Below are 72089 nucleotides of genomic sequence, written 5' to 3' on the forward strand. Positions count from 1 at the left end.
GAAAGTAAGTTATGGTTTAGGGAAATGAGCTAGGAATTGGATTGGTTTATGAAATGTATTGGGAATGAATATGGATTTAAGCACTCCAATGGTTAAATACTCAACCCGATCAGTAATGGCGGTGAAAGGTTGTTCATCATCAGGTTTGGATTTTGGGAGACATTTTTAGGTGTATACACATACCGATCACACTTTTTGGTCATCTTGCTGAACAACTGATAAATGATGACGTTAATCATATGGCTACACTCACACTACAAGTATATATGTATCCTTTAACTTATTACTATTATCTAACAATTACAACTTATATTAAACTCAACACTACAAATTGTTTGCAGTAGTCATTACATGGTAAAACAAATTCATTTTATACACAATTGCAGGAACAAAGGTCTCTTGTAGAAAGTTGCATTGCAACTTTAACAGACAAAGAGTTGATCATAGAGATGACCATATACATATTGGGAGAAGAATTTCAACAGCTCCGCTGGAAAGCTAAACGCATTACTGGAGTTTAGATGTTTAATAATTTTCAGACATGTTTATGAACATATATATGTGTATAATTTCATGCTTTTATTACGAACTTTATTCCCTTAGACAGTTACAACTTTAACATGTATATTAAATAATGTTTGTTTGTATACATATGTACTTATACATGTAGATTTAAATAAAATAAACTTTTACTTTAAGTATTTATCATATTTTAATGCTTAATTCTATAGCATAGTAAATCCTATACAATTTATTGGGATACAAACTACATAGGATTAATATGATATGTTATAAGCACATAGGATTTAAATAATAAATTAAAAATGAATACATAAATACAACAAACACACACACACACGTGTAAATTGTACAATTATTGTACAATTTATAGTATAGTACACTTATACACTATACATAAAACATAATACATGTCTGACATGTGTATTATAAAACATTTTGGGTTTTAACACGCATATTTGAATACTCAATGCACAATACGTAATTAAAAAAAATCACTACAAGGCTTTTAAAGTACGCCTATAAATAGAAATAGAAACTGAGATTTTCTCTCAAAACATTAACTACTATAGACTAACTTCATACATAATAGGTTGTTTTCCTCACATTAAAATACTAAGTCCTAAGCCAGCATATTAATGGATGAACCACGGAAAGTTCCGGAAACAAATATCAAAATAATTTTACATGATATACTACTTCAGCTAGGATTACCTCAAGCAGAATTCGGTACATATGCTGTCACCGATGATGAAATAAAAGCTTTTATAGATATAAATGGTGTTCCTAATGTATGTATATATATATATATATATATATATATATATATATATATATATATATATATATATATATATATATATATATATATATCATCTCTAGAGTTTATTTTATGTATGGACTTTTATAGTATATATGTATTTAGTTTCATGTATGTATATATCTGTATATGAGTTTTACAACATTTAAATATTTGTACTGCAACAAGCTTTACTTATGTAATACAATAGTTGTATTGTAACAATCAAATAATATATTCAGTTTGTACATCTATACTATTTTTCTCCCAACTCTTCCATATTTCGTAAGTATTTGTATGATACTTAAAATTGTCAAACATCAGTTGACAAAAAAAACCTAATTAACTATAATTAAATATATACTAACCAAGTTGTTGCCCGTGTGCGTAGCACGCGACGCCACAACTAGTATTTTTCAAAAGAGAATTAAGGCTCATCAATTTCTCATATTTCGTAACCAACCATGAAGAGAATTTTTTTTTTTTTTTTTTTTTTTGGTTTGAGAAGACTCAGAAATATGGATCAAAACCCCTAAATTAAGGCGCATCAATTCTCATATTTCATCACCTAAAAAGATCTTGAATTTCAAAACCTTCCTATAATAGATCAAAAAGTGAAAATAAGTTGAATTTAAGTTTTATTGGAGACTTAATCAAAGAAACATGCTGGTGAGTAGACTCTTAATCGGGAAGTATGGCGATTCTCCGATCGAACGAGCAGTCAAGGAAAAACCACTCCGGAAGAGCACGTGGGCTTTTAGGGGAATGACCAAAGCAGCAGTCTAGATGAAAAGGGCCTTCTGGTTCAAGGTGGGGCATGGAAGAGATGTGTGTATTGAAGGGGATAGGTGGGCTACATCAGGTCTGATGAGTTTAATTGAGAGTAGGAACCAGTATGGAAGACAGGAGTAAATATAGGAGGGTGGCGGACTTAATGAATGAAAGAGGGGAGTGGAGAGTCAGAGATATCTGGAGATTATTTGATTTCGAGAACGCAAAAGGCATTCTTTCAGTTTACCCGAAGCATGAGATGAACGATGAGATCTTATGGGGGAGACATACAGTGGGGAATACACTGTCAAATCTGGCTACAAATGGCTTATGGGGCCCGCAGGGGATGTAAGTGAATCCCAATTTTGGAAAGAATATTGGAAACTGAATATCACTTCGACTTGGTTGTTGCTTGGTTGGAAGATAATGCAAAGCGCTTGGAGCTGCAAAGCAGGTCTAGTTAAGCGGGGTATCAACATTAATCCTTTGTGTGTCCTCTGCAATGAAGAGCGGGAAACCACAGCACACCTTTTCAGAGACTGTCAAGTGACCAGAAGAGTTTGACTGTGTGGGCATTTGGGGTACCTGTGGATGTGTGGCTGAAGAATAATATAAGATATGCTATGAAAGCGAAGGAGAATAATCCTACTTTCCCTGGTGCTATAATGGCCACCATATGGATCATATGGATTCATAGAAATGAGATCATCTTCAGGGGAGGGAATAGCTCGCTGGCTAGACTGATGGAATTTTATAGTGAGGCTTTTGCTAAAATTTGCAAAGTTCAGCAGAAAGAAAAGGGTGACAAACAAGGGCAGAGTTCTACTAGTCACGAAATAGAGAAGCTTAACTACTGGCAGAGAGGAACCCATGATTCGCAAATGGTAGCAATGGGTAACTGTGGATGGGGCGTGGAAAAAAGCGAAAGGGAAATTAGACACTACAACAATTGGATGGGTGATTGAGAAGGATAGAGTCATATGCAAGGAAGGGGGTAAGCGAGTCATAGGATCTTCAGCACTACAATGTAAGCTTCTGGCCATAAGGGAAGGGATCACTCAAGCACGCACAAGTTTTTCCCGGGTGGAGGTCAGGACGGATAGCAAGTTGGGAGTGAGCGCCATTAGAAGCCCACAACAAGCACCAAAGGACCTGAAAACCTGATCTTAAATATCCTTTCTTTGACTACTTCTATCTCTTATTTTTGTTGTTGTTATGTTCCTAGGAATGTCACCTCTAGGGCCCATGATATGGCGACGAAAGCCAGGAAAGGGGTGTAGAGGTCACTTCTGAAGTTTATTTTGTTTTCCAGCTGTAAAAAAAAAAAGTTTTATTGGAGGATAAAAACGGAGCCATTTAACTCATGATTCATGATATTATGATATTGCCCTTTTTTTTTCTCTCCATTTCTACAAGGTGTTCCAAACGGAGGGTTGAGAGAGATTTAGAAGTGTCTCGCAGGGGCAAGTTGGTCATTTCATGCGGGATTCAAAATTTTGCCATTGTAAATTCAATGGTACAAAATAAACTCTCAACGGTACAAGATATAATTTCAGTGGTATTTTAAAAAAGATTCAAATGTCACATTAGGCTGTCAAATAATACCATTAGAGCTCAGTGGTACAAAATACACTCCCAGTGGTACTCAATACAGTTTCAGTGGTACTTACAAAAATCTCCAGTGGTACAAAATATACTCTCAGTAGTTGTGGTCCCAATTCTTTTTGTCTTTTTTGCACGTGAAACCAATTCTGACGAAAAGGTAGGCCCCACCCCACCCTTTTTTCACTCTCTCTTCGTGGAAGTAGAAATGAAGTCTTGAGATGCATTAGCAAATGCATCTTCAACAGAACGTGGGTATGGGGAAAACGGAGTAGGACCCAATTGTCAGTGTAAAGTGATGTAGCCTTAAAAAAAAAGGAAAAGGTTGTATACGGGTATATGGTATAATACAACATTGTAATACTAAATTTCTTTTTACTTTTTGTTATTTTTGACCCTTGAATTAGTTGTTTGACTCCAATGTCTTCATTTTCTTTTTTACTTTTGACGGTCAACCCAATTTTCATGGTTTACCATTTTTACTCCATTTTTTGTTTCTTGAGGAGGTAAGTTCAGAGAGGGCGGGCAAGACTTCATGATTGAAAATGGCAAGGAAGATGCTGGTGATGGAGGATCCGATCTTAACAGACCGTACGGAGGACTGTGATGAGCTCTTCGGTGGTGGTAGCGGCTGCATTTTCGGTGACGATGTCGACAACAACGCTACCATTGAAGACCAAGTGGAGAACGATAGAGGCGAGGAAGATGAATTGGAGTTTGCTTTAGACGCATTGCTAAAGGAGGTAATTGTTAACACATTAATTCGTAGCTTAGCTTAGGGTTTACTGAAAATTTATGAAAACCTAAATTATAACAACATAATTAAAATAAGAGGAATAAATTAAGGGACTTTCTTTATAGGCTTTAATCAAAAAATAAGAGTAACAGGGGAGTGAGTGAGGAGCTATTTTGAACAGGGGAGTGAGTGAGGAGCTATTTTGAAGCACGAATAAATGACAATTGTGTATATATAGAATTAATTGTAGCTGAATTAATTGTAGCTTTCTCAACCCAACTAGGACATACGAGTGTTGTCAAGTGTTGGCAGATACTTATATTAGTAGAACAAACTCCATTCTCTAATTACCAAAAAGTTGGATCTTTAGGGGCTTTCTTCTGTTATTTAACATTCATGTTGAAAGGAAAGGCTTGCATTGAATACAAAACAATGACAGTAATATTTTAATATATTAACACAAGATAGAATTGAATTATTTATTACTCTGAAAAAAGAAATTAATAAGTAGAACCTGTAATTGTTCCATATATTTGATTTATACTGGATGCAATGCTTGTTTAAAGTGTGTTATTGTTTTAAGTATGTAGCATACCAATTTTTGCAGCAGGGATTATTTATTTATTGAACAGTTTTTCTGTTAAAAGTAGAATTATACTATACTTGGTGTTAATGTATAGATTATTGATTTGGTGGAATAGGTAAATGTTGGAGAAGAGTCCTACAAGACTCCTACGAAAGGGAAGAGTACGGTGGCTATTAGTTTTGAGATCGAGGAGTTTGCAAATGTAGAGGTTTCTCTCCCCCCTCCTAAAGTTGGAATGGTCTTTGATAGTTGGAAAAAAATAGATGAATACTTTCGGAATTACGGGAAGCAAGAAGGTTTTGGGGTTGTTCGATCTAGTGGAACCTTTGTAGGAAAAGGTGTTAATGCGAAGGAGAAGAAGAGTGTCACATGGACATGTGAGTTTTTTGGTATGCCCGGTAGGAAGAGCAAGAAAACCAGTCCCGCCTTTGTCTTGGATTCACAAATAGGTGAGGAACTTTGTGTAAAAAGGAAGAGTAAAAAAGTTCAATGCCCGGTGAAATTATATGCAAAGGTGAACGAGGGTGGTGATTGGTTAATTGATAAAGCCGAGCTAGAGCATAAAGGTCACGCACCTACACCGGGGAAGTCCAAGAACATCACCAAGTTTAGGAAGAAGTTCTTGACGGACAACCCACATATACTTCGACAAGTGTTTAATGATCGGAAGGCGGGTTGAGTCAAAGGTACTTTTTATATAACCAGTGGCTGTTGTACTTTACCAGTGGTTGTTATTGTAGTTCTAGTTGTACGTCAGTTGTGTGTACACCCCTTTTTTGTAAATAATTGATACGAATAAGTTGTTACTTTAATTTAAAGACCAAAGTTTATTTGATGGATAACATCTTTCAAACCTATATTTGCCCTAGAGTATCAAAGACTAATCCAAAATAAGTTAAACACACCGCTGATCCAGAATAAGATAAACACACCACGTACCCAAATGAAGATTAACAATACAAAGGGTTTTCGCTAATGATGTAATTGAACCCCAATCTAATCTGTACTTGTTTTTTGTCGTCAAATAATATTCGATATCGAAATACTTATTTGTAACATTGGTTTAAATAAAGATGTGATTAATATGAATTTTGGTTTAAACAAGTCGGTTTTGGCTTATTGGATTGAATTTTGGTTTTTGTGCCGGTACAAAATTTAATTTTGGATTGACTGTTGCATACAAAAAAGTTGCGTTAATTGCTATAACTAACAAAACATTATTATATTCGAATTAATACATTCCATGCTACAAACATGAATAATACAAAAAGGGTTTGGACTTTGGTAAAGGGCTTTAGTTAAATGCATAAATATATCTAGTGGTACCCTAGGGTATAAGAATGGTACCCTATGAAGGGATTGCCATACTGAAGTGGTACATTCCGTCTAATGTTATTTTACTCATTGTCCATGGTATCTTTCAACATGTCAGTCGAAGTAATCAATATATCAGTTATATGATAAAAAAAACTTATGTACAGTGGTACCCTAGTGTCGTTAGTGGTACCCTAGGATAGTTTAGTGGTATCCTTTTATAGGTTGGTGGAACAATCCACCCAGTATTTTACTTAGGACTGTTCTTACTGACAAAAAGTAAGATATCACTGCTGTTAGTTGACTGTAATTGTAAGCATTACATTGAGATTGTAAGCATGACATTGAGGTTATAATTAATTTCCTTCAACACAAAAATAAAATAATATACTAAAGAGGTTATATACCATGCTTAAGACCAATGAATATTTGACAATTACACATTTACATGTTTCAAAATATTTTCCTTGTCTTATCACAAGAAGAATAAACTCACTACTACTATTCCAATTGATATTAAATATACGTAGAGGTTCCATTCGGTTTTCGCTTGTGATCAAATATTTGAGCTCAAATTCAATACAATTTACCAATATGTTGTTATCTAAACCTATCAACTCCAAATTAAAATGGTTAAGTTCACAATCTTTACAAACTCAACATTGATTCTCAATTGACAAAAAACAACACATTATTGTATTTCAAAACATAGTTCTTTGCCACCATTGGAGATGGTATTGTAAATTGTTATTGCTATATTTTAACAATCATCAAAGCATTCTCACATTCCATGCTATATTCACGAGTAATGCAAAAAGCTTTCGTTCAATGGCTTTGGTTAAATGAATAGGTCTGGTGGTACCCTAGAGTATATGAATGGTACCCTGACTGAAGGGATTGCCATCTACTGTCTTCAGTAGTGGTACATTTCATGTAGTGATATCCTTGTCATTGTAATTGGTACATTGCAACACATCAGTAGAACTAAACTATGCTTGAATGGGAGTTGAACAAAACTTAATTAAAGTGGTACCCTACAATGTTTTAGTCGTACCCTATGATACTTTGGTGGATCCATCCGTTTCAATTCGTACAATTGTTAACTCTTAATGCGGTTGTATGCGGTTTATCTTCCATTTTGTCTTTTCATCTTACTCTCTTTTTATTTTTTATGTATTGTCCCATCGTAGTACTCCTATGTCAGTCATAGGTTTTCCTATCTCAGTAGGTTCTGCAGCTGAAGATTTGTAGTTGATTTGACATAGTGGGTTTATATTTAGTACTTTTGTTACTAAATTTTGTACCCTCGCCATATTTTTAATAGGTGTTATGTTTTGTTCAATCCCAGTCAAGTAATGTTTAAACTTTTATCTTGTTGCTTAAATGTCTCCCGATTTATATTTTGTTTGTTTAAATATATTGAAAAGGGTCGGATCAAATAGGCGTTAAATAGAAACATATTACCACACGGTTGGAAATTGTATTCCTTACCAACTACCATATAGCAACTAGCAAATGTATGAATAATAACAAGTTCAAAATTTTAAGGACCTGGCACAGAAATATGAACAGGTACCTCTACAATATAAAATGGTTCCATCTGAATTTGGAATAGTACAACTCATACAAAAAAAGGTCTTCGACTTAGATTTAAAATTAATCACAACTCCGTGGAAATGGATCATTTTCAGTTCTCAGTTGTGCGGATTTTGTATCCAGTGATTCTTTTTATAATTAATTTACATTTATCACAATCATCTAGCAATAATAAAAGGCATAACGCTCCCACTGAACATCAAAGAAGTCCAACTGTATGTACAAGTAGAACATGTTTCGTACTTATTTTGTTGTACTACCCAATTTGTTGTACTACATACAGTGTTTATATAGTAAAAGGCATTATGCTCCAATTGAACACCAAACTAGTCCAACTGGTATATTAAACCTTGTACAAGTAGAACATTTTTACTACTTAACTTGTTGAAACTATCTACAGTGGTTATATTTTTTGGCCTTCGGTTATTTCACCCTAGACACATACAAATCAAAAACCAATGTTATATCCAATTCTTAGAATATTAATTTGGTACAAATATCCTCTGTCTTGGTAATTACATATTCACTATACCTTTGCCCTTTTCCTCTTTGGACTACTCTTACTCTTCATGAACTGCATCATCATCTTCATGAACTCAGAGGGTGAGCAGGAGTCCTCTTCAATGTCTTCATCAGTCTGCTCATCAGACCCATTGTCTTCTTCAGTATCTTCAACAACAACATTTTTAGACTTCTTCGGTAGCTTTGCCCTCATGTGAGTTTTGTGCATCCCCTTCACTTCAGACCCACCTTTCACAAGGGCCTTACCAGGGGCCTTAGAAGTTGATGGATCTTAAATGCCAGAAATGACAGAGAAAATTTCAGTCTTTCACCAATCACATTCAACTAATATATTAATACATACATAGAACACTCACCATCACATGTTTCCAGTTCTTCGATCGCACAATTGTCTTCGATCTCATAATTTTTGTAGGGAATAATACAAACCTACTACTGCAAAAAAAATCACAACAGCTGCACTTAGCTTATACACAACAACTAATAGAGACATATCATGGATAAATGCTTCAACACACCCTAAATAATCAATACAAATCAGAAAATGCAGAAACAAACCTAAAAAAGGGCCTAGTAAAGGAATGTCATAATAATACCCAATTGGACTGTCATAATTATACAAAAGGCATCAACATTCTACAAGTACTATCACAGTTACAAAAAGGTATAACTAAGATGTAAAGTTTGTAATTCATTAAAGGTGTCAATAGTGATACCACTCATTTGATAAAAGTAGGTCATCAGAGACAGAACAAGTCTTTGGAGGGGTTCTAGTCCCAGCATATAGAACAGGGAAATAAATCATTTCACAGTGGCACTTAATTCACTCTCAAGAGTAATACAGGAAAAAGGTGTCATCTTCTATCAATAACACATATAGCTGCTTATCTACAGACTCACTCTCATCATTTGCCACAAAACATCTATTTGCACAAATTCATCAAAGGAATAACCAATAAAACGCAAAATTATAATTTGATTACGAACAAGGTAGCCCCTTGAATTCAGGTCACAAAAGCACCAATATACCACAATAGCAAATAAATAACTAATATCCAGCAGACCAAGAGGACAAGTACTTATAAACCACACAGGATACTAAACAACATGATGACACTGGCTGCAAAATCCCCCATCAAATACAAAGGCTAAAATGCCAAAACCTAATAACCACCATAGTAAGATGATTATGCACATCAGTATAAATCAAAAGAATCACCAGACTAGATAACCCACAAACTCCATGACATTAGCACCCAACTAGACAGCCCACAAGATATGTACAACAGTAATACTCCAATACTCCAGCTGACAGGCGACACAACAATCTCTGAACGCGAGCATGCACTTTATGTTCATAAATATTAATGGCTATGTGTACATGAATGGCTCCACACACAATGCTTGAGTAACGCAAGCATGCACTTTATGACACAGATAAATCTCACAGCAACATTGTTGAAGATCTCTAACATGTTGAGATTTAAGGTTACAATTTCGACATGAAACCAATCAAACTCACAACAACAGATTTATAGCATTATCCCACCCAACAACACACATGGCTGTCAATCAATTTTGTTTGTTTATTCACCTAATTACAACTAAAACATAATTACAGCATACTTTAATCTCAAAACATACAATCTAATCAAACATATACAACCAACACCATGAAACCAATTAAATAGCAAGAAATACCCATAAAAATAAATCACTCGCACAAGAAAATTACAAATTCGTGGAACAATTCATGCTGTGAATTGTAATTGGGATTTTATGTAATTCTTCAACCCTAAAAAAAACAAATTTTCGAGGACAATTGTAATTGGGATTTATGTAATTCTTCAACCCTGTGAATGATTTCAAATATGAACAACACCACATCCCCCTAAAACCCAGAAAATACCCATTTTAAAAACCCAATCTTTTAGGTTAAACGAATACAATGACATTAACTTAGACAAATTACTAAAATAAAAACAACAACCATTACAAATTTGGGAAAAACTAATGAATTTATAACTAAGTCGCTTACTTGGGTCAAATTGTTCCACGACTGATGCGTAAAACCCTTCAGTTCGCCCCGCAGCAATCCCGGAAAGAATTCTTCAACAAAACCCCAACGCAAATCACGAATGATGGAGATGGAGGGATAAGGAATACAGAGAAGAAGGGTTTGAAATTCAAATTCAAAATTGGTTAGGAGGAGAAAATAAGGGTCCGAATTTCAGCGGGGAGAGAGAGTGAGAAGACAGATCGAAGGAGGGGTAAATGGAAGAGAGAGAAAACATACCCTCAAGCAAATACAAAATAAGGAGTATTATACCAAATACATTTACAAAATAGGATATACTATAAAAACGGGCTGACAAAAAGCATAACGGAAGGTGATGTGGATTTCCACTCAATCATGAGAATTTACTAGCTTACCCCTGAAGATGCATTTGCTAATGCATCTCAACACTCCATTTAGACAAGCTCCTCTCTCTTCCTTTCTCCCTCTTCCTAGTTCATTTATTTTATTATTTTCTGTTGTGAGACATTTCTCCAAATATACTTCCTCCATTTCTACAATCTATTAAAAAGTGTTCCTAATCAAGGACACATGCCATGTGTCACATACAAGCCACGTGTCGCCACTTTCTTCCTTGGTTCTACCAAGAGAATGCCACATCACCCAGTTATAATATATGAACGGTACACGTCAATTAAAAATGTTTATATCAAGAATTGAACTTAGGTGTATAGGAAATCAATAAGAAGTCGTACCATCTTTGCTAACTAATAATTTTGTTCATTTATTTTTCTTTAATATAGTTAATGTAGACCATGAGAATGTTTTTCTTTTATACTTCTACATTTGCGATTTGTTAAGTAGTACTCTATGCTTAGATATTGACTAAAAGACAAATTATTTTCTTAGATTAAATCTAATAAAATAAAAGTATTTACGATTTAAACGTACATTAAAAAAAAAACAAACTAAGCGTCAAATCCATTTACATAAATAATACATGAAAACTATATACAATAATATTTAAAATGTTGAACCTAGGGAATCGTCTGGGCTAAACACTAGTTGATATTCTTTATAAAAGAGAATTATTTCTAAGGAAATGTTGCCCAGATTAATCCCAAATTTGCTCCATCTGCTGAAAATAATCCCAACTTTCGTTTAATTTTAAGGAAAAATTGCCCGGAATAATCCCACCTGTGGGGCGTCCGCTAAAAATAATCCCACCTTTGGGTTATTTTTTTAATAATCCCACCTTTAATGTCAATCTTCTTCAAATGGTCCCAACCAATTAGTTAACTTGCTATAGCAAGTTACTTGACACGTGTCGGCACTCGATTAGTCCAAATAATAAAATTAATTTTTTTTAAAAATAAGTTAAAAAAAATCAATTAATTAAGTTTAAAAACCACCCACCAACCAAACCACCTCCCCTGCCACCGACTCCGGCGCGCCGACCTCCCCTGCCACCGTTCCCTGTGCGTCGATCTGCCCTGCCACCGATCCCGACGCTTGTCAACCTCCCTTGTCCCAAGAATCCGGCTGTCCCACGAATTCGGCCACGCCGACCACCTTCATCCCCTGATTCTGAGCTTGCTGGCCTCCCCCATCCCCCAATTTCGGCTTCGCTGACCTCCCTCGTCCCCCTTCGGCTGCGTCGACCTCCTCCGTCCCCCTTCGGCGTGCGTCGACCTCCTAATTTCCAGCAGCTTTTGGTGGGTTTTCGAATGTTCTTTGGTTAATGGGTTAATGGGGTTGGGTTGGCAGGGGTGGGATTCCGTTCAGCGCTGTGGCGGTGGTTTCGGGTGAGATGGTGGTTCTAAGGTTTGGGTTTGGGTGGTGGTGGGGATGGTGGTGGCTGAATTGGTGTGGCTTAAGTGGTGGCGGTGGTGGTATTTTTTACTTTTTTTTTTTTATTATTTTTAACCAATCAAGTACCGACACGTGTTAATTACACTTAAATAAAAAAACCTACTCAACCGGTTCCAAGTAAAATGGGACAATTAAAAAAGATCGGGGGGTAAAAGTGGGATTATTTTTAGCGGACGCCCCAAGGGTGGGAATATTCTAGGCAATTTTTCCTCTTTTTTATTAATCCAAACTTTATACCACGCCCACCTAAAACACACCCATCCGGTTAACCAACCTGACATTACATGCAAGTTACCAGACATGTGACGGCTCATGATTTGTTAAAAAAATTTAAATATATATAAAAAAAACAAAGGCAGCCATGGCAGGCAACAACCCTACCACCCAGCCTTTCCTTCCCCTGATTCCGACCACCACATTCTTTCCCCTCCCTCGATTTCGGTACTCCCAAGCATCCCTTCCCTCGATTTTCGCAATCCTAAGGCTTCCTTACCCTTGATTCTAACACTCCTATTCTTACCCTCCCTCCCTTTCCTTCTCACATCCGGCCACTCCCTCCCTTCCCTTCCTCAATTCCGGCAACCCCCTTCATTCCCCTCCTTAAATTGGGCCACTCTCACACTTCCCCTCCTCGAATCTGGCCACCACTCTCTCCCCCTCCTCGATTCCGGCTACCCCTCCCATCCCCTCCTCGATTCCAACTGCCTTTTAGGGTGATTGCCATTTTTGTTTTTTTTAATTTGGTTATTTTTATTTTTAATATTTGACCAATCACGTGGTGACACGTGTGCAAAAAAACCAACTCACAAATGTTAACTTGCTTAGCCAGTTGCAAGTCACTTGGGAGTGTTTTGAGCGAACATGGTATAAAGTTGAGATTAATAAACGAAAGTTACGATTATTTTTAGTGAACAGAGCAAAGTTGGTATTAATCATAACAATTTTTCCTATTTCTGAAACCCCGTCAAGGACCCATAATTAAATGACAGATTGACAGTATTACGACCGCCCAATTCTTTTATTGGACGGATTTGACCCATTTTTAACAGGTGCGGGTCAAGGCTTTTTAATGGGGCTCCAACCCATTGAATTGCTCTAATTGTCAATAAGAAAAGAAAAAAAGAAAACGAACGTAGCCCTACCTTCTCCTTCTCTCTCTCTCAGTTCTCCATTGAAGCGTACTTCACGTTCTCCATTGAAGCGCACGTAACATCCTCCATTGACGCGCCTTCTAATACTTGTATCCCCCATTGAAGCAACTTCTGAGGTTAGTTCTTGTTTCTATTTGTAATCATCGTATCAATTTCACAATCTAGGGTTTATCTTTGATCTAATTTAATTTGATTTAATTGCCAGTGCAGTACGTTTAGGGTTCGAAAATCTCAACTGTTGGTTTTAATTACTAAGATTATGAGAGATTATAACCAGCGATTATGTTGCTAGAAAAGAAAATTACGAGCTTAATTTGATAGTTGAATCAGGTATCCCTAAAATTATGTGATTTTTCTAGATTTTTTTGATAATTGAATCAAATTTGGTTGCTAATGTATTGCAGAACCCTTTAATGTTAGGATTGAGCTATGAAATTAGACCTCTTCTCGGATGTTTAAATGCATGATTGCGAAGTATGAAGTTTGTTAAAAGAGTGTATGATTGTTATCGACTGCATGTGGTTAATGTTGCGGTTGATGATGTGTAATGCAGATATTAAGTTTTTCGGTTCATGCTCGGTCTTGATTGAGTAGTCTAATGGACTTGAATGTCTCACCTTCACCGGAAGAAGATGAAGGGTATTTTGAACACCAGTTTGAGGAAGATGTGGCGAGACATGATAACGTAGAGACATCTGTTCAAACTCTTCGCCGGGTATGCTAAACTCTGTACTTAATTGATTGAATTTTTCTTCGATGGTGTTTCATAATGAATTATTTGATGAGGAGAATAGACAGTTCTTGTATCTGCACCTACTAGTTTGCCCATGCTTTCAGTTTTTCTAAAGTAAAATAAACTATAATTTATTTATAAAATTAACATTTTTATTAATTCTATTACCCTATCTACAGCGTAATGACACTCCCACCTTCACTCTTCCCCATTCCCATTCTCTTCATCATATCAAGGCTTCAATTATTATATAAAAAAAAAATTATTTAATTTCCCTAGATGCAGTCTAATTGAAAAACAATGGAATATTTTATTCTATTTGATTATGGCTCTCAATGTTTCATTGTTTGCATCATTTTTTTAAAACTCTATTCGACATATTTTATCTTAGACTTTTTTAGTGCTATGTCAAACATTCGATTTATTGTGTCAGTAGATTTCCTTTTTCCTTTCCATCTGACTATATGCTTGTGTACTAAATTTTGTTGGCTATGTTACATTGACACGGGTACGGGTATCCGATATTGGTACGTATCCGAGTGTCGGATACGCCATTCTCAAAAATTTAGGACACGGGGACACCGTCTTAACATTGGACTCGGGTACGGATACGGCAATAATTTTTCTAAAGAAAAAAATAAATAGATAATTCGTGCAACAAATTTAAAAATTGATTACATAAACTGATAAACGCATAACAAAAGTTCTTCAACTGGATAAAACTGATTACATAACCTCATTAAAACTGATTAAAGCTAAATATCCCAAACAATGCCGACTAAGTAATAAAAGACCACAAGCAGAGTCATACAAAAACAATATAGATATCAAAAGATGTTCTTCAACTGTTCAACTAAATGTCTAAATCATTGGCAGCACTATGATAACTCTAAAAAACACTTCAATTCTTCTCAAATGTCATCAAATGCTATAGCTTCAAATTCTGGTTCATTGAGGGAAAGGTCAGCAACTTCTAACAAGCTATCTCCATCAATATTATCTCCCCCTATTAAAAATGAAAACAACAGAAGTTAAAATAGATAAAATGAGAAATTATTTACAACTTACATGTTTACTTGAAAACAACAAATAAGAATTATGAGCTACTTACCAATATCCCAATATTTAGTTGGTCCCTCTGTATAATCCTTTTGCTTTCTAGAGAGCAAGCGTAAGTTGATGTGAATATAGACAAGAAGTTCCAGTCGTTGAGTATTAAGCTTGTTTCTTTTAATAGTTTGGATGCCACCATATGTGCTCCAATTCCTCTCACAACAAGAAGAAGAAGCGGGTTGCGAGAGTAGCTTGAACGCAAGGCTTTGCAACATTGGAGCTCCCGAGCCATAGTTGGACCACCATGACATAGGATCTTCATATGCCATTGCTGCAATAACATGGGGCTCATTAAAGAACCCTAAACCCCCTGAGAAAGTTCCATATTCAAGAAATACTTTTCTAGCATCATCGGCATTTGGGAAAAGCCTTTGTAAACACTTGTTTCTATTTAATGAAACCTCTTCATCTTCATTAGGAGGTACTCTTGGAATGCTGCCATCTCCTCGTATCCATTCTTGAGTGTAGTATCTAGGAACTAAAGAATGTGCCAAGCAATGTAGAGGGGTATTGCTTTTGTTCCACCTACTCTCAATGACATTTTGAATAGCATCATAAAATGGAGACTGCCCTGTGAGAAAATCAGCACCTTCATGATTGAAAATAACTTTTTTCACTTGTTCGATCATCGTATCCCACATGTCATACACCAAGTGTAAGACACAAGAATCTGTATCAGCAGCCCTTAAGAAGTTCATCATGGGCAGTGTAAACTCAAGAAAATAGTCAAGTTTATCCCACCATCCATCACTCACCAACAGATCTTTAACCTCCCTCGCCTTAAGTTCAACAGGATTCCTCCCATTGACCTTGAATTTCTTCCAATCAGGATCCATTACAGTTTTTTCAAGAGCATCCTTTAGTAATCTTAACCTAGTTGCCATCACAATCTTAGACCCAAACCTAGTTTCAGCAACCTTTAAGAGTCTTAAATCAGAATAACGTTCAAAAATTGTTCTTGACAAACCATGATTCAGAACAAAATAATTAATTTCATCAACTTGCTTCACTAACTCTAAAATCCATTGACACTCTTTGTAATGGTCAGCTTTCTCACTAGGCTCACATATAGATCGCAAAACCAAATTTAAGCAATGAACAACACAGGGTGTCCAAAAAATTTGAGGATATTTTTGTTCAATCAAACCACCAGCAGCCTTATAATTAGCAGCATTATCAGTTACAATTTGAACAATATTAGATGAGCCTACATCTTCAATGATTTCAGAGAACAAACCTGCCAGATACTCAGCATCTTTTGTAAGGATTTCGCTTGCATCAAAAGCTTTCAGAAACATAGGGCCAGAAGCTGAGGCAGCCATTATGTTTATCAAAGGCTTCGATTGGAGATCTTGCCAACCATCTGAGCAAATTGAAGCTCCTTTCTTCACCCAACTGTCTCTAATAGGTTGGAGTAATTTCTCAACATGAGCTTTCAATTGAAGTAGCAACGTCGTTCGAAGTCTATCATAAGTAGGAGGAGTATACCCATACAAGCTTCCATTGGCTAGCCTTTGACAAAATTTTCTGAAGTAAGGATTTCTAGCAAAGTTGAAAGAGAGCATGCCTGCATAAAACATCATCGCACATTCTTTATCGGCTTCTTCCCTTTCTAACACATTGAAGGCTATCTCGATTTGACCTTTTCTTTTTTTTGTATGAGCTAAATCGGAACCTTCAGGGAGAGAGATGTAATCCTGCCTCTGTTTGACGCTTAAATTATGAGCCCTTTTCTTTTGTTCAGCTTCATCATTTTCCCTCTTAATCTCGCGATACACGTCGTCTGCTATTGTGCAAGGTGCAACACCTTGTTTGGCAAGTTTAAGCAAATGAGCTTTCACTTTAGAATAAGAACCACTGACTTCTTTGTTGCAATACTTGCATCTCCACGTCTTGTTACCACCTCCACCAGCAGATACACGCAAAACCTCGACATGAGTCCATAATGGTGTTTCATCAAACCCTACATTCTTGGTTGGCCGAGGCATGGATGCTGGATACAAATAACAGAGTATAAAACAGAGTATAAAATTAATATTGGATTATTCAAGTAAATAACAGAGTACAAAATTATAAGACAATAACAAATCAATTAAATTATTCAAGTAAATAACAGAGTATAAAAATTTGAAGATTATCATAATAACAAAGTATAAAAATTTGAAGATTATCATAAGAAAAAGATTATCATAAGAAAAAGATTATCATAGAAAATAATGCATGCGATATAATTGAAGATTATCATAAGAAAAAGAAAATAGTTTAGAGGGAATTTGATTTGATTTACTAACATACCTTGTGATATTTGGAGATCTGATAAATTTTCTTGTAAATACTAAATTTTGTGGAGTGTTTTACTAACATCCTCTTTTTATAGGGGTTTTTGAAAACCATTCTATATGGAGAAGCGGAAGAGTTTAATTTGAAGAGTGGTAGACAGTAGTTAATGAGGGAAGAGGAAGGGTCATGGAGAATAGCTAGAGTAGTCACGGAGGAACCGAGGAAGAAGGATTGGAAAGAATATTTTTATATTACTTTATATAATTATATCCATATCAATAGTAGTATCGATATAAGTAACACGGATACTTCATTGAGATAGCAAATAATCATACACTAATTCAATAATTTAGTTCGTTAAATTGATTCAATACATAATTATATATTGATCAATCGTTAATACATTGATTCAATAATCTCGTTCTTATATTACGTTAACCAATAGCATTCTAATGTTGTTTCAATACATAATTATTAGATATTGATCAATCGATAAATCGATAATACATTGATTCGATAATCTCGTTCTATTGGATTCTTATTATTAGGTTAACCAATAGCTTTCTAATGTTGTTTCAATACATAATAAGATATTGATCAATCGATAAATCGATAATACATTGATTCGGTAATCTGATTCTATTATTAGGTTAGCCAATAGCTTATTATAAACGATTCCTTTGTTGTTTATTGTTGTTCTTGTAATGTTGTATACATAATTAGATATTGATCAATTGATAATTTGATAATATATTAATTCGGTAATATCGTTCTATTGGATTCTTATTAGGTTAGCCAATAGCTTATTACTAATGTTGTTTCAATACATAATTAGATATTGATCAATCGGTAAATTGATAATACATTGATTCGATAATCTCGTTCTATTGGATTCTTATTATTAGGTTAACCAATAGCTTTCTAATGTTGTTTCAATACATAATTAGATATTGGTCAATCGATAAATTGATAATACATTGATTTGATAATCTCGTTCTATTGGATTCTTATTAGGTTAACCAATAGCTTTCTAATGTTGTTTCAATACATAATAAGATATTGATCAATCGATAAATCGATAATACATTGATTCGGTAATCTGATTCTATTATTAGGTTAGCCAATAGCTTATTATAAACGATTCCTTTCTTGTTTATTGTTGTTCTTGTAATGTTGTATACATAATTAGATATTGATCAATTGATAATTCGATAATATATTGATTCGGTAATATCATTCTATTGGATTCTTATTAGGTTAGCCAATAGCTTACTAATGTTGTTTCAATACATAATTAGATATTGATCAATCGGTAAATTAATAATACATTGATTCGGTAATCTCGTTCTATTGGATTCTTATTAGGTTAGCTAATAGCTTATTATAAACGATTCCTTTGTTGTTTAGTTTTATTTAAAACTACTACGTAAGTATAATGATGTTGATTCGATAAATTGATTCGATCATTGGTAAATATTATGATGTTGATACCGATTAGCTAGTTATAATTATTTTTATTTCACCAATTAATTATAATCTCATTTTCTAGTAAAAAATAAAAATTAGGATGTGCGTGATTTCCCAACCATTGAACTAATCAATCAAGCTTTTAAGCTTTTATATTAAAAATATATAAAAATTTTTGCGGCTACGCCGCAAATAAAAATTAATTTATTTCTTTATACACAATATTTCTTTTGAAAAATGTTTCTTTTTAAAAATGTAGCAAATATCATTTATTATAATTCATTTGTTTTTCAAATATAGACAAACTCCATCTAATTACTATTTCTAGTATCGGTTTTCTTCTTTGAAAAAATATTACAGAGTATTAGACTTCATTTGTGTAAAAATTAAATAAAAGTTATATATATACTCCATTTATTTAATAAAGTGTATCATATTATTTGTATTTAATATACTTCAGTAATTTAGTTGTAAGATTTTTCCAATACTTTTGTCCATAATATATCAAAAATAGTACTGTATATACAAACACTCAAAAGAAAAACACTCGAAACCTTGCTTGGGAAGCCAAAGTAGTGCCAACAAACTAGTAATAATCTAATACTAGTAATTTGTACCACTTTTCTTGGGAAGCAACAACTGCCCACAAATTAACAGCTGTAAAACAGTAAAAGTAAATATAATATAATCAGAATAGCAAAATTTTGCTTGAGAGTCAGTTCATCTTCTTCAACGGTTCATCTTCTTCAACTGTAAAAATTTTACAGTCACAAAACCTCCTTGAACATCACTTTCTTCCTATCCTCATCTAATTCTTCAAAGCTTCAAGTATTTCAATGGCCGTCGTAAACTTGTAACCGTGTTCATCTTCGAAATTGTTTGAGAACCGTCTTCATCTTCTTCAAAGCTTCAACTCCTTCAATGGCCGCCGTACCCGAGAGCAAAATGGAGTATCCGGAACGGATTTCATACCCGGATCGGTGTCGCGTCGTATCGACCCGGGTATGCCGGCCAAAATGCCGTGTCCAGGTAACATAGTTTGTTGGAGAGAAATGATGTGGCATTGAGGAAGATGATGTGAGTATAATTTAGATGTGGGGATTAGCCTAGAGGGAAAGTGATTAATAATTTAAACATGTATTAGTCTAGAGGGAAAGAGATTAATCTTGCATTTATGTAAGTAAGTGAGACTTAAGCACTTAAATATTCCTTAATTTGATTGGACGGTGATTGAAGATATAATTATCTTGGTTCCCTTTTTAGTGTGTATGTTGTGTCACTATGATTTATATAAATTATATTAGTAAATGAGACATAATCATCCCTTTTGTAGCTTGATTGGGTGGTGATTGAAAATGTAATTACCTTGGTTTCCTTTTTAGTGTGTATGACATGGCACTATGCGAGAAGAGTATTTAGCTTTTAGAGCCCTCACATTCATCCAGATTTACTTTAATAATTTATAGATTTGAAATGTTGAACCAAGCTCTGACACCCCACTTTATGCATCTATGCTATTGTTTATTTAACTGAAGTACTCTGATGAATATACGGACCTAGGTTACTTACAAGGTCTTCTACACATTAGTTGTAAGATCATCTTAAGGTAATGGGTTTGCCAAAGCATTTCCTGGATGATGATATTTTTGGTTTTATGACCCTCGATTTTCTTTTGTCCTTGACTGTTCATAGTACAAATGAGATTAAAAGTGCTCATTACGTATGATTGATGGTTGTATAATTTTGATTATTTGATCATTGAGACAGTGGAGCGTCTTTTATTCATACTTGCTAATATTATGGTTTTACATTACCGTATATGGTTGTTTGCTGAGGTTAGTCTTGTGTACTTACCACCAGGATTCCTTGTCTTTATTTTACCAATGCTATGGTTTTTTATTGGAATTGAAACTTCGATCTTCCAAAAAAATCGATTTAACCAGAGATACAGTTTGATGGTCAATATCCATTATACTTATGTTTTGATGTAGGTGTTGTTATTGGATAGTGTCAACCAATGGGTATAGGATTGGGGTCAATTTATAAAGTTTATTTTTGGAGAAGGCTCTTAATAGATAGGATCTTTATTGGACATGGTCAATAGAATATAGCTGGATAATTATATAGGAGAAAACAGATAAGGCTAAATAGAATTCATGTAGCAGATAAGGCTAAATAATTTTCATGTAGTGTTTACTATTCTCAAGTATGTACTTTTGTCTCCCTCTCTTTTTTCTCTTGCTAGTTTATCGGTTCACCCACTAAAGACCCACGACTTGCTTTTGGCCCTTTACAAGATGACCAGCTATTACCCGCCTCGACCGCCCAATAATGCAATGGCCTATAAATAGAATCAAGATAATATTCTTAGCCCAACCTATCAGTTGCTGTATGACTCCATCCTCTTTCCTAAGCTTTTGCTTTGATTCCTCTTTTCCTACTACGCTCCTTCCTCGCTTTCCATTGTGCGTGTGAGCTCAAATTAATAGGTTCACATGTTTGAGGAATCCTCATTATCGTCTCTCCTCCCTCTCATTTATCTCATTTGGTTATCTCTGCCATCTAATTATTTCTACTTTCCTGCAACCCTACATTCTGGAAAAGAAGTTTGAGTCCTATTGTTGCCTGTGCGATTGTGGTCAAAATATCCAGGTCTCAAAATTTTGGGAATTGAGAGGCAGTCACGAAAGACTCTTATAAGTGTTATTATGTGTGGCTACCAGCCTTTCTTCAGGCTGACAATTCAAAAGGTTGAAGTCAAAGGAATATAATCTAAATATCTAATAGCCCATTCCAAATTATTTTTTCTAAGAATTTGAACGAGAAATGTGCTCCAATGAACAATGACATATTTTTGTCGAGCCATTTGCTTATATAATATTACTTGAGAAGGATCTTTCTTTAAATTGTCATGGCTGTTTAAATCCAGCTTTCTCGTCATGGGCTCACTTCATGTAGCAGCCATATTTATTGAAAAAATACTGGCAGCCAAAGGGAAAATTTTAAAAATTTATATTATACAAAGTATAATTTAGTAGTTTGTCAAGGGACACTGAAGCATGGCAATGAAAATGGGCATTGAGGCTATTGCCATTTTCTTTATGTACAATATGTGGGTAGGCTATTTTTTTTTTGTTATTTTGTCATTGTTGCTGCTGTACCTCCCTTGAAATGCTTTCTTAAAGAATCATTTAGTAGACAAAGATTGTGTGCATCTTGTTCTCCTCACACCTGACATTGGTAGGATCTTCACTTGGTGGTGGTAGTATTATTATTCTGTCATTTTGGGCCTTTGGGGCCTTCTGTTGATATTATTCTCTTCCGTCCTTTTCCTTGTGACTGGAAAAAGGAAGAGAAGGTCTTAGCTAAACAAATTCGTTGACATCTTTTGATGATGTAACTACTCATAAATATTGAAACAGTGTTTTGATGAGATATTGTTATCTAATATCTTCGTCTAGAATGAGATTTCCATTTAAGAAGCGTTTTATAGCTGTCCAATACAAGCCTTGTTATTTTATATGTCTAGCACTCTTTCTTGATATTTGGTTGGTGATTCAGCCTTGTAATATTTTTGGCCTTGATAAACTCAGTTCAACTGTTATTGTTTAGGAGCGTGAAGAAAGACGGGAGCGAATAAGAAGAGATCCGATAGATGATAGACCAATGCGAGTAACCAGGCCCTTGGAGCGTGATGAAGGGCCTATTTTGAAGAAGTTGAAAACTGACAGAAACAGGCTACCCCCTGGTAAGCTTCTCCAAGCATATAGGTTATCAACCGTATCATGTTCAAACCTGGAATAAACTTGGAAAAATTTTCTTGGTTAAATTTTACTGTAGTCCATATACTTTTAAAGTCTTTATTAAAGGGCTACACTGTTACTCTTTGTATTTGTAGAATAAATAATTTAAATATATGATTGTGGAGGTGTCTGAGCAAGATAAATGTACCATTTAAAATTTATGGATGGCAATATGTTAATGGTTATTTTTTCTGCAATTCCTTCTTACCTAACCTTTGTTATCATGTATTCTCTCTATATGACACATTTCTGGAATACATTTTGTTGTGTATAAACAGGTTGGCTGGATTGTCCAAATTTTGGTCAGGAAGTTGGTTTTATTGTCCCATCTAAAGTTCCACTTGATGAAAGTTTTAATGATTGCATTGGTCCAGGCAAAAGATATGCTTTTCGTCAATTGTTTCATTTAACAAGAGTGAAGAATATCAAAGTAAGATATTCAAACTAACTTATATTATTTTTTTTACTTCTCCTATCTGACGATGATTTTAGAGTGCGTGATGAATTTCTTGTCTAGCATATGGACTATCTAAATTGGAAGCATGTATGTTAACTTGTTTTAAATTTGTCAAATTACATAAAGTTTGACTTATTGAGCATTGATTTGAAGCTTTTTGATAAGTTCTTACTAGGGTTATTGGGCAGAAATAAATTTGTTTTCTGTAGACTTAGGGTTTATTCTTGTAAAAATTATTCCTTTTCAAGTTCTTTAAAAAAAAAAAAAAAAATCTTCTTTTTCATAGTGAAGCCATTTAGTCTTTTAGTTTCACCCCCTTATCTTATTTCTTTTGTATTTTATAAGTATGGCATGTCCTTTGATAAAAAATTGAATGACATATACTTGTTTATGATTTGAAGAGTGAAGGAAGACATTTAATTGGGTACATTTCTATGGCAGTATTTTTAGTAGTGCCTAAGGCTTTCTTGAGGGCTCCAGCTGTGATCAAATTTTTTTGATGAAGATTGCTTTATAGCTCCAACTGTTTACCTAGGGTCTAATCGAATGATAGACAAATACAATTGATACTTTTTTTGTTGTCATATTTTTTGTTTTGATGATACTTAAATAGCTGTAGAGAATAGGGTGCTATGCCAGGTCCCAATTTATCGGTGGCCTGAGTTCTACAGGATTAGCTAGTGCTCCTGCACATTATCTGGTTGGATTAGCAGTGTCAAATCAAGAATAAGTCAAACTAATTTCGAAACAAGGTGTATTGGTCTGAATTCTTAAAATTTCAGTTTCATATTTTTAGGTCATTTCCTGATTTGAATCAGCATTGGCCGTATTTTGACACTAATTTCTGAGAAATATCAATTTTTTGTGTGGTCTTTCGACTCATCGTGTTTTTCCAAAATCCAAATATTTATAATTAAGGGTGTTAAGTAATAAGTAACTGGGAATGTTGTTACATCCCTTTGCCATTCACTGATTTCGTCATCCTCCTTGTAGAAAGTATCACAAGCTTTGGAATCTATTTGGAATTAAATTCTGTCTTAGCCTCTTAGGTAATTCAATGCTTTTGTGGGCATGGAGTTTTTTCCCTGTTCCACCTTATGGCATGTGGGAAACACCCACTTGGTTTTCTATTTCTAATATTGTCTATCAATTTTTGGAAAATGGGAGTAGCCTATCCTTGGAGAATTGGGGATGAAGGCCGAATCCATTAACCAGGCATCCACTAACACCTCCAGAGTCGAGAAAGATGATTTTGGTTGATAACTGAACAAGGTGTATATTACTATATTTTAGTTTTTGAACTTCAGGCAAAAGAAGTTGCACATTTAATATCTTGGCCTTTCTGGTTTTGTACTTGATAGTGGGCAGAAATTTGATTTCTTTTTAACATTTTTTTAGACTGAATGATATATTACTGATCAATTCTTCTAGAAAGTCACTCATTCTGATTGCAAGAGTCCTTTTGATGGCTCCTGATTCTCTTTTTCATAGGTCCTTGTTTTGGGATCTGATATGAATTAAATATTTGGGTGTACTTTACGTTTTATTTTATTAATTCACAGTCTTGCCTGTCCTTTAATGTATGATGTGATTGCTGTATTGGTGAAGTAAATGACTGATGTAGATGCTTTTTTTCAGCTTGGTATGATAGTTGATTTGACAAATACAGATCGATATTATTCACCGAGTGATTTTAAGAAGGAAGGTCTTAAATATCTAAAGGTACCTTTAAATTCTTAAAAGCCCCTCAATGAACTGATTTTCTTGGTTTTTATGTTTTATTAATTGACCTATACAATTTTTTTATAGATTCGATGCCAGGGTCGTGATTCTGTACCAGATAATGAGTCTGTAAACACCTTTGTCTTTGAGGTGAGTAGAATTTAGAATGTTTTATGTGTGTGCGTGCACATTTAGAGTAGCAAACATATTCTGACCAACTAATTCTGGGACCTATCTGGATAGTAAATGTTAATAATAAGGTTTTTTTTTAAAAACAATCATTTTAGCAATTACTCTACATTATTTTAAATGTGTTATTGTTTTAATTTTTTTCTTATACCAAATACTTTACATAAACAATTATTTCACCAGTAAAGTATTGATGATGAGGGGATGAATCAAGAATCAAGATTATCAATGATAATTATGTAGCATTGCATTTATGTAATTGGTAAATTATTCATCTATTCTCTTTTGATTGGTACGATTTGACTATTGCAATATTCATAAGCTAATTTTGACCATTATTTATTTATACATTCTGAACAAATATTATTATGCTAAAGGTTGTTTCATTAGAGTCTCAATGCATACTTTCAAAAGGTTAACTTTATAGAATTCTTCAACTGGATAATTAAATTATTTAGATATAATGGTCAAATTTGTGCGTTGCAAGTGTGATGGTCAAATTATTGCAGTTTAAAGAGGTTGGAGGAAATATTTAGTTTTCTAAACAATTTTTATCCGGCTCCCAACATTATGTCAGAGAGGGAGAGTGTATTTGGGTGTAGACACATTACCTCTTATCAATTTTTATTTGGTAAACATACATTGCCAAGTGTTGATCATTTATCTATATTTGTATTTTACAATCTTACATTCATTGAGGAATTTCAGGTTGCACAATTTATATTCAATCAGAATGAGAGACAGCCCAAGAAGTATGTATTAGTTCATTGCACTCATGGCCACAATCGAACTGGTTACATGATAGTTCATTATTTGATGCGTACACAGCAAGCTAGTTGTGTTGCTGAGGTCAGTTTTGTTTTTGTTCTTAGTTAGCGTGTGATTTTTTAATATCTGATGCTTAATATTTTAAGTACTTTATTTTCTTATGAGCAGGCGATACAAAGATTTGCAGCAGCTCGGCCTCCAGGGATATATAAACCAGACTACATTGATGCATTATTTGCTTTCTATCATGAAACTAGAAGTGACTTAGTTGTATGTCCCCATACCCCTGAGTGGAAGAGGTCCTCTGATTTTGATCTAAATGGCGAAGCTCTTCCAGAAGATGATGATGGGGTTCCATATGCTTCGACGAATGTATGTATTTTCTATGTTTGGGACATCATACTGCAATACACCATTATTAGTTAAGCCTTGACTTGCAACTCTATTAGATGTATGTGTGGCCAAAGTCCCAGCAACACTTAGATGCATTTATGTCCTTTCCTCAAGTTTGAAAGCCCAAGTTGTGGACCATACTTGCAAAATTATACTCAAGTGGGAAAACAGGATATTATGCTCCACTTGAAGTTTGAAAATGAATTTAAGGAAGAGTCTTAGGGCCTGTTCACATTTACTGAAGTGAGCTGATTGGAGCTGAACTGAACTGAATAGAGCTGAAATGAATATTTTATGAGAGAAGGAAATTAGGAGCTGAACTGAATTGAACTAATTGGTGCTGAATTGAATTGAAATTAAGCTGAAGTGAAAAGGCCCTTAGCTCTTGTACTGTAATGCAATGCACTTGTAACTAGTGATAAGACTTTTCAGAGCTCCTTGATAAATCATTCCATATCTTCTTCCAGGCTATGCCCTTTATTTGAATTTTCTTAATTTCTCTTATAAATTTGCTGGTTAAATGGTTTCTGCTGTCAACTAACTCCTACAATTGCTTTTGTAGTGTAGTAAACAAGACCATTAGTCAATAAATTAGACTGGCGTCTTTGCTGACATTGGTAACTTAGCTTTAATTTTTTGTATTATGCATTCTGATGTATAGTTTCCGTTTTCAGGAAAAACTGGAGAATGCTGTAGTATTGACCAATGATGATGTCTTAGGGGATAAAATACCTGATCAGCAAGAATTTCAATTGCAGAGATTTTGCTGCGAAATCCTGAAGACTGCGGTACTTGTTTTCTTCTGAAGCTGCAAACTATATATTCTTAGGGCAATTTAACTGTCTGGAATTCCTGTTTTGTTGAACAAGATGTGTGGGTCTGTTCAATATATAGTTGTTTGGCCTTTTGGGGGATTTTCCCCTTGTAGATCTTTCTTTAGTTAGCTCATTATTTAAGTGTCCACATACTTTATATCTTCTTTAGATCGGGAAGTTGAGTTCCGTAAGAAAATTGGGGTTTTAATCTTATTTACATGTAATTACATTAGACAATTTGTGTGTGGTGTTTAAAATATTAGACCTTAATTTAGACGTTTGATTCTTATTATAAGGGAGAGATCATTCAACCATTAAAAGATGAGAGCTCAATTTTACAAATGAAGAGATGTTCTTTATTGAAGAAAACATTAACATTTCCCAGTAGGCAACTTTTAAATTGTAATATTGGGGTTTACTGTTTGCTAAAATTGCCATGGTAGCCACAATCTACAAAGGATTGGGCTAGGGTTTCTTTGAGCGAGAAAGAATATGTTTTTTTTTTCTTTGACTGTACTTTGGTTACCTTTTCATACCCGATCCTTGTAATTAATTTTCCATTAAAGGGAAAGAGTAACATCTTGAAATGTCTCTCCTTCAGTAGTTGTATATTGTCTTTAGTTAGGATGAAATTTTAAGGAACTGTTTTTATTTATTAATTTATTTTTATTCTAATTTGAATTTAAATTTAAATTTAAATTTTTTCATCCTTTAACCTTATTTAAGAACTTAATGTTTTGTTCTTGTAGGTAACACATCAGGACAACACACCAAAAAAAAAAAAAAAAAAAAAAAAAAAAAAAGATCAATGCAGAACAACCTATGCCTCATTTCTCCAAATTAGAAACCTTATTACTCCCTCTGTCCTTGAAAGGTTTACACACTTTGTTGGGCACATAGTTTAAGGAGAGTAAGTGGTGGGAGATATTGGGTTATTCTTGTTCAGAAAAGAAAAAAAAAAATACTTTTGTTGATAGCTTCAAAAGCATGATAATGATGTTGGGCTGTCTCTGGTTTTCAGCTTTCAATTCTGTTCTTTTTATAATTTAATTCGTTACTATTTTGGAGCTATAGCATGCTGATTTACTCTGTCTCAGTGTTCTTTTTTGATTGTTTGTTTGTGGAGAACCTCTTGTGCTACACTTTTTTTTTTTCCTGCCTTTTAAACAAGTAATTTTGTTCGCTTTGTGTCTGCTTTTCAGAATTTTCAAACACTTGCTTGGTAAGATTTGCAATTTGAGTTGTTTATTTTACTTTGGTTTTTTCCCAAGATTCCTCTTGGTTCCTTACAATAATGTGTTTGAACTAAGATCTATATATCTGGAATTGTGCATGGTACATCTATTTTCTACTGAATCTCAAATCATATGATCCTTACTGCATGTTGTGCTATCATGTAAAATTTTAAACATGATATAGTCCTAATTTTTGCTGTACGTGCTCAATGTAGCATGCATAGATTCTGGGTTATTTTTTTTGAAACATGGCATAGACCTTAGGATTTTTTTTTTTTTTTTTTTTGAAGAATTCCTGTTCTGTGTTATTTACCACACTGTTTTATGTTGCAGGGTCGGGGAAATCTACAATTTCCAGGGTCACATCCAGTGTCTCTTGATAGGTAACAGTTGCACCGATTTTGTTAGCTTTTACTGTATTATAGGAACATCTGTTTTCTGAGGGCTTTCTACTTTGAATGTAGTTGTTAATTCCTTTGACCTTAAGCAGTCTACCAAATTTACCATTTCTGTTAGTTCCAAATATTCTTCCCAATTCCTTATTTGGCATGGATCCACCAATAAAGACTACTTCCTTTGTTTTATTTACTTGACTAACACTCCTAAAATGCAAATGTCATTACTTGAACCATACTATATTTGGTAAGCTTTTGGTAACAAAATATCTAAATTATCTTATGCATGTGGGGTTAACACTTGGGGATAAGAAAGTACAGCATCTGCACCAACTACAATTTCTCTGTTCTTTCCTTTTGATATTATGCCAAAGGCTCTATGGGTCAAGTGAATAAAATGGAGGAATTATTAATTATTATCCCCCTCTCTCCTGCCTAACTTGCCTACTCAGTCAACATGTCCCCAGCATATCCCACTTAGGCTTTTTACTGCTCGACTTAAGCAAATATGATTAGTGTAACAAAATCTCAAGTTTGTCTAATTAGGAAATCAGATTAGACCAGATTAGAAAAATCTATCAGGTCAACTGAACATTGCTTAAATTTTTTACCCTCTCCTTAAACTGTGTGCCAAAACGAAATGGAAAGACTATTGTGGCATGGAGGGAGTATGGAAATATAAACCATTTGTTATTATATCTCAAGAGAAGCCGGTTGAATGAAATTGTTTTAAGGTTTTTTTGTTCATCCTCAAAAATAGGGTTGTAAAGTGTTATAGTACTTGAACACTTAAAAGAGACGCATAGAGGTCTTTGCACTCAGATTGTATAGGATAATATTTCAGTGGGTTGTTTGGATCATCTTCCATCAGGAAAAAAACTTTGCAGTTTTCACATGTGCTCATATCTTTTAGCAAGAAAATTAAATTTTAAGGGAGAGGAAAAGATGCCAAAGCTAAGCATAAGATGTTCTAAAAAGAGTGAGACTATTTCTACAAGAAACCATAAACACTATTAACAATCTGTTATATACTTATCCTCATCACTAATATCTTCCGCCAAATTTTTTGATTCTGTATTCCAACTCATTGTAGAATAAAGTCCCATTATTTCATATGTGCTGTCTTGTGGCCTTTTGCTGAATTGTATCTATAAGACTCGTACTAACTTGCAGAAATTAAATTTGAATTTATGTACATTAATATCTTGGTAGCACAACCAAATACCATGGACTTGGGCGAGCATATATAACCTGTTAGAATAGAGGATGGATACTGAAGGAGGAACTTTGTTGATATAGGTCCTAGGATTGCTTGTATCTGTACTTTGTCTGCAATAAAAAAATTATATAAACAAAAAGTTGCTTCTCTGAAGATCCGATAATTTTCAACTTTATGTCAGATTACATCTGTTTACTACAAAGTGGGCAGTATATTGCTGTTGTGACGAGTGCTCTAATTCCTAAGGACCGTGGCTTGATTACTTATGTGCGAAGGAGGAGGGGTCAGCCAAGTAATGAGGAGCCAATGAGGGGAGGTCTGTCAAGGAATGTGACAGCAAGGCAGTCACCACCAAATCAGTGAGGCAGCCCCTGAGATCATGACAGCTGCTGCATCTTTGTTTTGTCCTTCTTTTGTCAGCATTTGTATATATAAGAAAGGGAGGGTAGGAATTGCTAGTTAGGCAAGATCATAGTAATTTCTAGAACTAGAGAGTGGTGCCCTAAAGGTGCTAATTAGAGACTAGTAGCCTCAAGCTACTATTGTTTGCAATTTCCATTTCCAAATTAATCAAAAAGCTGCCCATCTTCCCCACGATTGAATCTTTATTGCATAATTCGATTTTATTACAAGTCTTTAACTGTTAGTTTGTTACAAGTGGTATCAGAGCAGCGAACCTGCGCCTTCCGGCACTGGGAAACCACCCTCCGTACTCTGTTTTCAAAAAAAAAAAAAAAAAAAAGAGAGAGAACATGGTGACCTCGACAACCCAACGGTGTGATAATCTGGATGAGCAGATGGCCGGAGTACAAGCACGGCTGGAGGCCTTAGAGGCGGCGATGAAAACTCAGGAAGAAAGTCTCAAGAAGTCATTGGACGAGGCCAGCCAGAAACTCGACAACCAATTTGAGTTGCTTCGGCAACAGCAGGAAGCCCAGACGGAGGCGAATGCCGCGAACCAGGCCCAGTTCTTCGAGGAGTTGAGGGGTTTGGTCAATCAGAGAAACCACGAGCAAGGCTACACTCCGGGAAACCACAACCAAAACGGAGGAGGAGACCAATATTGGAGACCAAGAAAGTTGGACATGCCTCTATTTGAAGGAACGGATCCGGACGGGTGGATACTAAAAGGGGAGAAATACTTCACACACTACCATCTCACGGAGGAGCAAAAGCTTCAAGCGGCGAGGTGGTTTCAGTGGGAGAACAGGCGGCGACCGATTCCGAGCTGGGAAAGCCTTAAAGCGAGGGTCTTGCGCCAGTTCCGGCCAACTCACGCCGGCAGCCTTCACGAACAGTGGCTGGCGGCGAGCCAGGAGACCACCGTGATTGAGTACCGCAAGCGCTTCATCGAGCTTTCAGCTCCACTTGAAGATATACTCGAGACAATAATGATGGGTCATTTCATTAATGGGCTAAAAGACGAGATTAAGGCTGATGTTAAGTTAATGAACCCATTTAATCTGGAGCAAGCAATGGAGATTGCGGGTCGGGTCGAGGAGCGCAATATGGTTAGTCGGTCGAAACGGGTCGTGCCCAACTTCTTTGGTACGGGTAGACCCGCAGCGAGTGGATCCGGGTCTTCGGGATCCAGATCCGTGTCCGGATCCGGCCTTATTCAAACTTATGGGACCCCGATTCAACAAGCTTCCACCTTCAATGGGTGGCCAAGGGCACCCCCGGAATCGCAAGCGTCGGTGAACGCGCCTAGAACCACCGCGACACCGACGGCCAGATCTGGAGAGCCGCGGCGCCTCTCCGATTCTCAGCACCAGGAGCGCAAGGCTCGAGGCCTCTGCTTCCGGTGCGACGAGCGCTGGAGTGTCGGGCATCGCTGCAAAAACAAGGAGTTGAGCGTTCTTTTGCTCGGAGAAGAAGAAGACGCGGCCGCCGGACCTTCTAAACCATCAGAGGCGGACTCCAGCGACGAGGAGGTGGCGGTTGGAACATCTCTCTGCTCCTTGGTGGGAATTTCGAGCCCGAGAACGATGAAGTTGGAGGGGAGAGTCGGTCCTAAGGCGGTGGTGATTTTGGTGGACCCCGGCGCCACCCATAACTTCATCTCCGAGCTGCTGGTGGCCGAGGTGGGAGTTCCGGTGAGCGGAGATCGCGAATTTGGTGTTTCACTCGGAAATGGCGATGTTATTTTGGGGAAAGGGAGGTGTACCGGAGTTCGGGTGGTGCTCAAGGGAGGCTTTGTGGTGGTGGACAATTTTTTGCCACTTAAGTTAGGGAGTGCCGACTTAATCTTGGGCATTGAATGGCTGGAAAAACTTGGTTCCGTTACCCACAATTGGAAGCGTGATGAGTTTTAAGGTGGGTGAAGAGTTGGTAACCTTGGTGGGTAACCCGGCGTTGGAGCGCTCGAAGGTGTCTTTGAGGGCTATGATAAGGGCCTTGCAACATGAGGGTGGCGGTTTGTGGGTGGAAATAAATCAAGTGGAGGCTGTTGCCACGCGGGGAGGGGATGAGGGAGCTCACGGGGCTGCTGTCCCACCGTGGATGGAGGGTATTTTGGGGCAGTTTGGTGGTGTGTTCACAACACCTAAGGGGCTGCCTCCCCGGAGAGGGCACGAACATGCCATTGTAATGAAAGAGGGAAGCAATCCGGTGAGTGTTAGACCCTACCGATACCCTCAATTTCAAAAAGATGAGATCGAAAAAATGATTAAGGAGATGTTGGCGGCCGGAATTATTAAGCCATCGGTGAGCCCTTTTTCGAGCCCGGTCTTGTTGGTTAGGAAAAAAGACGGCTTGTGGAGGTTTTGTGTGGATTACCGTGCCTTGAAACCGTGAAACAATCCCGGATAAATGCCCCATTCCTATCATCGATGAACTCTTGGATGAATTACATGGAGCGGCCATTTTTTCAAAGTTAGACCTCAAATCGGGGTATCATCAAATATTGGTGAGGGATGAGGACACTCACAAGACGGCTTTTCGTACCCACGAGGACCACTACGAGTTTTTGGTGATGCCCTTCGGGCTCACTAATGCACCCGCTACCTTTCAAGCATTAATGAATGATGTGTTTCGGCCATACTTGAGGAGATTCGTGCTAGTGTTTTTCGACGACATACTTATTTATAGCCCCAACATGGACTCACACCTTGAACACATGAGGATAGTATTATCCGTCCTCAAGGAGAATAGCCTAGTGGTGAACTTCAAAAAATGCGAATTTGGGAAGCCACAAGTGGCGTATTTAGGGCATGTGGTGTCCAAGGAAGGGGTGGCCGTAGACATGGAGAAGATCAAGGCCATGGTGGAGTGGCCAACTCCCAAGAACTTGAAGGAATTGCGTGGTTTCTTGGGGCTAACCGGTTACTACCGCAAGTTTATTAAAGGCTATGCTCAAGTGGCCAAGCCGTTGACCGAGCAATTGAAGAGATAATTTTGGGTGGTCCATTGAAGCTACAAGGGCCTTTGAGACACTCAAGGCAGCCATGGTTGAAGCTCCGGTCCTCACAATGCCAAACTTTGACAAACTCTTTGTGGTAGAAGCCGATGCCTCGGGCTATGGATTAGGGGCGGTTCTCATGCAAGATTCAAGGCCAATAGCTTATTATAGCAAACTTTTGGGACCAAAATCACAAGCTAAGGCAACTTATGAGAAGGAATTGATGGCCATTTGTTTAGCCGTAGAGAAGTGGCGTCACTACTTGCTAGGCCGCCACTTTGTAGTGAGGACGGACCAACAAAGTTTGAAGTATATAATGGAGCAACGAGAGGTTGGAGGTGATTATCAAAAATGGTTGCGCAAACTTTTGGGATTTGACTTTGAGATCCAATTTAAACCCGGGGCAAGCAATAGGGTGGCCGATGCCCTTTCTAGGAGGGGCGGCAAGGTGGGGGAATTAGCTACCATGGTCACGGTGCAAGGGATCGAGTGGGGGGAGATTGAGAAGGAGGTGAGCACCGACCCTTTGCTGGGCAAAATTGCAGCAGCATTAAAGCAAGGGGAAGGCACTTATGCGGGTTATACCATGGAGGGAGAGAGGCTCAGGTTCAAAGGGAGAGTGGCGATTCCCAAGACCTCCACCTTAATCTCCAAATTATTGAAGGTATATCATGATAGCCCCATTGGAGGACATCAAGGTGAAACCAAGACTTATTTAAGAGTGGCGGCGGAGTGGTATTGGATTGGAATGAGGAAGGACATAGGGGATCATGTTCGGCAATGCTCCATTTGCCAACAAGCTAAGCACTCTCAATTGCATCCCTCGGGCCTACTACAACCTCTTCCGATACCTAAGGCTATTTGGGAGGACATTTCGATGGATTTTGTAGAAGGCCTTCCAACTTCGAAGGGAATGGACTCCATCTTGGTGGTAGTAGACCGCCTCTCCAAGTATGCACATTTTGTGGGTTTAAAACACCCGTATAGTGCAGCAACAGTGGCTGCCACCTTTGTGAGGGAGGTTGTTAAGTTGCACGGATTTCCTTCCTCCATTGTTTCGGATCGAGATCGTGTATTCATGAGTATATTTTGGCGTGAGTTGTTCAAATTGCAAGGAACGGACCTCAAGAGGAGCACGGCTTACCATCCCCAAACCGATGGTCAAACCGAAATAGTTAATAAGACCTTGGAGACATACTTGCGATGTTTTGTGAATGGGCAACCTAAATCGCGGGGAAGGTGGCTACATTGGGCGGAATATGCTTATAATACGGCTCACCACGAGTCAATTGGGTTTACTCCTTTTCGAGTGGTCTATGGAAGGGATCCTCCAAGGTTAATCAAGGTGGGCAAGGGTCAAACACCCGTGGATAGTTTGGATGAGTGGCTGCAAGAGCGGGATTGGGTGCTTGATGATCTTTACATGAACTTGCTCAGAGCCCAGCAGCGAATGAAGGCTTATGCTGATTCAAAAAGGAGAGAGGAGGAATTTCGTGTGGGGGATTATGTGTATCTGAAGCTCCAACCTTACCGTCAGAAATCTCTAGCAAAACGGCCCAATGAGAAGTTGTCCCCGCGCTTCTATGGTCCCTTCTTGGTGGTGGAACGCGTAGGATTGGTGGCTTATAAGCTGAATTTACCAAGCTCTTGCAAGGTGCACCCAATTTTCCACGTTTCTCAGTTGAAGCGTGCACTTGGAAATCAAGTAGCTAACCCCACAATACCCACTCAGATTACAGAGGAATTGGAGTTGGTTGTAGAACCTGAACAGGTCTTAGATGTCAAGGTGTCTCAGGACTCGCAGCAAGTCAGGGAGGTGTTAATTAAGTGGGCAGGGCTGCCTACTTTGGAGGCCACTTGGGAGGAAGCTTCTGTAATTAATGAGCGTTTCCTTCCTTTCACCTTGAGGACAAGGTGAGTCTTCTAGGGGGAGGGAATGTGACGAGTGCTCTAATTCCTAAGGACCGTGGCTTGATTACTTATGTGCGAAGGAGGAGGGGTCAGCCAAGTAATGAGGAGCCAATGAGGGGAGGTCTGTCAAGGAATGTGACAGCAGGGCAGTCACCACCAAATCAGTGAGGCAGCCCCTGAGATCATGACAGCTGCTGCATCTTTGTTTTGTCCTTCTTTTGTCAGCATTTGTATATATAAGAAAGGGAGGGTAGGAATTGCTAGTTAGGCAAGATCATAGTAATTTCTAGAACTAGAGAGTGGTGCCCTAAAGGTGCTAATTAGAGACTAGTAGCCTCAAGCTACTCTTGTTTGCAATTTCCATTTCCAAATTAATCAAAAAGCTGCCCATCTTCCCCAAGATTGAATCTTTATTGCATAATTTGATTTTATTACAAGTCTTTAACTGTTAGTTTGTTACAGCTGTGTAAGAGGAAAATTTCCAATTGTAGTGAAGTTTACTAGGTCAATAGATTCAAGGTGCAGCTGGTTGCCTTCTTAATATTGGATTATTTACTTCTTTACAGTCTACACAAGGTTCCATCTGTCAGTTTCTGGGTAAAAAATGATGAAGAAATAAATTTGGCATAATGCTAATATGCTAGGTTGCACGGAAATGGGAAAGGGTATAAAAACTGGAACGAGAATGGGATATGGCAAAATCAAAGGTCCAAAAAACGGGTACGGCATAAAAAATTCAGCAAAATATAAATCCATATTTATATTTCTAAAAAAACAATCTATACAACACAAACTAAAAGAAAAACTACTCAATGTATTCCGTAATGTATTAACCAACAAAAAATAAAAGTTAGAAATTAAAAGAAAAAAGAATAAATATAATAAACACCACCTACTAACCTATAGGCTAACACTACAGTGAATCAAACAAAAAAAATAAACAAAACAAAAAATTCCAGATATTTGATAATCACATATTAAACCAACAAAAAGTTTACAGGTCAATCAATTTTAATTCACCTCCAAATCAGCCAGCTACGAATTATATTTCTTGTACTAAAGCATACAAGTATACAACAAAATAAGTGACACTGTTTTGACAATAGAATCACCTTACCTTTTTTTATTCTTATCCTAAATTACTTGTTTTATTGATTCTCCTGCTTTTCAGTACGGTCTTGCCAATTCTGTTAAAAGTTTTACATCCAAAGTTGTGTAGGGTCCAGAAAATGTAATGTTAGTGTGGAGTTCTATAATAAATTAGAAAACTAAGGGCAGGAGAATAATTAAAAGGAACAGCATTATGGGCATTTGCTAAGAAGCGTTTCAGAAAATTTGTGATATAATCTGGGTGATTTTAGATACAATGAAGCAAGACAATGCTTTGTCGTCAATATTTTTGTGAAGTTTATAGTGTTATGCTTAATTGATTATTATATTTTTTCCTTGGGTCTTATGTTTCAAAATACGTCCGTCAATGTAGTCTGGCAATATGAGTTGAATTGGAAGGGGCTTGTGGATTCAATATCTCTTACAAAACACTTCCCCAATTTTTTTTATGTGATAAAATTGAATGTGAATTAGTGATTGTGTATTAGCTCATGTGTTCCAGATCCTAAATTCAATAGTCTTTATCAATACTATTTTTGGATGTTTCTGTTGGCAATTTGCTGGTGTAGTTGGAAAGAAAAAACCCAATAAGTTTTTGAGGATTCTCTTCTCCCCCGTCAATGTTTTAAGCTTCCATATTTTAGGCGTTTCTATAGCTGGAGTCATGTGTTAGGCTCTCAGCAATTTTTAAAGTTTCTTGATTATGATTTTATGAAGAAGTGCTTCATGATAACTCGAGGGGCTTGAGCTTTTGTGTTCCTAGGCCTCTTATATTTTGGGTGACAACCCCTGGCAGGGGTAATTTTCTGATATATATCATTTATATCTACATTACTTATCAGAAAAAAGCTTTCCACTCTTCATTTGAATAAGAGAAGTTATGAAATAGTTGAAATATTTACTACATGCATATCAGTTCTTGGGGCACAAGTTACCTTGATCCTTTTTCAGCGAGTCCAACTTGATTGATGGAAGGTGAGAGTAGTATTGAGTTTTACCGACCCTGATTGACAAATAAGTTCTCAAGTAGAGCTATAGCTTGAAATTTGTCCTGATAATATATTATATCAAGATCCTGCCTACAAGTAGATCAGGATATCTGTGAAGTGATTCATAATCAGTTCATTGTTGATCATCAAATTACAAATGTCTGAATCAAGTAAACAAGGATTATATATAAAGTCCTTGGTGCCGACAGAAGCAACATAGAATCATCATTGTAGAGGAGAGGTTGGTCTTGATGATTCTGATAGTATTGGATAAGAGCATTTTTGGGTGTCATTGCATCTTAGATTATTTGTTTCCATGAACCTATTTGAACTGGCAGAATTTGTTATAGTTTTATGATTATCTCTTGCATGATTTTATTATAAACGCAGCTATTAGCTTCATTTGGCATTTATTGGTTACAGAGACAATTTACAACTGCTAAGGCAGCGGTATTATTATGCTACATGGAAAGCTGATGGCACAAGATATATGCTGCTCCTTTGTCCTGATGGGGCTTACCTAGTTGATAGAAGCTTTAAATTTCGGAGGGTCCAGATGCGGTTTCCATGTAAAAACATGACAGATGTATGTGGAGAAGTTCTAAATAAATTTGTTTTACTTTTATACCTGAGTAATTGAGCTTATATGACCTCTATTTATTTTATTATTATTATGTTGGCTGATGCTTATTTTTTCTTGATTTATTTGAGTCTCAGCTTCACCAGTATACTTTGCTTGATGGAGAAATGGTTATTGATACTATAAATCCCCAGAGGCAAGAGAGGAGATACCTGATCTATGATTTGATTGCTATTAATCGTGTGTCCCTTGCGGAGGTTGGGTATTCAGCTTTTACTAGTTTGCTAAATTTCACCGTCTTTTTGATGTTGATTATATTTTTTTTTGATTGTTTCATTAAGATGATTCTTTTTTTTTGTGAAAGAATAAGTTTTAATCTGTACAGATTAAACGGCATGGAGGTACTTTGTTCATGTGTTGTTGAGTGCCTCAATATATGAATGTTGCATTGGACTTGCATTATTGGTTGGAAAACATAAGAATTTGGATTTTTATTTTCACTTGATGTAATAAGGGACCAGATGAGAGGGAAATTTGCAATGTTGGTCATGTTTTATCTAGTAACTGGATATAGAATGTGATTACATTCACTTTGAATGAGGTTTCATCACTATACTACTGGTTGCTATACGTCAATATGTGAGGGAAGGGTGCTTTAGGGAGTAGTATAATATAATTCCTCCATTTTGTTTAGTTGACACTTTTTTTTTCTTTTTTTCCCCCCACTTTTTCCAAAGCACTATTCAATGATTAATATCTCTAAATATATAAGTAAAAACTACACTCTTTTAAACTCTCGTGAATTTTATTTGTATATTTTCTATCATCCACTTTACACACTTTTTCCAACTTTTATTCAATTTATTATTTTGCGATGCTCTTTTTTCCTTTTCGGACGGTTCCTTATGATTCATGTTAGCCAGCCCTAAATCATTTTGGGATTAAGGCTTTGTTGTTGTTGTGTCAATAAATTAAAATTATATAAAGTTGAAATTATGAAAATATACTTTGATATGGTTCTAACAATACCCCACATGATTTTGTTTTATCGTAACTATAGATCACAAAACCTAGTCAAAGTAGGATTTGAAAAATAGTGTCAAAAATCAAAACATGTCAACAACACGGAGGAAGTATTAATTCTAGAATAAGAAAAATGTACTCCAAATATTTTCAACATAATGAACCTTCATAAAAATCCTGAAAAAAAATGTATTTGGCATCAGTACAGGGCCAGTGGTATGAATTAAAATAGGTTAGACCTTAGAGAACATAAATGGAAGAATTTAAGGGAAGAAGTTTACAGATTAATGATCTGGAAATTACAGCACATGTATGACATTCAATCTAAATGCTAAACCAATTGTAATCAAAATTCATCATGATATCCCTCTTTCTAACCTGTCCTATTTATATAGTTATCTTTCAAGACTATCTAGCTAATTTATTCCTACTAATAGTTTGGATACCAAAAAAATTGATTTGCTTTAAAATTTGAATTACTTTCCACTGTATATGCTTACTATGGCTTACAACTATCAGCCACTTCAGATGAAATTGGAATGTGTTAATAAACTAATGACCAGCTTTTTTTTCATCCCATAGATGAAAAAGCTACAGTTTAAACATGGCCCATCAATGATCTGCATCAGGTTTTCCGTAGCCCTTCCCCATAGGACCATGACCATGACCATGACCATGACCATGACTGGACCCTCCTTGCTAACAATTTTGAGTGTTTGCAATCCTGCTGCCCCAAACAGCCCAATAGCCCATCTACCAGGTCTATTCTACATGCAATTAACATTGGTATCTAGCCATGCTAATCAGTAATGCATTGAGTTATTCATTAGGTGTTCAGTGTAATAACATTTTGAAGTTTGTTGAGATCTAAACCTTTGTACAGCAGAGATAAAAGATCTGTTCATCTAAGTTTATAATTCTGACTATATATGGCTCACAAGGTTCTCATTATTGTGTACCTTGCAGAGGCCTTTTTATGAGCGTTGGAAACTGATTGAGAAAGAGGTTGTTGAGCCACGTAATCAAGAGCGGCGGAATATGGACACAAATGGAAAACCACTTTACAGATATGATCTAGAACCATTCAGGGTATGTACAATTGACATTCTAGATGCTATCAGGAAACACAGTATGTTTAATGCTGTATTTGGCTCCTCTTATGCCTGTTCATAATGATACTATTCCAAATGCTTCAGGTTAGAAGGAAGGACTTTTGGTTGCTATCAACAGTTGGGAAGCTTTTGAAGGAATTTATCCCTAACCTTTCACATGAAGCTGATGGTCTTGTTTTTCAGGTACGCTGATTGATTTTACAGTGATATACATAACCCCTTTTTTTGTTTAAGAGCGCATGGGCTGACAAATGATTTTAGCTTCCTTACGGTATCACTTTTCCTATAAAATCCTACTTTCCCTTTTGGTTCAAAGAGTATAGAAGTCATGTCCTCAATCAATGAAACAATTTATTTTTCAATATCAAGATAAGTCAATTACTTATGAGAACCTGAGTATTTGATTGAGCACAACCGCATCACATTTGCATTGTCAAGTTTTTTGATCTTTCCGCAATTGTGGACTTGTGGTATTAGGCCATGATAGCTGTAAATCATTTGATTTAACAGCAAAAGTGCTTTTTTACCATTTTGCAATTGTATAAAATCTTGTGCAGAAACTAGCTTGTAATTCCAGCTTTAAAATAGCTTCAAGAAAGACACCATAATAAAAACCAGAGCTTCTTTTATAGAATGAACTGCTGATGAAACCATCTTTCACACTTAGGTAACCCGTGCTTTTTGTCCTCGTTTGTAGCTGTCTGGTGTGAAACAAGGTTGCATTTAACTCATTCAAAAGAGGGGTAATGATCAATTTCAGAGAGAAAAATCCATATCAAGAAGTATCTAAATGTGTAACGTGATGCAGAGATTATTCTCCTTGTGACATCAACTATATTGGCTTGCATGAAAAAATCCACCTTATTGCTCCTATTTCCTGATTGATAGATCTACTTTCCAATTATTAACCCTAAATTTGAAGATGCATTTCTTTCTCTAAAGCAAAGGTCAATGTATGCTTCAGTGATTTATCAATTGTTGATTTATTCCAGTTCGGCTGTGGGTTTTTTTTTTTTGTTTTTTATTTGTTGTGGGGGTGGGGTGGGGGGGGGGGGGGGGTGATAAGCTTATGTCTGTATTGTGGCCATGGCTAAGCCTTAAAATTATTAAAGAAAATATGGCTCTTGTATTTTGCGGCAGGGTTTGTTTCTTTTGAACTATTGGAGCTAGTAACTTGTGCATTTCAATTGTGCATGCTCTAATTTTTGGCCTTTGACAGTGGATTTTAATTATGAGGCTTGTGGTAGATTCAAAAGGGATTTATCTGTCATTCTGATCCTAGGATAGAGTGGGCTGCTTAATGTATTGTTTGGCTCATTTTTCTTTTTGTGAACTTCAATGCCAAAGTTCTCTTTTATTAAAATAATTAAATATTTATAATTTCAAAATATTATTATTAATGCTTTGAGATTGCTGTTTTCTTCTTTTTAGCCTCACTATCTTCCACAGTTCTACGCATATGTATGAGAGCTATTTCAGTATTTGTCATTTTTTGTTTTTCTGATGACTCCTCTCCTTAAAATCCTGAAATGATGATTACGCATCTGTTCTTCTATCAATCAGGGGTGGGATGATCCCTACGTTCCCAAGACGCATCAAGGCCTGTTAAAGTGGAAATATCCTGAAATGAACTCAGTTGATTTTCTCTTTGAGGTAATGTCTCAAGCCTTGTACCTTTGTCTTTTATAAAGAAACACAATAGTAAATGTGGCAATTTGTGCGCATGAAATATCTCTTGGAACACATTCAATCAAAATATTTTACTTGTTAAATGCAGGAATTTCAGGTGATCCGCCTATTCAACACTGAGTAAAATATTATTTTACTGTGTGTTGAACAAAGGCGCATTTGAATTCCCAGTTTCTTTAACAGAGTGAAATCTCATCTGTAGTAAGCTAATGATCTAAAAGTTTCTTGATAACTTTTGTTGGCAGATAGGAGAAGACGGCACTGAAAACCTTTATCTTTACGATCGAGGAAAAAAGCGATTGATGGACAATAACAGGGTTACATTTGGAGGTATATATATTCATCTAACAAAGCTTTTTATTTATGCAAATTTTTAAAATATTTTTTTTAAATCTGTGAAGTATTAAAAATTCCTTTGTTTCCCCCCCCCCCTATGTTTGCACAGTGGTATTTAGCTGACTCTTTTCACCATATTTTTTTTTTTTTTTGCAAATAACCAAACTACTTTAAAGTTGTAGCTGAATATGTGAATGAAGTATGTTTAGATTGATTCTGGTGCTTCTGGTTTATGTTATTTTTAAATTATTTTTCCACCTTGACTTTTGTTGGATTCTAAATCCATGAAATGAAACATAGTAGCCTTTGTTTTGGTGTTATTACTTGGACTAGTGAAGCAGTATATGGAGCCTATGTTTGTGGTTAAATGCAGTTTTAGAAAATTTTGAATTTGTACTTGTTACGATGCTTTAGTTTGGGGTACCTGTCTTGGGTATTTTAGAAACTAGTCCTTGTAAAGCAGTCGCGGTAAGAAGAGGCAGGAATCAACTAGGAAATTAGGAAGTGGGAACCCTTAACCATTGCCGGGATGCACTGTGTGAAAGTCAATTTAAATGAGTGGATTAAGAGAGTTTGTGCTGTATTTGTAATTCAAATGTATGAAAAGAGGTTCTGATTATAGCTAGAAATCTAGAATGCAGTTCTAAGTAATGTAATGTGCTGGGTAATTAGAAAGCAAAGAAATTTTCAGTTCTAGAAACAGAGATTTGGAGGGGAAAAGAATGAAGAATGTTGTTGGGTGAATTATTTAGTTATTTGAGGAGAGAATGAACCCTCAAGCTTGAATGTATTTTACATTGTTTGTAATTCCAGATTTTAAATTAAATTTTTCTTTCTTCCTAAATTCCTGGTCCGGCTTTACTAGTTTATAGCATAAATTTGATGAGATGCAATTTCCAAAATATAGGGGCACTAGGCTGTGCTTTTGACAGTTGGTATATAATCTCCCCATGTTTTTGGTTCCGTTGGGTTATGGAGAGAAAAAGATACCTAAACAAGTACTTCCTCCGTTTTATTTACTTGCAACAAACCACTTTGGCACAAACTCCGTGGAATAATTTTATCACCGATAAGAAGGAAGTGTAAAGTTGTCGCGGTTAAAATTTTATAGGTTAATCCATCTGTTTCAGCTCCTCAAATAGTGTGCCAAAATGTGTTGCAAGTATAAAAAAGAGGAAGTGTTATCCTTTGCTTAAATAGCTTTATAAGTGGGTAAAATTTGGACATCAAAATGTTTCAATATCTTGGGCTAGAGTTTTATGACATTTATTTGAATTAAGTATTTACAAAACATATATATGCGACCAATAGAGTTGGAAGACATTCATCAACTTGAAATAATATCTTACACTTTAAAACTAAATTTTCTGGCAAAAACATTTTATTTGTGTAATTGATTTCTCAGACAATCTGATCCTCTGAGCTGTTGGTGACACAACATCCTTCTTTCAGCTGTTTGCATTTACCTCTCGTCACACCTTTATATAGATTTGTTATTTGGTGGTCTTGGTAGTTAATAAGGTGCTGATGTGACTTTCAGTTCGTCTTCTCCCATATGCTTTTGCAGACTCTTAATGTTGGTCAAATTTGATTACATGCAGATGATGTGGATCCCTCTACGTACTCTGGTAAGATTGTCGAATGCTCGTTTGATTCCGAGGAAAACATTTGGGTTTGCATGCGAGTCAGGATTGATAAGAACACTCCAAATGAATTCAACACCTACAGGAAGGTCCAGCACAAATGTTAAAAACTTAATTATGTCATCTCGTGGGGTAATTTTCTTTGTTCTTTTCCAACTTGGTGCGGTAATAGTAATGCCTTTTCACTGCATTTCGCAGGTTATGAAAAGTATAAAGGACAATATAACTGAGGAGGTGTTGTTAAACGAGATAGGAGAGATCATTCGCTTACCTATGTATGCTGATAGGATTCAAAGTGATAGCAGAGCCATGAAGAAAGGGAAGCCGCCACCACAGAGAAGGTGAATTGGAAATTTGTGTTGCCAGCAATGGTTATTTACTTTGGATGACCTCGCAGCAATTGTTTGTGTAATTAGTCATATTGGTAGCTTGTATATTATTATTACATAATTGTTAGCTGAGGGATTGAATCTTCGTAGGTAGATTAGAAGATGTAGTCCTTTAAAAAAATTAGATGTAGTAATAGGTTATTTGTGTATATTGTCATCATAAGCTCTCTATCTTCTCTCACCGTGTTCCGTGACTCCCGTCTAAATAATGTCTTTCTTTAATCACTTTTTTTCGCCCTTTTGGGATGAGGGGAGTTTTGAGAGAGAGAGAGAGAGAGAAGAGTCCATTTGGTCTGTTGCTAGTACCATCTATTTTAACTTGAAAGGGATTACTATTGTAGCTAAACTAGTCCTGATGTCGTATGCCTAACTAGGTTCAATATTTTATTTAGGTTGCCATGCCTTAAGAAAGGTGTAATGTTTGCCTTAAAAAAGAAAGAAAGAAAGAAAGAAAAAAAAAAAAAAAAAAAAAGACTTAATGTTATTGAGTATTTCTGTTCCCCTATATTGAGGTTTATTTAGACTATAAATTCATGATTTTTTTTTTTAAAGAAATCAATATTAGTTGGGATCAATGGAAAAATAGGATTTACTCAACTCCCAACTACCCTGCTCACATCCTGCTAATAAATCTGAAACAGAACGTAGTGGCAGCTCGCTGGTGGCCTCCTCTGTTCCTTTGGTTGCCAGTGAGTTGCCTTTGGCTTTTAGGAGCAGTTGGTCCCGGAATGTGTTTAATTTTATGAGATTTCAGCATTTTCAAAGAAAATAACCCGATGGTTTGTGATGGTTTGCTTAATGTTGTTTAACCTTTGTATTTCGTTTAGGTTTTAGCTGTCAATGTATGTCTTATCTAAGTCATTAGTGTACATTATTTCTAGTTTGCTATTAAAATGGCTCGTTTGAACCATATGAGGATTATGAAGTAGAGAAAATGCTTGTGAAAACTCAAGGTCCTGTAGAGGCTAACTCTTAAATATGAAGACTCGTAAATGAAAACACCCAAGCACGGATGCACCCAAAAACATGCAGTTGCACCATCTCTAAATCCACAAAATAGCGATTCCAAATTCGATTAGTCGAATTTTTTTTAGAATTTATAGATAGCCTCCTAAGTTTGTTAGCGTCCAATATGTGGAATCGTCTTTAAGGAAGTTCGAGTTGTTAATAGGACCTCTTAACAATCTCGAAGGATTGCCCACAATTAGCATTAGTGAGCTTACGATTTCATAAACTTTAACAAAAATCGGACGTACAATAAAATATTGTGTATCCGTTTCAAAATTACTTTAAAATGCTCAAAAGTTACTCTATAATGAATGAAAGATACCCTGATAATTTGTTAAGAATAAGTGAACCTTTAATCAGTTTTCTCAAAATAAGCCAAGCTTTTGATTAACTCAAAATAAGTCGACTTTTGCTACCCCTCAACTTTAGATGAATTTTTTTTACCGGTTACCTGCTACCAAATATATATATATATATATATATATATATATATATATATATATATACGGGGTCAAATGAGAAGTTTCTTAAAATGAGAACGATGAGAAGGATTTTTTGTGCATAACTTTTGAACTAAATGTGCATATTTTTTGAACTAAATGTGCAAAAAAAAAATTTGACCCAAATAGAAAGAGGCATAACAGACACACTAGCACCTAAGTCACATATAGCTTTATCAATGAATAATGCACCTACATGGCATGGGATGAAAAACATACCAGGGTCCTTACGCTTAGTTGGGGATTTATTTTGCAATATAGCACTACACTCTGCAGTTAGAGCGACTGTTTATACACCCCCAAAGTCTTTCTTCTTAGAAATCATTTCCTTTAAGAACTTTGCATACATTGGAACTTGAGAGACCAAATCAGTAAAAGAAACGGTTACCTCAAGGTTCTTGACCATATTCAAGAACTTACTAAATTGTTGATCTACCTTGGTCTTTTGCATCCGATGTGGGAATGATAGCTTTGGCTCGACGGATGGAGGCTTTCTTTTTCTCTTTCTCAGCATCACCTGCTTTAGCTTTCCCGTCCTTCGAGGTGGGAACATCATTCAATGTCTCCTCTAGACCATCACTCTTCTCCTTCGTAAGATTCGCATCATCAATAGGCATTTGGGACGCTTCATAGCTAACACCACTACGAGTAGTGATAGCATTAGCGGTCTCCTTAGGGACGGGTTGTCCCAGTAAGTGGCCAGATTGCCTTTGGATGTTGGTACCTGCTACTTGTGCGAGTTAGTTCTCCAAATGCTTTGTCGTATTTTTCAACTCCTTGATGCTATCTTCAGTGCTTTGCTTCATGGATGTCATCATTCTCATGAGGTCAGACATAGTTGGCTCTTGAGTGCTAGCATTGCCTTGAGAATGTTGTTGTTGAGGCGGCCTAACAAATCCTGGAGGACCGTGATGAGAGGCCCCTTGTTGATGGGGTGGAGGCCTTGCAACATATTGCTGAGGTTGTGACCATTGTTGCTGCAGTTGAGGATTTTGAACGTTATTGCTTTTGTATGAAAGGTAGGGATGATTCCTCCAACCTAGATTGAATGTGTTAGAATATGGATTATTTGGTTGCCTTTGTTGAAAGGCATTCACCTGCTCCATCTGATTGGTGTCTTGAGAATTCAGAGGACATTGATATCCAAAGTGACCCTGCACACCACACACTTCACAAAAAAAATTAGTTTGCAAAGGTTGAGAAGCCATAGCATTAACAGATAAAAGAGAAGAGTCTTGAGTGGCCTGTAATGCTTCAATCTTTGCAGTTAATTGAGCCATTTGAGATGTCATGAGTGAATAGGCTTCAACTTCCATCTTCCTTTTCTTAGTTTGAGTTCTTGGAGAAGAAAAATGGTTGGCTGTAAGATTTGCAAGAAAATCATAGCCTTCCTCGATCGTTTTATCAATGAACACACCACCTGTTGCAGAGTCAATAATACATTTAGTCTCGGGTTCTAGTCCGTTGTAGAAAATACGAACAAGATTCCACTTCTCAAAATTGTGATGATCATTGAAGATCTAAGAATCTATCTCATGCTTCCTAAGAGATTCCCCTGACTCTTGAGAAAATGTTGATATTTGGTGTCGAATCTTTTCATTTTTCTTAAGGGGAAAATACTCTTTGAGGAATGCTTTGGAAATCTTGCTCCACTCCGTCTCCTTGACAGTATTTAACCACTTTAGAGCTCTATCGCAAAGGAAAAATCCGAACATCACTTTCAATTGATCTTGAGTGACTCCTTTGTGATGAACAGTGGAGCATAATTGTTGAAATCGCTGCAAGTGATTAATTGGCTCGTCAGTAGGATGGCCACTAAACTGATTTTGTTGGACCATACTGAGCAATGCGGGTTTAATTTCAAAGTTCTCTGCAATGGGGATTTCTGGCATTTAAGACCCGTTGGAATGCCATATTAGGATGGTACCCCGAAAGAATTAAGAGACCTATTATCAGTCATCTCTTTTTTTATGTCAGACTGTGTTGTAGAGCTCTTCTGTGAGTGGGTTTTTTTTCTGCTTTCCTTTCCCTTGCTTTTTGAGTTGCCTAAGGATCTTGTCCAAGTCTAGATCCGTAGGGATCAAGGCACCTGTTCGTTTTGACCTGGGCATAAACAAAAAGAAAAGAAAACAATGAGAATGCCCCAATTGAAACTAGAAGTTCCAAAACTTCCAATGAGACAATGGAAACAGTTCAAACAATCAAACTAAAACTAATAGAATCTAGACGTCTCCCCGGCAACGACGCCAAAAACTTGATGAATAAAAAGTTAAATCGTAAGTGCACGGTGTCAGTTGTTAGCAGAGACTTAGCAAATGCGGTTCAAATCCCACAGGGAGACAGGTTATATTAGTTTTTGTCCAATTATATAAACTATTTCAATAAACGAAGAGTGATTTGATGATCAATTAACTAAAGTATGACTATAATTAAAATAAGGTTGTTCTCAAATAAATTAAAGTCTAGGGCATACGTTCGGTCCACCATGCTTATACCAATCCAAGAAATGCAAACAATCCATTAATAAACAAACAAGGTTGAATAATTAAAGCACTTGTTAATCATACGGTCGGGAATTAACGCTTATGAATTAACATATGTAGTTCGGCCGCTAACATAATCAAATTTGCCAATTGTAATTAAGTCTCTTAAAATATGATCTTTCAATTCTAAATTTTATTAGCTAAATAATCAACTCGTGATATTGGCCAATTACATGAATCAAACAATAAAGCACAAATCAATTGGAATTATTCAAACCCTAATTCATAAATTTATAAATAATAAAGCACAAGTAATCAAGGTATAAATATGGCTTCCCTCACTTAGCCCTAGAAAACGACTACTCACTCATAATTGAAATAAACAAAACAAGAGATAAATAAACTTGAATTCATAATTAATAAAATAAAGAACGAAAAGAATAAATGAAAGACCTTGATGATTGAATTAATGGAGAATAATAAACTAAGGTTTAACAATGGAGGAAGAAAACTAAAGAAACGTTTAATCAAGAAAATAAAGCATAAGAGACCAAATAAAATCCTCTCAAGTATTTATATTCAAGCCTAATTCTAAGCTAATTAAAATAGAAATAAATAAATAAATAAATAAATACATAAGCTAAAATATTATTGGACGATAAGCGATGATGTGGAACGTGAGAAATCAAGGCTGCTCGTGGCTCATCACCACTCGCCAAAACCCGCGGCCGCAGGGTGGTTCCCGCGCCCTGGCAGTAGCGGCAGTAGCCTTCGAGTGGCCGTAGGACAGACCCGCATTAAGATCCCACGGGTGGCTGATTGCATTGCTTGGATTCAAACGCTTATAACTTATGTTCTAGCTAGGAAGCTTATTAGGGCGTGTGACCTATTATTGGAAAGCTCATCAAGTCTAGTTTCAAACTCAACTTGAATCAATTCAATCCGATCTGTAGAACTCGAGTTATGGTCAAAACAGTGAGAAAAGGTCATTTTTGATACCTTGCAAGCCTTCGTTTTTCTCCGTTTCTAACTCAAATTCGTTTCTGAAAGGTCCATAGCAACTCTCGTGGATGTTATATTCATTTCCTATGCATAAAATCCTTAGAGCCAACATCCAAAGCATAAATCCCTCGATCAATGAACTCGATCCATCGATTTCCATTCAAACATCATCCGAATCATCTCCAAACACTTCGAAAGCATCCAAATGACTATGAAATCACCTGAAACATTAAAAATACACAAACGAAGCGTAATAGAGCGATAAATGATGACTTATGTAAATATGACCCAAAAAACAACCAAAAAGACTAAGAAAAAGATATAAAAACTAACATAAACGTGCCTAAAAACCCTATATAATTATGATTCATCATTTATCAAAGAGACCCATTTTTTTGTAAAAACAAGTCTCTGAGGTATTGTCAAACAAACTAAGAAGCTGGTGTGTTGTTTTACAAAAAGAGACCGCCTATTTTCTACTAAGGAAAGAGCTCTCTTTTATTTTTTGATACAATATTTTACCAAAATCAGCATTACGAGTTACTCTGTAGTTGCTTTGCGGTACATTCTTTTTTCCTTTCCTTTCCCTTTTTTATTTTTTGTTATCTAATACACTTAAATTACATTTTCTTATAAAAAAATTTGTACTATTATTCATAGAAATTTTTTCTTGCCTTCATTTTTATAGTTCACTGTTTATTTTAATTGCTACATTTCCTATTTTGGAAATTTTTAATTAGTTGCAACACTTTCCATTTTTGACATTCTTTTCTTTCTATCTCTCTCCTATCCACATAGGTCCGTCTTATTTTTCTCTCTATCTCTCTCCTCTTAAAAAACTTTCTAGGAAACCTTAAAAGTTAAAGTGTAGCAACTAAAAAAAACGGAGAAAGTACTTCGTATGAAATACGATGTTTCATACTTGAACATACAACACTACAATTAAATATCAATTATTTTAAATATTGTCTTACTATCTTCAAATATATTATTAATATTCTATGATTGTCTAATAATTTCTCATTAAAAAAATAAGAGTTTGCGCATTATAAGTTCTAAATGTAGTATGTTCATCAAAATACTTTTTTTTTTCTTCGAATAAAAATTCCATATTTTTATTACAATTGATTAATAAGTAGTAGCCTCAATTCGAGTACTCGTATATTAGATTGTGATAAGGAATAACAGTAAGTGTAATTAGTTATTATTTAAGTGATTACAAATATTTTTTAGTTTATTTATATGATTGTTGACTTAATTGAAATACAAGTTTGTGCAAGAGTTTTATAAAATTGTAATTGTATGACCTTTAATTATATTACTTTGTATAAGTTTTAATTGTTTTGTTCAATTATGGACAACATTTAAGGAGTAAAGGATACATTCGAGGACTAATAAGATGATGGAAATCATAAATAATTGAAACTTTAGTTTGTCAAGTTTCGTATTTTTTAACGAACCAGATTCCGTACTCCCATTATCATATTCCTGGATCCACCACTGAAGTCAGATCATGTTCGGGTTCAGGCCTCAAATATTAGGTTAATCTGGGTTTCGGGTTGATTTCGGGTCAGGACATATCGAATTCGGGTACTTTTTTGGGGGTCGGTTTGTTAACAGTTCATGTAATGACGTTCACGTTTAATCATTATCAATTTTTTCATTTATTGTAAGAGAAATAATTTCAGATAAGTTAATTTGAGCTTATTAGTTCAAATAAATTTAGATAAAATATACATAATAAGTGACAACGTAACTATATAACTATACTTTGATCAATATTAATAAGGTGGTCTAATTTGAATTTAAGGTGATTTAAAATCGGGTCAAGCCAATAACAGGTTAGGTTGAGTTTGAAATGGGTCAGGAAGAATTCGGACTGAATTTGGGTCAAGTCAATAACAAGTTGTGTTGATTTGGGGTCGGGTTAGTACCAGATCGGGTAGAATTTCGGGTCAGGTTAGTAATAGGTCGGGTAAAATTCGGGTCAGGTTAGTAACGGGTCGGGTTAAATTCGAGTTTTAACGGATTAGAACGGGTTTGGGTCAATCTCGGCGCAAGTAAGGTTCGGTTCAGGTCAATAATTAACGGGTTATATTCAAGTCGGGTCATCTCCAGGTCGGTTCATGTTCGGGTTCGGGTTCGGGTCTCAAATACTCGGGTTAACTCGTGTGTAGGGTTGGTTTCAGGGTCACCATATTTCCGGGTTCAAACAAGTCGATTAATAATTGGGTTCGGGTCGGTATTTCGGTCGCGTTAGCTTTTGACAGCTCTAGGTTTGGATCAACTAAATGGATATAGAATAATTTTTTTTTTAGCTTATTTTTTAAAATTTCTGATTTTTCAAGTTTTTTTTTTTTTTTTAATGATACTCCCTCCGTTTTTAAATACTTGCTCCATTGCCTTATTTGGAAAGCTTTTACAATATTTAATTAATTTCTCTCACCTAGTGGACCCACCATTAATCACATTTTATTAATTTCATGTTCTCTCTCCTCCAATTTTCTCCACTACTTTTGCTTTTTACAATATTTTATTCTTTCGCCTATCCCATGTAACACCCTAGAAATTCATTTCCTTTAAAATACTTGTTTTGCTCTTTTTAAGTCTCAAAATAGGAAAATCTAAGATATTACCGCCACTGTGAAAACGGCTAAGGCATTTATCAAAGACACACCGCGGAAGGCTATCTTTAAAACCATTCAAAAATAAGTCAACTTAAAAGTCAACCAAAACGAAAGTAAAGTCAAACCAAAGTCAAATGAAGTCAACCTACAACTTGAAACCATTTTGGGCACTTATTAAAACCAAACAAACTTAAAAACCTTTGCGTTAGTCTCACAAGCATAATATAATATATTAAATAAAGCAATAAATCACATCATAGTCTTATGGAAACTAAGCATGTTTCGCTATTCACACATGCCCATCATGAATATGCTTCATCACCTGAAAAGCTCCTCTCTACTTGCCCCCACTACTCGCCATTAGAAATGGGTCGTCGTAGGGCCAAAGTAAAGACAAGGACAAACAAACATACAAACACACAATCAGCAATGCTGAGTACATAAGCGTAAATAAAACACACTAACATGCTTTCACCCTATCATCACACAATTTACCTTGTTGCATCTGTTTATAAGCATACAACATACTCAATGACCAACTAGTACATAGCTACATTATTTATTTAGCTTGATTACGCATCGAACGGGTTTCCCCTAACCTGCCCCAATGAAGGGGTACTAACACGGGAGCTAACCGTGCCATTATAAAAGAACCACTAGTAAGTGGCGGGATTCCTGCGCATAATAAAATGGAAAGTACAGCGTCCTGTACCCCATTAGAAGTTATGGTCAAATATAAAGTCGCATAACTCCCCCCATATGTTCATACTCAAGGTATATACGTTCCAAGAGTTTTGGTGCGTAATCTCTTTCACTTTACGTTACTAGACTTGGAAATTAATGATCGGTTTCTTTCACTTTGGTGCGTAATCTCTTTCACTTTACGTTACTAGACTAGAAAATTTGGTGCGTAATCTACTGTTAGACTTGGTGATGACTCTCAAACCATAATAATTCAATCATAATAATTATTCAAAAAATCAAACATACCAATTTAAATGCATAATGCGCCACAAATCCTAACCCTCGGTGTTGAAAACACCTTAAATGCACGAAGGCACCAAAATATAATTTATTCCTCGTGTATAAAGACGCTTAAATAGCTCCTTCCTCATGCTTATAGCATCAATAAAAATTATATGAACTATAATAAAATTCCTTCTCAATATTCCAACCAAATTAAGCATTTAGTTTAATTAAATAAACCTTCAAACTTGCCAATAATAAAAATATGGTTCAATGACAATATTCCAATAAGTAATTTATTTCAATCAATCATGTTTCACAAATAATTCACCAAAACCATTCTCAATTCGATCAATCCAATTTAAATCACCAATCTCATTTCAATTCAACCATTCCAACCAATTCCTAGCATGACACTAACTTGGAATCAATTAAGTAAATCCTAACATGTTTCTACACGCTTAATAAATTTCCGAGTACGAGTACGTGTACATACCTCAATTCGTCTTTCCAACTAGCCAAAATGCTAGAAATTACTCAACTTAAAGTCTCCTACAATACCAAGTATATAAACTCAATTAATCCCTTGATTACACAAATTTCCAGCAACTTTTAAACACTTTAAAACCTCTCTGACAAACTGAAATTTTGGGTTAAAACCTTTAAAACTCTTTCTTTAAGTGGGCAATTAAAACCCCAAAGTAAAAACATAATTATAATGCTTATATTAAAATTTCAGCACACTTTTTAAGGTCTAAATTCCTCAATTAAATCTGAAAATTATATTAAAACCAAATAAAACCTTTTCTACTTATGGGTAATCAACCCCTTTTAATTAAAACACCAAAAGTAGTACTTATAATAAAATTCCAGCAATTTATTTTAAATAAAAACTCATTAAAACTACATAAAGATACATTCTTTAAGCTTTATTAACACTTCCAATCAATGAGTATATAAAAACCCCAAATTAATTGTAAGTTAGAACCCTAAAAATCAATTCTTTTATAATTAAAACCCTAACTTTTAATACTTTATAAAATCTGAAAATAAAACACTTTATAATCTTAAATTTACAATCTTTAATCATCAAAACATAATTATAAAACATACTAATCATGTTTAGACAATTAAAATCAATACCCAAAATATATAATTATAGGAATAATAATTAAAACAAGGAGGAGAGAGGATATAATGGCTCACGGTGGTTGGTGTGGTGGTTGCTAGGATGGTCGCCGGTGGGAGGTGGTCGATGACGTGGCAGTAAGGGCCGCATGGCTTACCATGCATGGGATTTGTTTCCCCAATTTCCCACGCACAGACCAAAAAAAGAAAGGAAAGAATAAGGAAAAAGAAAGAAAAAGAAGAAAAAGAAAAGGAAAAGAAAATTAAATTTAGAAGAAAGATTAGAAAACTTAAACTAAAAATATGATTTCTTTGAGCCCCTTTTTGTGTAGGAAAATTTTGGGGTTTTGGGGGATATTTATAGAGTAGAGAATATAGGGTAGGTTTGGGCTCAATAAATAAATGGGCTTAAGTTATATAATATTTGACCCACAAGGGTTCAAATAAAGGGTTGGACTTATTTAAATGAAATAGGTTGTTCCAATAAGAGTATATAGGTCTAGTTTACATACGATATTTTAAACAAGACCCAATAATTAGTAAACGTTTGGCCCAAAATATATTTTATTTTTATAAAACCTTATAATTAAAATACTTTAACCCTTTAAAATATTTAATTAACATACTTGAGCCCTTAAAAATATATTTTATAAATACTTAAATACTTTATAAAAATACATAAAAATACGGAGTATTACACCCCACTACCTCCATATTTTATTACTTTCTCCAATTTCTCCTAAAAACTCCGCGCATGGAGAAGTGGAGTAAGTATTTAAAAACGAAGGGAGTAATAAACTTAGAAATAAAACTTTTAAACATCCCATAAATTAAGGAAGAGACCAACATCATTACATATGTGGACTATAATATCTATTGACATAATATCAATGGTCCTGTCAATCGATCGATGGTATGATGGTGATGTGGGTTATACGGATGCAATTAGTGTGGGCCGATAATTGGTGTAGGAGGTAATTGTTGTGGATTTGAGCAAGAGTTAAATAAGATAGATAAATGAGAAAGAGATGAAATAACGAATTTTGATGGTAGATAAACAATCATACTTAATCAATAAACTAATTTTAATTTTCAAATAAATGTATTTATTGAAAAAAAATAAAATCGGGTCAACGGGTCGAGTTGGGTTTGACCCACAAATTTACGGGTTAAATTGGGTTATGGGTCAAAAAACTTTGCTCAAGACCTACAAAAACAGGTCAAGTTCGAGTCGGATTTGTAGGTCGGGTCGAAAATTGTCACGTCTAGTTACTATCCCATGTGGCAAAGCTAGCTCGGTTGGATATATATAAGCACAGTCATCACATGTAATCTTAATAAATGATGAAAAGTCGTAAATAACCCTTTATTCGCGATCATCAAGTTTGTCATCGTCGTTTCCAATTTCCCCCAAATCTCTGAAGAACTCAATCCACCATTAGAGACTTGAAGAAACTTAAAAACCCCAACAATGGCGAACAATCAAAATCAACCCTAAGAAAATCCTCTGAGAAATTTATCCACGCTAATGGAAGAAAACCTTGCATTACAACGACAAATGATACAATCTCTCAAAGAATTGAGGAGTCTTTAATCGAAATACAGGGTGAAGTTGCTGCTGGAAGGAATTCAAGACGCGATACAAATTTTTGTTTAGAAATTCATGTTTTCTTTAATTACTGTTAAATTTTTATGCAGAACAAGAAGTTGGAGCTTCCATTAATAATGGAGGTGGTGGCGTGTTAGGGTTGGTGAGTGCACAACGGAAGCAAATTAAAGATGTAGTGATTGATACTCCCTCCGTGTTTTAATAAGTGTTACAGTTTGACCGGCACATAGTTTTAGGCGATTTAATTGACTTAAATAAAATAAGTGTTAAGTGGGGTAGTTGGAGTATTAAAAAATTGTAAAAGAAAAATATTGGGGTTAATTATGAATGTGATAGGAAGTATATAATAAATAAAGTAGTAGTGAGTTTAGGTGGGGACCATGAAAGGAGATAGATATAATATTTAAAGGGAGCTTTTTGCCAAAAAAAGAAAGTGTAACACTTATTAAAACACGGCCGGATTTGATAAGTGTAACACTTAGTAAAACATGGAGGGAGAAAGATAATTAGAAGAAAGATAAAGGCAAGATAAGTAATAAAAATAGACACACAATATTTAACGTGGGAAAAATCCTCAATAAAGGCAAAAAACCCACGACCAACGAGCGTCGAAAAATAATCCATTATATGAAAATAGGAGAGCACAAGAATCCTTAAAAGGGTGAGTATTTCAAGAGAACTCTCACTATAGGAACTCTTAAAGGAGTAGTATAAAATAGGAATAGTAGATTAGAGACATTGTGTATATGTAGAAACTCTGATCATGATATGTATGGACACTCATAGAGTGTATGAGGGTATCAGAGTATTGGAGGATGATGTAGGTGGATCCATATGCTCCAAATGATGCCCAACACCTTATATTTATAGGTGATATATGGAGGTGGAAGAAGTGTGCGGAATTTTCTACACACAAGCTCTTCAAATTGTCCACATAAATTTAGAACCTTCATGAGCATTCGCTAGTTCTAGATTCTTCCACCATTTTCCATCAATTTCTCAATGTACGAGAAGTTTCTAGAAATTTTGAGAAACCTTGAGATGTAATAAGATGGGGTATGAAATTTGGGCCACACTTACCCAACATGGTGTGGTAGCTTCGGGTAATGGATTTGGTGACATGGAAGCTGTTGCAGTCCCTGGACAAGCTGAATCAAGGTAAACATCTAAATTGTGAAATATTATTGTGAAATTGTTAGTTCTTTCTAAGTGTGAAATTATTGGAGATAATTATGTGATATGATAATATTGTGAAAAGATATGCTTAGATATTATTGTGATTTTTACAGTGAAGAATTCTTGAACATAATTTAATAGAAATTGTTGTTGGGTTAGTTTTGGTTCATGGTGGAGGTGGTGGTAAGTGGTGGTTTCGGGGTGGGGGTGATGGTCAAATGAGAGGACGAGGGTGGGTGGGGTTCAGTTCAAGGGGCCATGGGTGGTGGGGGTCAGTGGTATGGTGAAATGGCAAGGACTGCCATCATTACTTGCCACTTGCCGCATTCATTTTGTTTTCCATGTGTCTCAACTTAAGAGAGCACTTGGGAATCAAATGGCTAACTTGAACATTCCTAGCCAACTATCAGAGGAGCTTGAGTTAGAGGTAGCACCCGAGAGTGTGTTAGAAGCTAGGGCATCTAGGAGTAGACTTGAAGTACTCGAGGTACTTGTAAAATGACAAGGATTGACATCATTGGAGGCTAGAACTGCCATACACGTACAAGAAGGTGTAAGAGAAGACAGGGAGAGCAGGGAGAATCGTTAAGGGTAGGAGCTGCTATGAAGGGAAAATCAGTTCAATTCAGGGGGCCATGGGTGGTGGGATTCAGTTCAAGGGGCCAGGGTTGGTGGGGTTCAGTTCAGGGGCCATGGGTGGTGGGGCTATGGTGGCGGGAGTAGGGCTATGGTGGCAGGAGTGGGGATTTAGAAAGTGCAAAAATTTCACTTGGGTTTGTCAGGATTTTATGCTTATGATACATGTTTGCTGTTCTTTGTTTTTTTTTTTTTTTTTTTTTTTTTTTTTTTTTTTTTGGGAAAAGGGAAACAAGACAACAAATTAGCAAAGACCCTTCCTGGTAGTTAGGCCTTAGTCACTATTCTCCTAGGAACAGAACACAAGCATATATACTCAAGCTAATTGCACAAAGATATAATACTTAAATCGATGTTCTGAAACCCTTTTGCACTTCGACCCTGCCTCCTCGATTGCATACATCAGGCTGCTTGGATTTGGAGTTGCTTGCTTAAAATGATATCAGTTATGTGCATCCATATACACCAGATGATGATAACTAGAATCTTCTCTTCCACTGCGCATTCTTTTGGTGTATTCTTCATGGCATAAGCTAGAATGTTCCTTAGCCATGTCTCTATTTGGATGCTCCTATCTCCCATCTGGATGCCTAGCTGGTTATAAGCCTCAACTCTTCTTGTGAAATCACAATCTGTAAAAAGATGGTTTGGTGTCTCTTCCTTAGTGTTGCAGAAAGGGAAATTATGCTGAACCAACATTCCTCTCTTCCTCAATTCTGATCTACAGCTTGTTGATCTGTTCATTGATCTACTTGTTGATCTGTTCATTATCGTTGGTGTGTCTATTTATTTCCACTCTCATGAAACTGCTTATGTTAAAGTGTAATTCAGTAGAGTTACCAAAGACACTGAATGAATATATATACACAGTAATCGTGGAAGATCTCTTTCCATGACGGGATATAAAAAAGACACTGAATGAACCTAACTCATGTTATTTTTGTGTTGTTTTTAGGTGGCATGATTTGTCTGTCATGTTACAAATATATATATATATATATATATGTATATATATATATATATGTATATATATATATATATGTATATATATATGTATATATATATATATATATATATATATATATATATATATATATATATATATATATATATATATATATATATATATATATATATATATATATTTGGAGTCAAATGAGAAGTTCCTTAAAATGAGAAAGATTTTTTGTGCATAACTTTTATACTAAATATGCATATTTTTTGAACTTAATGTGCAAAAGCAAAAAAAAAAAAAAAAACATTGTCCCAAGTTCGATGTGCATAAATTTTGAACATAATGTGCACATTTTCTGATTTTCCAGAAAATTCAAAATTTTTATTAGTTCGAAAATTAGTTTTGCACATTTAGTGAAAATAATATGCACATTTAATGAAAAACTTATGCACATTTATCCTTTTCATTCTTCTCATTTTAATAAATTTCTCATTAGATCCCAACCCTATATATATTTGGGGTCAAATGTGAAGTTTTTTAAAATGAGAAGGATTTTTTGTTCATAACTTTTGAACTAAATGTGCATATTTTTTGAACTAAATGTGCAAAAAAAAAAAAAAAAAAAAAAAAAATTTGACCCAAATTCGATGTGCATAAATTTTGTTTCATAATGTGCACATTTTCTAGTTTTCCAGAAAAATCAAAATCTTAATTAGTTTGAAAATCAAGTTTGCACATTTAGTGAAAAACTTATGCACATTTCAAGCCTTCTTAGTCAAATTTTTTTTGTACATTTAGTTCAAAAAATATGCATATTTAGTTCAAAAATTATGCATAAAAAATCCTAATCATCCTTCTCATTTGACCCCATATATATATATATATATATATATATATATATATATATATATATATATATATATATATATATATATATATATATATATTCGTTCAATCTTTCCTACAAAAATAAAAAGAAAATTAAATAAAAAAATCACCCACCCACCAACCAGAACCACGCTAGTACGTACGCCACCAAACCAACAACAACCCACCTCAAACTCTCCGTCAATCAACGCTCCTCAAAGCTTCCCTATACGCAAATCCAGTCATCGTCCAACAACAGTACCAAGCTGTCGCTCAAATTTTCCCTTACCCGCAACTCTGGTCACCGTCCAACAGCAACATCACCAAGCTACCGCTCAAAGCTTCCCTCAATTAAGCCCCTTTTCATCTATTAAATTCATTGGTGGAGAAGGGAGTTGTCGACTGGGTAGTGATTTCAGAACTGGGTTGGGCGAAAATGATGTTTCAAGGGGAAGGGAGGAGGTGATGATGTCGGTGGTGGGGTGAGAGGGAATGGTGGATTCAAGGGTGAGGAAGGGGGTTGCAGGGGATGCTGGGAGGTGGGGGAAGTGGAGGAGGTACGTAGCTGCAAAGGGGAGCAGGGTAGGTGAGGTGATGATGTCGGTGGTGGGGTGAGAGGGAATGGTGGATTCAAGGGTGAGGAAGGGGGTTGCAGGGGATGCTGGGAGGTGGGGGAAGTGGAGGAGGTACGTAGCTGCAAAGGGGAGCAGGGTAGGTGAGGTGAGCAAGGAACGGAGAAGTGGGCCTCATGACCGGTGGGGGGAGCGGCTGCATGGAAGGGTGAAAGGTGGCTGGGTCTAGGGTAGGAGGTGGATAGAGAAAGGGATTTTTTTTAATTTTTATGTTAATTGAAATTTTAATTTTTTTTAATAAATTAAAAATTATAAATAATAAATAATAAATAAAAATTAAAAAAGGACCAACTACATTGTGACATGTGGCATTATTTACTTGAATAACTGGTTACCTTCTAACTCAACACGTTAAGACTCATTTTTAGAAAATTATAAAAGTTGACTTATTTTGAGTTGATTAAAAGCTTGACTTATTTTAAGAAGATTGGTTAAAGGTTAGCTTATTTTTGACAAAGTTTCCTAAAAGTTATTTAAGCTTTAAGGATAAAAGTTATCCTAAATTCAACAAAAGTGACCCCCAACGTGAAAATTTTCTTATTAGTTTGCAAAACAAATTTGACATAAAATTGTCTTTGCCCATTAAAACGCAGCAGCGAGGGACAACTCTAAAATAAGTAGAACTTAAAAAATATTCTAACACCATTTACCAAATTTTCCTCTAGAAGATATGCGTTTTTTTTTTTTTTTTTTTTGATTTAAAAAAAATAATAAATATAAAAAAAAAAAAAATTCAAACATCATCTCATATCACTAATATATAATGTCTGTCTCGCAGCCAAGTCACGAGACAGTGACACTTGAAATTACAATTTTCCTCCAAGTGTCGTGGCACACAGGCAATAAATAGGATGCTAAATAATTTAATTTTGGATAGATTTTTTAAGATAAAAATGTTGTATAGAGTTTTATCATCGATACACCGCTAATATTTCATATATACAAAATCAACCATAACTTTTAATAAAAATCTAATAACTCGGTTATATTTCCATCATAAAATTCGTTTTAAATTTTTTTTTAAAATAAGATTCATTTATAATATATTTAAAATAATAGAGAATTAGTAAAAATAAGTTTTAATTCGTAAAAGTACTTTCCACTTAGTAAAAATAATTTAAGTATGATATCGTATGTCTAAATATCATGCATCATCAAAAGTGATTATATGATCGCATTTAACATTCAAGCCAAAATGTTTATCCTAAAATTTCTAAACAATCAGGGCATCGCTCGGGCACAAAACAGCGACACTTGGTATTCTAACTTTTCACCAAGTGTTGCACCGCCTTAGATAGATTTAAATAGCTTTCTTAAGATAAAAAAAAAGTTAGTTTAAAGTTCTATTTCCAATCAATTTTGGATAGAATTTTAGGATAAAATTGTAAGTTCAGAGTTTTATATTTGATATAATACCAATTGTTTTTATTTATTTATTTATTTATTTATAAAATACCAATATTTCATAGGTACAAATTGAATTTTAATTTTATTCAAAAAAATATTAGATTATAACTCTCAATAATTACCATCTAAATTTTTTTTTATATCATAATTTTTTTGGAGTAAAGGAAGTAGTTCAAAACGTACAACATCCATTTATATATAATAAATTCTAATCAATTTAAATAATATACTTCACAATCTAATATGATTTTATTACTGTATGTAGACTATCAATCGGATCGGATCATGAGTCATTTCAGATCGGGTCAACCCAACGTACTTAGAACAGCTTTTTAGCTATTTTTTATGTATTTAATTGAATATTTTCACCGATATTATTATAAGTCATTACATGTCTACTGCATAGTTTAAATCGTCACAAAAGCACATCAATCCCTAACTAATTTTGAATCAATAATGATATATTTTAAAATTTGACATATAGATTAAAGAATTAATCTTAAAAATCAATAAACAACCCGGGCATCGCACGGAACACTAACTAGTTATTAAATAACACATACTACGTATTTAATTAAATGCAATTTTCATAAATCATAATTTCCTACTACATCCATAATATACTCTAATGTCTTATTTTCTTCAAAACATTGAAATCTTGATGTATTCGTCTGGATTTTTAATTTTCAAATAAATATATTTAGAAATTTTTGTAATATGAACTGAAATTATATAACCTCCATTTCATATTCGTTAACCCATTTCATTTAGCACGTTCTCCAACACATACTTTTAAATGTATTATCTTAAACTTTGTATTAGCAAAAATAATAAAAATTTGATATTTAGAAAAAAGATGTTGAGACGAATCAGCCCCACATAACTATATATATTCTTAGTACTAAGGACCTGTTCTCTTCAGCTTAATTTCATTTAGTTAAGTTCAGTTCCCAATTTTCTTCTCTCATAAACAGTTCAATTAAGTTCCTAATTTCCTTCTCTCATAAATAGTTCAATTCGGTAAATCAGAGTAGGCCCTAAGTCACACAGAGTGAAAGTAAGTTATGTGAATAGTGCACAAAGTAAAAAATGTGTCAATAAAAAAGAACAGAGAAAGTACGACATTCAGCCAAAAAAGTTTATTCTAAAAATCAATCAACTAATCAAGGCATGGTTTGAGCTCAAAACTAGTTTAATACTAGGTTAGGTCCAGTGCCATGCACGATAACTTTCAATAACTATTCTTTAATTAACATTATATTTAATTATAAAAAATTAAATCTGGCTAAATTATAATTTGTAAAATGAATTTATTATAAAAGTCTATTATTAGAAAAATAGATATTTTAAAAGCGTATATATATATATATATATATATATATATATATATATATATATATATATATATATATATATATATATATATATATATATATATATATATATATATATATATTTCACCAACAAATTTATATCGTTTTTCTTTTTGTTTAACAAATGAAAATCTTTTTCTCAAAAAAAAAAAAAAAAAATGAAAATCTTAATAATATGTATTTAACCCGTAAATAGATTTCTTTTTTGCACACTATTATTCATTCTCTCTTATGTATGTTGCATTTTTTTTTCTCAGTAATCAACCGACTTAAAATATTTTTCATATCTTTCTCGGCAAGCTTTTCATACATGATTAAATACAATTTTTTTTTTAAAATAAAATCCTTGTTCTATTAATGGTAAAGTAGTACGTAACTCTACCTATGTCATAAATTATGTTGAGAAGTTTATGGTATCATTGGTCGTGTTTGGTGAATAGCTTAAAGCTGAAAGATGAAGCTGATTATGTTATCTAATTTTGACTAGCTAATTGTATTAACTAATTTGACTAACTTATTTTATTAGCTGATTGCATAAAAGTGTTTGGTAAATAACTGATAGCTTAAAGGTAATTGAGTATATGAAATGACCAATAATCTAATTGTGGGGTAGGTAGTTTAGGTAGGATTTAAATTAAATGATGGTGTTTTGGGTGTTTTTGTCCCTCGGGAGAGTTACAGCTCCAGGACTGATCCGACCGCGCCTGTACCTGCAAAACAATGGAGACTCTGGGTGTTAGGAGCTCCGCCTCCGACGATCAAGTTAGTACTTGAATATGGGTGGGAGAACGTGCGGAAAAGGAAATGAGATCTTCTCGGATTCCGAGATCAGGTGTTTCTTTGATGTGAGAGAATGTAGGGTATGCTATAATAAAATAATCCTGTCCCGAAAATGGGGGAATCTCCCTATTTATAGGGTCATTGGGAAACGTGCCCCTGGTTAGGTCACTCTAACCTAGCTCTGCTGGGCTGCACCGTATTACAGCTTTCTCGGGATTTGGGCCCTTGAAGGCCGCCTTTTTCTCCCAAGTTCTAGGAGGGACACGTGTCAAGTGGATACTGGTCCAATTCGGACCAACCAGAGTATGACACATGTCAGGACATGATTGGCCCACGTGGCATAGGTAAAAGTACCCAAAACATTTGCCCCTCAAAGATGTGACTTGGCGCGCCACGTGGCATATGTGACACATGTCACTCAGCCATAGGAAATAGTAATAATTTTTTTTTTTACTGTGAAAGTTTAACCTTTCACATTTTGGGGAAATTACCAGGATGCCCCTGTTTCTTACCCTTCTATAAATATACGATTTACCCCCTTCATTTTGGACGTTTCCAAAACATTCTAGAGAGAGAAAATCACCAATTCTAGAGAGAGAGAGTCTGCCGTCTGTCCGTGTGAACAAAAGCGCTGTTCATTTTCCGCCTGCCTTAGCCGGTTTACAACTGCCTGTGCCCCAAGCAAGCAAAGTCAACTCCAGCAGCATCTCAGTTGGTCATCACCGTTTGCCCCTCTTTTAGAGACAAACGTAAGGTACCGCCTCTACTCCCTTCAGCTCATTTGCATTTGCTTCAATTCATTCAATAAATGGACTCATCACTAACACACACGGCACGACCTAGGTCAGTAGTCAGCTGGTCACTTGGTACAGCTGAGTCTAGGACTGGGAGTGCCGGCTCTGGGTGCATGGAGCAATTTTATACTCCTCAACCGACCATCTATGTGTCTGTGCAGGACACGATGGCTAGAACTAAACAGACAGCCACCAGATGGCGTCGAAGAGACGGTACTTTGGAAGTGTCGTCTGATGAGGTAACCTCGGTTGAGAAGTTAGAGAGCAATGAAAGCTTAGGGGAATATTTCCCGTCTGGGATTCCTAGAACCCCAAGTGATACAATCTTATACGATGAGGGCAGAGACGGAGAGGGAACCGTCTCCCAGATGGACCTTGATGAAGCTGGCCCCGAAGATAGAGACGGGGAAAAGTCTGCATCGGGGTCAGCCGGCGACGAGGGAGACGGTGAAAGCTCCGCCTCAGGGTCTAGCCCTGAGGATGATAGTGATGCCCTCCTTTCCCCGCTTGAGGATAGTGAGGCCAAAGAGAGGAAAAAATGGGAAGCAAATGATGATCCCTTTCATATCCATATCTCCGCTAAAGACAGGCAGACAATGCTAGAGGGCATTGAAAGCTTTGTAAAGAAGCGGCCCCTAGGAAATGGATATACTATCCGGGTGCCGCCTGAGTTAGGCACCATCTCCTGGAAAGATGACCAGGAGAACGCCAATGCCTACTTTGGATGCTATGAGGCGGCGTTCCTGGCAGGCGTCCGGTTCCCGCTTCACCATGCTGTGAGAGCCATACTCAGGGGTTATGGCCTGGGCGTCTGGCAGCTCTCCCCAAATTCATGGGCTAACATTCTGGGGTATGTTGCCGCCTGTGAGATGCAAAACTTGAATCCCAGCTGGGAGGCTTTTGCACACATGCACTATCTCAGTCGCAACCTAGGCGGTTGGAGGGCGTGGTACACCTTGACCACCCTCCCTCAGTATCAAATGACATTGGACAAGGTGTCCAAATATGACGGTTGGAAGACCCGTTTCTACCTGCTATCTGCCCCAACCCATCGAGAGAACCGGGAGCTGCGCCGGTATAATAAAAAGCCCGACCTACTATGTTGCAAATGTGCCCTTCCCCGGATTCCAGGGGATGACTATGACGCTATCATGGAAAATAAGTTTTTTGAGCTCCATCTGGAGACACTCTCAACCGAGGACGTAATAAAGGTCCCTAATAATTGGATTCCCATGTGCGCATGGTTTAGAGATGAGGCGTTCTTATCCGCCTGTGGGCTTAGCACGATGTTTCCAAAGCGTATGTTTGATATACATCCGATTTAATTCCTCTTGTACTAATGTTAGCCAACTATGATTTTTCACTAATCATGTGTTCATTAATTTCGCAGAAGAAGCTTTGAACATGGTGGCTGACGAGAAGACTCCCAAGCGATCCTCTGCACAAACCCGGAGAGACCTGGCGAAGGCTAAGGCCGCCAAGTTGATGTGTGACATTTTTGGCACTCATTTGGTTCCTTTTTGGATGATTTTTATTTCATTTTATCTCTCTTTTCTTTAGTTTTCCTTAGTTTTATTCTTGTTTTCTTCATTTTATGCTTTTTGTAGTTAGTTTCTCTTTTTCATGTCTTTTTCTAGTTTACTTGTTATTTTTCTCTTTTACTTGCTTTTTATCTTTTGCTTGTAGGTGGTAATTGATTGTCCAAGAATTCCCGGGCTTCCTTTCTATAGTTTTCCATTGATTTTCATGCCTAAAGCTTGTGCAAGAAGTTTCAAGTCAATGAGAGGTTCAAGGAGCATGCTTCAAAGTCTTGTTTATGCCTTCCTCATGGCTCATTTCCTTCAAGAAATTCAAGGAAGTTGCTGCCTACCTTGTCCTCCATCATCATCATCTAGGATGCGTGCACCTCGTGAGCAAGGGCAAGGAAGAAAGGAGGAAGCTGCAGCTATGTGCGGGCGCACTCAAGGAGTGTGCGGCCGCACATCTGTCGTGTGCGGCCGCACATCAGATTTGTGCGGGCGCACATTCCTGGGTACACTCCTTCGAGCGCCCGCACTTACGAGGGTCTATTTTTGGGCGTCATTGCCGACCTCTCCTTTGTATATATAGTTATTTCTACCTATTTTTGGGGAAAAAAAGTTTTAGTTTAGATTGAATTTGATAGTTAGTTTTTGGGGAGAATTTTAGAGAGAGAAACTCAAGAACTAGAGAGAGAAACTCATGATTTTTGGTGATTGCTCAAGGATTCCTCATTGTGTTTGATCTTTGGATCAAAGTTTTGTAAGGATTTTCTTCTTGATTTCAATACAAGTTTGATTTTAGTTGATTTCATTAGTTTTTCATATTGTTGATGATTGATTTGGTTATTGATTGAATTTTGATTGATTTTGATTGATTGTTGGTTTAATCTTTGAATTCAAGCATGTTGATAATGAATTTGATGAATGTTGTAGTTTTGATCTCCATTTCTATGGCTAGTGAGTAGTTTTCTAGCTAGGGAGATGGTGAAGCATGTATGAATGATGGAATAGTGTAATTTGGGGATAATTGATGGAGTTGATGATATGATTAAATTTGGTTGATATTTCATGTGCATGTGTGTGATTAATTGAGGTTTGGCCATCTTTGATTAATACACTAGATTGCATTGTAAGCTTGCTATGATACGGACCATTGATTAGTGAACTTGCAATTTCACGATTGAGGTGCTTTGTGACGTTCCCTAGTTAGTGTTTAGCGTAGTTGACGCTAGTTAGACCTCTAGGTGAACCACCTTAGTATGCTCTTTTGGATACATGATGATTTTCCTTCATATCGCTTGACTTAGTCGGTTTGACCTCCCAAATTACCGTTTCCATTATGATTGCATGTGGATCCATTGCCCTAGTGTCTTAGATTGATTTAATACAAGTTTGCATACCTAGTTAGCTATACTTCTACCTCAAACCCCTTCTTGATTCCGAAATAGCTTGATCTAGACTTCGTGCACTTGATATCCATTCCTTGGGTTCGACCTTGACTTGCCACTACGCTAAATAGGGGTTAGTTAAGCTACAAATTTTGTTTGATAGGGTGGGGTGGTAGACCAACGACCTACCGTTCTCCGTCCCATCAAAATGGCGCCGTTGCCGGGGAATGGTGCTTGAGTGTATGTTGTTTTTGAGTCTATTTCATTTTGATAAAATACAAAAAGATTTTGTTTCTCTAGGCTACATTTGTAGCCGTGCTACTAACATTTTTGTGTGAGTTTTGCATGCATAGAACACGTGATCGTCCCCTTGTTCCCCTTGATCCGGAAATTGAGAGGACTCTTTCAAGAAGAAGAGTGGATAATAGATCCTTGGCTTATAGCTCTTCAAGTGAAGAAGAAATTCAAGAAGAACAAGGAATGGGTGAAAATCCTAGAATAGCCTTGAAGGAGCTTGGAGTGCCCGGGGCATATAGGTTTGAGAGTGGAATAGCTCCACCTACTACCCCGGCAAATGACTTTGAAATCCGGCCGGCAATGATCACCTTGATTGAGAGAAGGCAATATAGTGGGGCTAAGAATGAGAGCCCATTGAACCATTTGAAAGAATTTGAAAAATATTGCAACACTATCAAAGTCAATGGGGTCTCTCAAGAATTCATCCGCCTCAAGTTGTTCCCTTTCTCTCTATTAGGAAGATCTTTGGAGTGGCTAGACAAGGAGGTGAAGCCCAACTCCTTGAGAACTTGGGATGATGTTACAAAGGCTTTCTTGTCCCGTTTCTATCCCCAAAAGAAGACGGCGGAGGCAAGAGCCTTGATTCAAGGGTTCAAGCAAAGGCCGAATGAAAGCCTTTATGAAGCATGGGAGAGATTCAAAGAGTATCAAAGGGAGTGCCCTCACCACGGAATCCCCACATACCAAGTGATCCAAATCTTCTATGGCGGTTTAAGTCCCCAAGGCAAGTCATGCCTTGATGGAGGGGCCGGGGGCCCTATCATGAACAAAACCGAAGAAGAAGTTGTGGACATCATTGAGGACGTGGTGACATATTATAGGGATTGGCAAGATGGGGAGAGAGACTCTTCAAGCAAGCAATCTTCATTGTATTCGGTGGACCATCTCAATGCAATCAACAACCTTTCCTCCCAAATGACAAACTTAGGAAAGGAGGTCACCGCAATCAAAGCTAAGTTGGAGAGCACTTCTACCTCTTCTCAAGCTTCTAATCTTCCCTCCCAATTTAAGGGGAGAGGTACTCCTTCTAACTCTCAACCCCCTCCCTCTTCACATAATATGCCTTTGGGTTGCTTGTTTTGTGATGCATGTGGATCGTATGATCATGACTCTAGTGTTTGTCCTAATGAATGTGTTGATGAATTTGACAACAATGAGTGTGAACATGTTAATTTTGTGTCAAATAACAATGTTCAAAGGTTTGATAATCAAAAAGGCCAATGGAATAGGAATTACCAAAACCAAGGCAATTTTGACAACTATAATCATAATGGTGGTTATAGGAACCAAGGGAATCAAGGTTCTCGTGGTAACCATAACCAAGGTTATAGTAGCCAAAATCAAAGCCAAAACTATGGTAATCAAAATCATAATTATGGTAATCAAAACCAAGGTTATGTAAATCATAACCAAGGTAATGGAAACCATAATCATGGTGGTGGTAACCATAATCAAGGTTATGGTTTAAATCAAAATAGGAGTAATTGGAACAATCAAGGAAGGGGAAATTTTCAAAACAATGCTCAAAGAGGTCCCCCACCCGGTTTTGTTCCAAAGACTCAAAATGAAAATTCCTATTCACAACCTTCTTCTCCTAAGACAACCTTGGAAGAGTTGATTGATAATCAAACCAAGATCATTAACACCTATATGGCGGTTAGTGATAAGAAATTCAATGAGATGATGACCCACAATAAGATGCTTGAGACTCAAATTACTCAATTAGCAAACACTATTAAGGATTTTGCTAGTCCTTCATCTTTGCCTTCCCAAGGTGTTGAACCAAAGAAACCCGTGTACTCTATTGCTACAAGTGGTGGAAATGATTTTGATGAGGGAGTTTCTTGTTCAAAAGAGGGAAGAGATGAGAGTGGTGCTAAGGAGAATGAAGTGGAAAGGGTTGAGTCTAAGGAAATCTATTGTGAGGTTGACAAAAGAGAAGAGTATGTTGGTGAAAAGATGAGTGAGATAGAGAGATTTCCCGATCTACCATATCCCCAAAAATATTTGAGATTCAAAATGGATGAGCAATTTGGGAAGTTCCTTGAAGCTTTTAAGGATGTTCATGATTCTACACCCTCAACCGAACCAATTCCCGACATGCCTAAGTACTCCAAGTTTGTTAAGGAGATCTTAAAAGAGAGAGAGGATTTTGATGAGGGTAGTTCGGTGGAAGGAGGGAAGTGCTTTAGTGCTCTTATCCATGGTGAACTCCCAAGGAAGATGGAGGATCCGGGGAATTTTTCAATCCCTTGTCAAATTAAGGAAATGGTTTTTGAAAATGCTTTGTGTGACCTTGGTGCTAGTGTTAGCATTATGCCTTTCTCGGTTTTCAAGCGGCTTGATCTTGGTGAGCTTCAACCATCCAAGATAACACTTCAATTGGCCGACCGTTCTATTAAGTTTCCTAAGGGAAGAATTGATGATGTCCCCTTAAGGATTGGAGAGTTTGTTTTTCCGGTGGATTTTGTTGTTCTAGAGATTGAGGAGGATGAACATATTCCAATCATCTTAGGGAGACCTTTCTTAGCTACCTCGGGAGCTTTAATAGATGTCAAAGGAGGTCAAATTACTTTGAGGTGTGGGAAATTAGAAGAGAGTTTTAAGTTAAAACCAATGCATGAGTCTTTATCTTGTGTCCAAGATATTGCATGTGCTAGTCTTTCTCGTTCCATTGATGGTATGTGCATGATTGATTCTTCTACTAACAATGTTTTTGAGATTGTTGATGATGTTTGTGCAAGTATTGATGATGTTAGTGAAGAAGAATTTGTGATTCAAAAGCCAAAGGATGAGAAAGACATTGGTTTTCCAAATTGGTTCAAGCTTAATTCTCATGAGGAAGAGAAAGCTTCCATGATTAAGGATGTTGAAGTCAAGCCGAAGAAAAAGGCCCGTGACTCAAAGAAGGCAAGAAAAAGGAAGAAGTTGAGAAGTGAAAAAGAAGAATTTGAAAAGAACTTTGTGAGAGTTTCATCAAGCAACAATGAGAAGTTGCCAAAGGTTGAAGAAGAATTTGCTCTATCAACCACCTTGAAGAAGGTGGTGTTCTTTGATCCTCCATGATTAGGAGGAAGGGTCGAGCTTAGGACCTTAAGCAAGCGCTTCCCGGGAGGCAACCCGGAGTTTCTAACTTTTCTCTTTGATTTTTGAATTTTCTCATTTTTGTTTCTTTTATTACTTTGTCTTTTCTTTTACTTTTCCCCTTATTTGGATCTTTAGGGTGTCCGTTTGCGGGATTGGAATTCAACAAATATGCATGATGGATGGAAGGTGTTCATGGCACAAATCATATTTTGTTCGATTCTAATCGAAATTTGAGGTAAAGGGTAAGAATTTTTAGAGAGGTGAGATAGGAAATTCATATTTTGAATAATGGAGGAAATTGATACTTAGTGAATTTTTGTGGTGTGTACATGAATTTTCAACTTTGAGGACTTTAAAAATGATTTTAGCTACTGCCTATGTTGTTCCTCATCACCATCATGATTCATGTGCGCACCCAAATAGGCAGTAAGTATCAAATTTTTGGGAAAAAAAGAAGGAAGGAGCACGCACAGGTATGTGCGGCCGCACACGAGGCATGTGCGGGCGCACAGCCTGCGTGTGCGGGCGCACATCACCTCTGTGCGGCCGCACATGAGCTGAACGTGCCATTTAACCTTCTTCTTCCTCCTTTTTTCCCTTCACTCCTTCATTCATCATCTCCTAACTCACGAGCATCACCCTTCAAACCCTCCTCTTTGTGTGCACTCCTCCACCCTCATTCATCATCCAAAACACTCAAATCCTCACCAAAATCACTACATTCTTACTCAAAATCACTCACAAATCTTTCTACACTACAAATTCCTCACAATTTGACCCAAATTTCACTCACTCTCTCTCCTACTCTTGGTGGCCGAAAATTGGGGGTTTTGTGTGGAGTTGGAATTGCTTGCTCAAAATTGGTTTATCTTGCTTCTTTTATGGTATAATCACTAATCCTTGCTTTAATTTTGCCAATTATATCATAAATTTGCATGAATTACAAATTTGTATGAGCATGAATAGTGTAGTATTGATTTTGTGCATTTTGATGCTTGTTCTTGATTTTGGTTGTGATTTGGTGATATTTGTTGATTGATTTTGTATGACATTGTGTTGTTTGTTGATTTTGTAGCAATTTTCATCAATTTTGGTTGAATTCTTGTGAGTTGAAATTTTGGAAAGTTGGTAGTAAGTGGTGATTTCGGTATTGGCTTTGTGTTTGCTCTTGGATTGATTGAAAAGGAATTTTTCTTGGTTCATTGATATTGTTGATTGGTTTGGAATTGGTTTGATTGAAGGGAATTGTGAAATTGGAGTTTGGTGATATTGGTAGTAAGTGGTGAATTTGGGTGTGGTGCTCTTGGTTCTTTGGTTTGCTACTTGATTGTTTGTTGGTGATCTTCTATACTTCTCACAATGTCTAAATACCTCAAGAAACTCACCAAAAAGCGAAAAACCGATGTTAGCATCGAGGAACCTCCCCGCCCAAGTACCTCCACTAGGCCTAGTACATCTTCTAGGCCTAGTACTTCCAACCCATCTTCCACTCAAACACGACCTCCTACCTCTCTTCCAAAGAAGAAAAATTTCACCGATAAACAAAAAGCCTTTTATCAAAATCTGAAAGATGAAAGAACCCTCAAACAAACCCGCCA

General features: G+C 36.0%; 1 protein-coding gene, 1 long non-coding RNA gene and 1 pseudogene across 3 annotated transcripts; 1 reads left to right on the forward strand and 2 right to left on the reverse strand.

Annotated features, from left to right (window-relative positions):
* Positions 1-13424: 13424 nt before the first annotated feature.
* Positions 13425-44450, forward strand: LOC145570542 (uncharacterized). Of its 2 annotated transcripts, XM_081629664.1 has the most exons (19): positions 13425-13601; positions 13691-13815; positions 14039-14200; positions 22691-22826; positions 23160-23311; positions 24977-25060; positions 25148-25210; positions 25958-26098; positions 26186-26389; positions 27085-27198; positions 28794-28843; positions 37908-38070; positions 38202-38321; positions 40054-40176; positions 40284-40382; positions 41763-41852; positions 42134-42218; positions 43826-43956; positions 44066-44450. In XM_081629664.1, exons 3-19 carry the CDS (start codon positions 14084-14086, stop codon positions 44210-44212), a joined length of 2019 nt encoding a protein of 672 aa, XP_081485790.1. In that variant the 5' UTR covers positions 13425-13601; positions 13691-13815; positions 14039-14083; the 3' UTR covers positions 44213-44450. The 2 variants fall into 2 exon arrangements, with proteins under 2 accessions (XP_081485790.1, XP_081485789.1); XM_081629663.1 differs by lacking the exon at positions 13691-13815 and having other exon boundaries at positions 13426-13601.
* A 4244-nt stretch (positions 44451-48694) lies between these two features.
* On the reverse strand, positions 48695-54596 carry LOC145572431 (uncharacterized). The gene is made up of 3 exons (XR_014096843.1): positions 54049-54596; positions 53339-53394; positions 48695-49470 (listed from the first exon to the last, which is right to left on the reverse strand). It is a non-coding gene; the product is annotated as an uncharacterized LOC145572431 (long non-coding RNA).
* Positions 54597-67979: 13383 nt separating this feature from the next.
* Positions 67980-68078, reverse strand: LOC145573446 (small nucleolar RNA R71; annotated as a pseudogene).
* Positions 68079-72089: the final 4011 nt, after the last annotated feature.

Source organism: Chenopodium album, chromosome 12 (assembly GCF_948465745.1).
Source record: "Chenopodium album chromosome 12, dcCheAlbu1.1, whole genome shotgun sequence".
Lineage (NCBI taxonomy): Eukaryota > Viridiplantae > Streptophyta > Magnoliopsida > Caryophyllales > Amaranthaceae > Chenopodium > Chenopodium album.

Coding starts and splice junctions, on each gene's coding strand:
- LOC145570542 (XM_081629664.1), top strand. CDS start 14,084: ATGGACTTGAATGTCTCACCTTCACCGGAAGAAGATGAAGGGTATTTT. Junction 27,199..28,793: donor GCGAAATCCTGAAGACTGCG/GTACTTGTTTTC, acceptor TTTATGTTGCAG/GGTCGGGGAAATCTACAATT. Junction 43,957..44,065: donor AATTCAACACCTACAGGAAG/GTCCAGCACAAA, acceptor TGCATTTCGCAG/GTTATGAAAAGTATAAAGGA.